At 33.3% G+C, this 72,089-nt stretch overlaps 1 protein-coding gene across 1 annotated transcript; it reads right to left on the reverse strand.

Moving 5' to 3' along the window:
• Positions 1-38,271: 38,271 nt before the first annotated feature.
• On the reverse strand, positions 38,272-55,631 carry LOC139892275 (uncharacterized). Its single transcript, XM_071875321.1, has 2 exons — positions 55,459-55,631; positions 38,272-38,533 (listed from the first exon to the last, which is right to left on the reverse strand). The coding sequence occupies exons 1-2, from the start codon at positions 55,629-55,631 to the stop codon at positions 38,272-38,274; spliced, it is 435 nt and encodes a 144-aa protein (XP_071731422.1).
• Positions 55,632-72,089: the final 16,458 nt, after the last annotated feature.

Consider the following 72,089-nt stretch of genomic DNA (forward strand, 5'->3'; position numbering starts at 1 on the left):
GAGTACACACATGATCCTTGGAGTTGATCAAATAAGTCGTCAATTCTCGGTAGTGGATACCGATTCTTGATAGTTAACTTATTTAATTCACGATAATCTATACACATCCTAAAAGATCCATCTTTCTTTTTAACAAATAGAATCGGAGCTCCCCACGGTGAAGTACTTGGTCGTATGAATCCACGATCCAGTAATTCTTTTAACTGACTCTGAAGTTCTTTTAACTCGGACGGTGCAAGTCTATATGGAGCACGGGCAACTGGTGCAGCTCCTGGTACTAAATCTATTTGAAATTCTACAGATCTAAATGGAGGTAATCCCGGCAACTCTTCTGGAAAAACTTCAGGAAAATCTCTTGCCACAGGCACGTCGTTGATGCACTTCTCTTTTTCTTTCTTTTCGACTTTATTAACATGTGCTAGAATAGCATAACATCCCTTTTCTAAACACTTCTTGGCTTTCAAACAGCTAATGAGTTTTAACTTTGAGTTACCCTTCTCTCCATAAATCATCACCGGCATTTTATCCTTACAAGGAATGCGAATTGCCTTCTTGGCACACACAACTTCAGCTCCTACTTTGGACATCCAGTCCATGCCGACTATTACATCAAAACTTCCTAATTCTACGGGTATTAAGTCAATTTTAAATGTTTCTCCGGCTAAATTTATTTTACAATCACGGCAAATTTTATCGGCTTTAATTAGTTTACCATTAGCTAACTCAATCATGTACTTAGCATCTAGAGGTAATGATGAACAATTCAATTTAGCGTAAAAGCCTCTACTCACGTAACTTCTATCGGCACCAGTATCAAATATAATAGATGCAGATAAGTTATTAATGGTAAACGTACCCGTAACAAGCTCCGGGTCTTCACACGCCTCTCTAGCATTAATAACAAATGCTCTTCCACGTGCAGATCCATTATTCTTCTCTGGATTCGGACACTGGCTCTTATAGTGACCTTGTTTTCCACACCCATAACAAGTAATGGTAGCCAAAGCAATTCTATTTGCATTGGTGGCAGGAGTCTTGGTACCATTTGTATTTGTAACGAGAGCCCTACAATCTTCAGCAAGATGACCCTTTCGATTACATTTGTTGCATACCACATTACAGTAACCAGAGTGATGTTTGTGGCATCGGTTGCATAAAGGATTTTGTCCTTTATAACCAAAGCTTAAACCACTACCCGCACCTCGCGTGATTTCTTGTTTCTTAAAAGATTGTTGTTGGTTACCCCGATCATAATTTCCATTCCACTTTCTTTTGTTACCTGATACCTTCACATCAGTATTGGATGCTTTCTTATCCATGATGACCTGATCCATTAGCTCGTTTGCCATGGTTATAGCTTCATGAATTGTCTTAGGTTTCGATGCTGTAACGTTTGCCTTGACCTTTTTGGGCAAACCATCTTTGTACATTTCAATCTTCCGTTCTTCGGTTGGAACCAATTCAGGACATAGCAAAACTAATTCCATGAATCGCTGATTGTAGTTGGTGATTTCAGTACCAACAACCTTCAGACTTCATAATTCATCTTCCAACTTCCTAACCTCGTTCCTTGGACAATACTCGTTGATTAACATTGTTTTGAATTCTTCCCATGGAGTATCATAAGCTACATCTCCTCCTACAGCCTTCACATAATTTTTCCACCACGTGAGTGCACTATCTTGTAAAGTGCACGATGCATACTTGGTCATGTCCTTTTCAACACAACCACTGATTTTAAACACAGTCTCCATCTTTTCTATCCATCGGGTTAAACCGATCGGTCCTTCTGTTCCACTGAATGATGAGGGCTTGCAAGCTTGAAAAGTCTTGTAGGTGCATCCTACATGAGGATTTGGGTTAACTGCAGCAGCTCTTGCAGCTTCGACCCATAACATTCTGTCGTTCACTCGCTGGTTGATGAATTCCTCTACTTCTTGTTCCGTCATTCGATTCAATCGCGCCATATTCTTCTATAAGAATGAAAGAAAATAATTATTCACATGGAATATTATAGATGTAGTGTATATTTACAGTACATTATAGCTTGTTAATAATATGAACCAGGTATTATTATAAAAGCCTTTTCTTCTTATTAGCATTTTATAATTATATCTAGGGTAGTACCTACCCGTTAATGTTCATACTTAATAGCTTAGTACAGAACCAATTACTACCATCTAAGTAATACTTAACCATGGAAAATTATTGCATTTCATACTTCACTATTTTACATATGCTTATCTTACATCGAACATTAAGCAAACCACACTAATAATATTATACAAAACATTATATGATCCCATGGTTTAATACGGCAGCGCATCGTTTGGTCTATTTTCTAGGACGTTTAGGTTCAAGGAATGGCCTAACGCTTATCCTAGCTGTCTGCCTATATTTTGGCTGTGGGGCTGAAGAACTAGATGCCGGGATAGAACGAATAGGAATAGCGGGAATAGGGGTGGTAGTGTCTAGTGGAGTTGGTGCCACATCATCCTCTTCGAGATTTGAATTTTCTAATTCATTAGCCTTTCGTTTCTTTCCTAGTTCGAACTTGTCTTTCGTAATTTCCTGTATTTCTTCCTCGGGTTCACTTTCCTCCTCGGGTTCACTTTCCTCCTCGGGTTCACTTTCCGGGTTCCCTATAGTTGGTTCATCCAGAATTTGTGAGTCTTCCCCAAAGATATCATTTTCGTCATCGGATAGGTTAATGACTGGAACACCATCTGAAGATTCTGGTTCGGAGTCGCTGAATGTGATAACAAGTTTTGAGCCCGACATCTATCACACAACAACTAACCCATTAGTACTACATAATATTTACATATAAATTTTAACCAACAATGATAAGCAATGGTTTTTAAATCAGACCCGGTCAAAGTCCAGACTTACTAATGTATCCTAACGACTTATCAGTTAGACACACTAATGCAAACCTGGTTCGCTAAGACCACCGCTCTGATACCACATGTCATAACCCGTCCTTAACCATAAGAACGAGTTAGATAACGTATGATTTCATTGCGAGGTATTGACCTCTATATGCGACATTTTTAAAAGAACAACTGCATTTATTTTACATTACAAACCATAACTCTTATGTTAATACAAGCTTTAGACAATATAAAGATGATTATCGTTTAGCGATAATCTTAGACTTACAAACTTTACATGTGATGATAACAATACGATTTCTAGCATATTTTACATTACAATTCCTCGGATATGCAGTTTTATTTTTGACACAAATATGCATACTCAAGATCTTGCTTAAATTCAACATGTTGCTGCGGAAGCTTTTAGTTATCACCTGAGAATAGACATGTTTAAAACGTCAACATAAAGTTGGTGAGATATAGGTTTAATGCCGGCAGCGATATAAATATAGACCACAAGATTTCATATGTAAACATTTTAATAAAAATATTCTAAGTGGTTGAGCACTTGGTAACCGTACTTAACATTTAATCACGTCGCATATTCCCTTTATTATGAAATCTTACTACACCGTACCAAATGTAGTCACGAAACGAAGTACTGTGCAACCGTTGAATACTGGTCGTCCAGTCCGGTTGGGGTTGTCAGGCCCGATAGATCTATCAACAGGATTCACGTTTACAATATCGCTGTAAATAATAGTTACCAAGCTACAGGGAAGTATGCCAGTGGTACAACTCAACGTAGAATATATTTTTCAGTTACTTGTGTCCATAACGTAAAACATAAAATACATGTATTCTCATCCCGAAATACTTAGAGTTTAAAAGTGAGACTATATACTCACTTTTGCCTTGAAGATATATATATTTTGACTTGGTCTCCGGTTGATATCACGAACCTATCCATATATAATTTATCAATATATTTTCATTTAAAACAATCGTCACATATATATATACTTATAATACTTTTAATGTCTTCTTAGTCCGTAGTTAGCAGTCCGATGTTAGTAATTCAATTTTAATGGTTCATATTTAGGTGTTTAATAAATAAATAAAACCCCCATCGAAATAAATAAAACCCCATCGTATTTGTATTGGTCGGGATTAATCTTGACCCACGGTACCGGTGTTGTCAAATGACGTGTTGCGTACATAAAGTACCGGTGTTGTCAAATGACGTGTTGCGTACAATCATGGAATCTTATGATTAATCTTCTCGTATTGTTTACGGGTGGTCCTGAAATATATAAAATTAAATTATGAGTACATATATATAAAATATCATGTTATTTTAGAAAGATGTGATTCATTTAATTTTTCTCCAATTATTTTCGTGGCTAAACTAGTTTTGGATATCCGATCTTGTTTTGGTCATAGTTTCTTCGTTACAACTCCGTTTTCGTTGGTTCAACTTGCCACTTCCTTGGATCGAGTTCTTCTTTAAGACTATGAACTTTAAATACCTTAGTTTGTATTCGAAATCATAGGTCATAGGTCAAACTTTGGTGAAACTTATGAAGTTAATCATTTTCCCTTATGTAAACAACATTAAATGATTATTTTTCTAAAAATACTTATACTTTGAGTTAAATCATGAAATTTTTATGTGTTATCATATTCATAGTAAATATCATTTTTCCAGAAAATAAACCTCCAATTCAAGGTTCAAAATAGTTTTTAATTATCCAACCCAAAACAGCCCCCGGTTGCACTCCGACGTCGTAAAAACAGTTTTTAAGGTGTTCTTTGAAAAACCAAGTTATACCTTGTTAAATTAGCATATATTTATGATATATTACAGGTCTTGAAGTATTTTAAAAGTTAAGTTAGAAGGATCTATTTAGTTTGCAAACAAGTTTGAAAACATTCAAACTATGTTCTTGTTGTTAAAATTTTATACCATAAAATAAGATAGCTATATATATATGAATCGAATAAGGTTATGAACAAAGTTACTACCTCGAGTTACTTGGACAAGATTTCTGTAAAAGAGGAGTAAAAACCTAGAACCAAAAGAGTGGTGGAGTTGGATCAAAAGGTTGGAAGTAAACTTGTGTTCTTGGAAGGATTCTTGAAGTGTTTTTGTAAGGGTTTTCTTATGGTGATTAAGTGATGTTTTTATGGCTAGATCTTCATGGTAACTTGCTAAATTGCTTAAGGTGTCTAAGGGTTATGAAAGAGTGTGTGTTTAACTAAGAAATGAGGTTGGAAATTGAACTAGAAATGGTGATCCTTATAGCCTTAAAAAAACGTGTATCATGGAGAACATGATAAGATTTTTAGTTTGTTATTTTATGTAATTAGTCAACAAGCTTCCAAATTCTAATTACCTTATACCTAGGGTAGTAACAAGGGCTGGTTAGGTGGTGATTTGATGTGTATATACCAATAGTAAATACGTATAGAAGCTAGGTATTATACGGGTACATATACCGTAGATATACGTATAGAAATCTTGTGAAAAATGGAATGAGAATTCAAATATAGCTATCTTTTGTGAATACACTTATATTGTTTTATGTATTTAAGTCCTTAAAAAGTGATTAAATACATTACTTATACGATATATGTATAAACATTATAGGTCATAAGTATTTATGTCAAATAACGTTACGTATGGTTATCGTTTTGAAAACTTAAGTTAGTAGTTTCAAAATATACTTATAACTTATTGTTATTAATACAAAATGAGGTATTAAAACATCCTTAGATCATGTTAAATATGTATATATACATATATATACACAAATGTATAATTATCATATATTATATAGTTCGTGATATCATCGGTCAAACTAGACGGTCAAACGTTGTGTAAAACTCTTTTTGAAAACATAAATCTCAACAATTTGGATTGCTTATCATGTTGGTAAGGTTTAATTTATGTAAATATTAATCTTATAAGTATAGAACGATCGAAAAAGTGCGGGTCATTACAAGGTTTAATTTATCCAATCTCTGATAGTCCATGGGTAAGCCCAGTTCAATGCGTACTCAAGAAGGGTGGCATGACTGTCATCACAAATGAGAAAAATGAGCTTATTCCTACTAGGACTGTAACAGGATGGTGTGTTTGTATTGATTATAGAAAATTAAATGACGCCACCAGAAAAGATCACTTTCCCTTACCTTTCATTGATCAAATGTTAGAAAGATTAGCCGGAAATAGTTACTATTGTTTTCTTGATGGTTTTTCTGGATATTTTCAAATTCCAATAGCACCCGAAGATCAAGAGAAAATCACGTTCACGTGCCCTTATGGTACTTTTGCTTACAAACGCATGCCATTTGGACTTTGCAACACCCCTGCAACCTTTCAAAGGTGCATGGTGGCGATTTTTCACGACATGATGGAAGAATGCATGGAAGTTTTCATGGATGACTTTTCAGTCTTCGATGATACATTTGAATCGTGTCTAGTTAATCTTGAACGAATGCTTATTAGATGTGAACAATCAAATCTAGTACTTAATTGGGAGAAATGTCATTTCATGGTTAAAGAAGGCATCGTTCTTGGTCATAAAATTTCAAAGGAAGGAATTGAAGTGGATAGAGCTAAAGTTGATGTAATTGCTAAACTTCCACATCCCACCAATGTTAGAGGAGTTAGGAGTTTTCTAGGGCATGCCGGTTTTTACCGACGTTTCATAAAAGATTTTTCTAAAATTGCCACTCCTATGAATAAACTCCTAGAAAAGGATGCTCCATTCATCTTTTCAGATGAATGAATCAAATCTTTTAATATTCTTAAAGAAAAACTCACTAATGCGCCGATCATGATAACTCCAAATTGGAATCTACCGTTTGAACTTATGTGCGATGCAAGTGATTTTGCAATGGGAGCTGTTTTAGGACAATGGATTGAAAAACGATTTCAACCTATTTATTATGCTAGTAAGACGTTACAAGGAGCACAAACAAATTATACAACTACTGGAAAAAAAGAACTCCTTGCTATTGTCTTTTCTTTTGACAAATTTCGTTCATATCTCGTTCTAGCAAAAACGGTGGTCTATACCGACCATTCTGTTCTTAGATACCTATTTTCGAAACAAGATGCTAAACCAAGATTAATCCGTTGGATCTTACTCTTACAAGAGTTCGATATTGAAATCCGAGACAAAAAGGGAGCAGAAAATCTCGCCGCTGATCACCTTTCTCGTCTTGAAAATCCTGAATTAGAAGTTCTGAATGAATCGGCCATACAAGACAACTTTCCTGATGAATATCTATTGAAGATAGATTATAATGAAATTTCATGGTTTGCAGATTATGCAAACTACTTAGTATGTGGATTCCTTGAAAAAGGATTGTCGTACCAAAAACGAAAGAAATTCTTTAGTGATATAAAACACTATTTCTGGGAAGATCCACATTTGTTTAAAAGTTGTCCCAATGGAATAATACGCCGATGTGTATTCGGAGATGAAGCTAGTCAAATCTTAAACAATTGTCACACTGGACCAACAGGAGGGCATTATGGGACTCAGCTCACAGCAAGAAAAGTTTACGATGCTGGATTCTATTGGCCTACAATTTTCAAAGACGCACACCTTCTTTGCAAATCCTGTGATGCTTGTCAAAGGGCCGGAAAAATAAGTCAACGTGATGAAATGCCACAAAATGTCATTCAAGTATGTGAAGTATTTGACATTTGGGGTATTGACTTTATGGGTCCATTTCAAAAATCTCATAATAATCTCTATATTCTCGTTGCCATTGATTATGTATCTAAATTGGCGGAAGCACAAGCTCTCCCAACTAACGATGCACGAGTTGTAGTCAACTTTTTAAAACGTCTTTTTGCAAGGTTCGGAACACCAAAAGCTTTAATAAGTGATCGGGGAACTCATTTTTGTAATAATTAACTTAAGAAAGTTCTTAAAAGATATGGAGTAACTCATAAAATCTCCACCGCATATCATCCACAAACAAGTGGACAAGTTGAAAATACCAACTGAGCTTTAAAACGTATTCTAGAGAAAACCGTAGGATCAAATCCGAAGGAATGGTCCATGAAATTGGAGGATGCACTCTGGCTTTTAGAACAGCCTACAAAACTCCAATTGGAACCACACCTTTCAGACTCGTTTACGAAAAAGCATGTCATCTTCCAGTAGAAATTGAACACAAAGTATTTTGGGCTTTGAAGACATGTAACCTTGATTTACATGAAGCTGGACGTCTACGATTAAGTCAACTAAATGAATTAGAAGAATTAAGACTTGAGGCATACGAAAATTCGTTAATCTATAAAGAAAGAACGAAGAAATGGCATGATAAAGGAATCAGAAGTTCAAAAGAATTTAAAGAAGAAGACAGAGTTCTTCTTTTCAATTCACGATTCAAGCTATTTCCTGGAAAATTGAAATCAAGATGGTCTGGACCATTTATAGTCAAAAGAGTTTTCCCATATGGAACAGTAGAGTTAATAAATTCAAATGGGATTGAATTTAAAGTTAATGATCACAGAGTTAAACATTACATACATGGTCCGATGGAAGTTGACAATGAAGTCAATCATAATTTCACCACCCAAGAAAACCTTCAAAATGAAAACATAAATATGTTATCAACAACATATGAAAAATCAAAATTGGAAAATAGGGAGGATTCAAATTGGAGTGATGAAGAAGAATTCTTATACAAACCTCCCATTCCAAGAAACGAAGAAAAATGTGAACAAGAAGTTCAAATAGAAGTAAAAGAACCAAGAAAAGAACACCCGAAAAAGGTTTACAAACCAACTCGACTTACTAAAGTAGGAGACCCGGGCGAATTTATCATTTCTTGCTTACTTAATGATGGTGCTGTATATAATGGACTCGCAGATTTAGGAGTAAGTGCAAATATTATGCCTCTTTCCTTATACAAAAGATTAGGTATGGGTAAATTAAAACCAACCAAAATAGGTGTTCAATCATTTGACCTAACCATTAAACACCCGGTTGGAATAGCAAATAATATACTTGTTAACGTGGGAAGTTTGACCTTTGTTGCAAACTTCATAGTGATTAGTATGGAGGAAAACCTTGATATTCCTCTAATTTTAGGTCGCCCATTTTTAGCAACCACCGAGGCGTTCATTGAAGTAAGAGAAGGTAGAATGACACTTAGGGATGGTGATAAATCGATCACCTTTGTGAATCGAAAGTTTAGATCTCCACCAACCAAAACTGTTAAACCAAAAAAAAATGCATAAGTGTGGGGAAGATGAAGAAACACTTAATGATGATCCGGTCACAAAGAACCCCGTTGATGATAAGAAATTAGATGAACCCGTTTTTAACAGTTCAACGAAGAAACTTTATAAACGGATTCACGATGCTAAGATTAAGGGAAACCTTAAGTTATGTAACCGATTAGTATCCAATTTATCGCCAAAAGAAAAGGCGATGTTAGTTGAATTTGTGAAAGCTACGGAGAAAATCAACAAATGGATTGAAGAAAAAGTCAGAGATATACAAATTGTTGATGATCCAATTGAAAATAACATTAATCACAATTTCAACACCACAGCTAACTAAGTGTGGGGAGATTCGAGTCTTTTAAGGGTAATACATATTTCTGTTAGAGTTGGATATTCTGTTTTCGTGTAGTTCTCGAGAATGGAATCCGAATGGTCTTTCCCTAGCAGACCCTAAAGAACTAGTCTTCTCCCCCCATTCTGAATTTTTATTTTTTTTAGGTTTTACGAGATGAAGACTTCCTGTGAATTAAACCATGGTCTAATGCTACACGCTTTGATCACTAAACGTAATAATGACACACTCCCGAGTGACCTGGTATCAGTAATAAGAGCCAAATTGGACGGAGTAAGAAAAGAACTCAGAAACGATCATAATAAGTTACATTTTGGTAAAGAAAAATCAAAATCCGCAGCGAAAAAAAGAGCACGACACCTTGAAAGATGTCACAAATCCGAAAAATGGTCACACGAAGGAAAATACTCGACAAATCAGACATATTCCAATACAGAGTTCGTTACTTTATGCAGAGAAGGACCGTTCATATGTTTCGAAGAAAAATCGTTGAATGCTCAAGGTTATGCCTATGTAGCTATGGAAAACCAATTAGTCCGACTATCTTATGAGTGAGCTAAAGCAGGTCACTGAGAATTCTATCTCACAGGTAAGTATGTACAGTTTTTATTTTTATTTTATTACTTTTAACCTTTTGATAATAAACGCTAAATTGTTCGCTATAAAGTATTAAATTGGTATTCAATAAAATTAGGTTTTGCGACCGAAATTATTGATATCATAAAAAAATTTATTACATCACTGCGAAATTTACCGTTTATTCTTAAGGTATAAATATCTTTAATCAATCAACCCAAAATATTTCAGAAATTCGTCAGGAGTAAAACTAGGTAATATAGCCGAAATTACTTTACCGAAAAGAGGGGCGTATATTTTTGATAATATTTGATTGATTAAAGTGGGATAAAAGACTAAAAAGATTTTTAATTTTATTTTTACTTTGTTTTTAAAATTAATATTAAAATAATATTGTAAACTTTCTAAAATCAATATATTTAAGTTTGTAAATATTTGAAAATTTTATATTTTTAATATAAAGTTTGTATGTATAAAAATATTAATAATATGAATTTTTAATTTTATGCATTTTAAATTTAAGTTTGGTGTGAATTTAAAAACAAAAATTTACTTTATTTCGTTAAGTTAAAAATATGATTTTTAAAATTCGTCGTGAGTTGAAAACTAGGTCGTTGAACCGAAATTGCTCTACCCAAGGGAGGGACGAGAACTTTTATTATCATTATTTTTAATCTTATTGAATTAAAGTATGGCAAAAACATTAAAAAAAACCCAAAAATCTTTATTTTTAAAACTACGCTTAAAAATGACAAATTTTAAAATTTTGTCGAGGGACGGACTAGGACAACAATCCGAAACACCCTCAATCCTAAAAAGAAATAAAATTTTAAAATTTTATTAATATATGTTTTAAAAGTTATAAGGTTTAAAAAAAAAAACCAAAAAGCATTGTACCCGAACCCTATGCGATCGCATGGGGTTTGCACTGCAACCTCATGCGATCGCATGAGGCTGGAAATCAGGCCAGCAACAAAAGGCAGTCGAGTCTGTTCTTCACACCACCACACACACAAACACCCGAAAATTCCCCAAAATCCTCTCTAAAATTCGAAAAATTTCACCGTAATTCACTAAATTTCTTGCTACAATCCACTCTAAACATGAATTTGATAAGGAGTTTATCAAAAAGGGTAACAATTTCACCCCTAAACCTCTTTAAATTTGATTTTAAGTGTTCTTGAGCTATATTTTTCCTAATTTGATTTTGTTAATTTCTAGTGTAATTAGAGTTAAATTGTTATTATTTTATGCATGTATAACCTAGATTGATGCTATTTAACATGATTTGAAGCCAAAAACTTTAAAATTTTTAGGAATCTAGGGTTTGTGTTCTTGAGCAATTTGGGGCTTTTTGATATAAACAGGTTATGGCCGATTTTTATCATGAATTATTGCTAAATTAAGTAGTGTATCATGTTTAGGTAGCTAAATGATCCAAACTTTGATCCTAAACATGATTTTTGAGAATTAAAGTGGACTTTTTAGGTCCAAAATTCATGAACTTGATTAATTTGATATAATTGCCATTTGAGACTTGTTTAATTGCTAGTAATGACTATTTTAACATGTTATTTGAGTTGAATGCTTATGAACTTTGTAAACATTTTCATTTATGCTTATTTGAAAAAGTGTAGAATTGTTAAAATTGTGAAAATGCGTATAAGTTTAAGTTTGATTTAACATGTTATTGTAATTATGTTAATTTGTTATTTTGCTAACACTAATGTATATTTGGATGCATAAAATTTGTGTTTAATGTGTTTTACAGAGATTTACTAATACTGAAACTGGAGGTTCATCATCATCATCTAGACGACCTGCTCCAGAACCTGAACCAGAAATGCAATATGAACCTTGTAGTGACCCGAACTTTTCCATGTTTATATATATTAATTGAGATTGATATTTACATGATTAAATGTTTCCAACATGTTAAGCAATCAAACTTGTTAAGACTTGATTAATTGAAATATGTTTCATATAGACAATTGACCACCCAAGTTGACCGGTGATTCACGAACGTTAAAACTTGTAAAAACTATATGATGACATATATATGGATATATATATAGTTAACATGATACTATGATAAGTAAACATATCATTAAGTATATTAACAATGAACTACATATGTAAAAACAAGACTACTAACTTAATGATTTTTAAACGAGACATATATGTAACGATTATCGTTGTAAAGACATTTAATGTATATATATCATATTAAGAGATATTCATACATGATAATATCATGATAATATAATAATTTAAAATCTCATTTGATATTATAAACATTGGGTTAACAACATTTAACAAGATCGTTAACCTAAAGGTTTCAAAACAACACTTACATGTAACGACTAACGATGACTTAACGACTCAGTTAAAATGTATATACATGTAGTGTTTTAATATGTATTTATACACTTTTGAAAGACTTCAATACACTTATCAAAATACTTCTACTTAACAAAAATGCTTACAATTACATCCTCGTTCAGTTTCATCAACAATTCTACTCGTATGCACTCGTATTCGTACTCGTACAATACACAGCTTTTAGATGTATGTACTATTGGTATATACACTCCAATGATCAGCTCTTAGCAGCCCATGTGAGTCACCTAACACATGTGGGAACCATCATTTGGCAACTAGCATGAAATATCTCATAAAATTACAAAAATATGAGTAATCATTCATGACTTATTTACATGAAAACAAAATTACATATCCTTTATATCTAATCCATACACCAACGACCAAAAACACCTACAAACACTTTCATTCTTCAATTTTCTTCATCTAATTGATCTCTCTCAAGTTCTATCTTCAAGTTCTAAGTGTTCTTCATAAATTCCAAAAGTTCTAGTTTCATAAAATCAAGAATACTTTCAAGTTTGCTAGCTCACTTCCAATCTTGTAAGGTGATCATCCAACCTCAAGAAATCTTTGTTTCTTACAGTAGGTTATCATTCTAATACAAGGTAATAATCATATTCAAACTTTGGTTCAATTTCTGTAACTATAACAATCTTATTTCAAGTGATGATCTTACTTGAACTTGTTTTCGTGTCATGATTCTGCTTCAAGAACTTCAAGCCATCCAAGGATCCATTGAAGCTAGATCCATTTTTCTCTTTTCCAGTAGGTTTATCCAAGGAACTTAAGGTAGTAATGATGTTCATAACATCATTCGATTCATACATATAAAGCTATCTTATTCGAAGGTTTAAACTTGTAATCACTAGAACATAGTTTAGTTAATTCTAAACTTGTTCGCAAACAAAAGTTAATCCTTCTAACTTGACTTTTAAAATCAACTAAACACATGTTCTATATCTATATGATATGCTAACTTAATGATTTAAAACCTGGAAACACGAAAAACACCGTAAAACCGGATTTACGCCGTCGTAGTAACACCGCGGCCGGTTTTGGGTTAGTTAATTAAAAACTATGATAAACTTTGATTTTAAAGTTGTTATTCTGAGAAAATGATTTTTATTATGAACATGAAACTATATCCAAAAATTATGATTAAACTCAAAGTGGAAGTATGTTTTCTAAAATGGTCATCTAGACGTCGTTCTTTCGACTGAAATGACTACCTTTACAAAAACGACTTGTAACTTATTTTTTCCGACTATAAACCTATACTTTTCTGTTTAGATTCATAAAATATAGTTCAATATGAAACCATAGCAATTTGATTCACTCAAAACGGATTTAAAATGAAGAAGTTATGGGTAAAACAAGATTGGATAATTTTTCTCATTTTAGCTACGTGAAAATTGGTAACAAATCTATTCCAACCATAACTTAATCAACTTGTATTGTATATTATGTAATCTTGAGATACCATAGACACGTATACAATGTTTCGACCTATCATGTCGACACATCTATATATATTTCGGAACAACCATAGACACTCTATATGTGAATGTTGGAGTTAGCTATACAGGGATGAGGTTGATTCCAAAATATATATAGTTTGAGTTGTGATCAATACTGAGATACGTATACACTGGGTCGTGGATTGATTCAAGATAATATTTATCGATTTATTTCTGTACATCTAACTGTGAACAACTAGTTGTAGGTTACTAACGAGGACAGCTGACTTAATAAACTTAAAACATCAAAATATATTAAAAGTGTTGTAAATATATTTTGAACATACTTTGATATATATGTATATATTGTTATAGGTTCGTGAATCAACCAGTGGCCAAGTCTTACTTCCCGACGAAGTAAAAATCTGTGAAAGTGAGTTATAGTCCCACTTTTAAAATCTAATATTTTTGGGATGAGAATACATGCAGGTTTTATAAATGATTTACAAAATAGACACAAGTACGTGAAACTACATTCTATGGTTGAATTATCGAAATCGAATATACCCCTTTTTATTAAGTCTGGTAATCTAAGAATTAGGGAACAGACACCCTAATTGACGCGAATCCTAAAGATAGATCTATTGGGCCTAACAAACCCCATCCAAAGTACCGGATGCTTTAGTACTTCAAAATTTATATCATATCCGAAGGGTGTCCCGGAATGATGGGGATATTCTTATATATGCATCTTGTTAATGTCGGTTACCAGGTGTTCACCATATGAATGATTTTTATCTCTATGTATGGGATGTGTATTGAAATATGAAATCTTGTGGTCTATTGTTACGATTTGATATATATAGGTTAAACCTATAACTCACCAACATTTTTGTTGACGTTTAAAGCATGTTTATTCTCAGGTGAATATTAAGAGCTTCCGCTGTTGCATACTAAAATAAGGACAAGATTTGGAGTCCATGTTTGTATGATATTGTGTAAAAACTGCATTCAAGAAACTGATTTCGATGTAACATATTTGTATTGTAAACCATTATGTAATGGTCGTGTGTAAACAGGATATTTTAGATTATCATTATTTGATAATCTACCTAAAGCTTTTTAAACCTTTATTTATGAAATAAAGGTTATGGTTTGTTTTAAAAATGAATGCAGTCTTTGAAAAACTTCTCATATAGAGGTCAAAACCTCGCAACGAAATCAATTAATATGGAACGTTTTTAATCAATAAGAACGGGACATTTCAGTTGGTATCCGAGCGTTGGTCTTAGAGAACCAGAATTTTTCATTAGTGTGTCTTATCGAGTTTGTTAGGATGCATTAGTGAGTCTGGACTTCGACCGTGTTTACTTGAAAAATGATTGCTTAACAAATTTTGTTGGAAACTATATATTTTTAACATGTGAATATTATGTGATATATTAATCTCTTAACGCGTTTGATATTATGTGATAGATGTCTACCTCTAGAACAAGTCCCATTGACTCACCTAATAATAATGAAGAGTCAAATGTAAATTGGAATGATTCGTGGACTGATTCACAAGTTCCCGAAGAGGAACCGGAAGAAGAGTCGGAACCGGAAGAAGAATCGGAACCGGAAGAAGAATCGGAACCGGATGAAGAAATAGAACCGGTGGGGGAAATAATAAAACGGTTAAGTAAAAGAAAATCCTCAACCAACCGACCAAGGTTAATTATGGTCAATGGTGTTTCCGCCAAGGAAGCAAAATATTGGGAGGATTACCAATTCTCCGATGAATCGGATTCCGACGAGAATTCCGATGATGTTATAGAAATTACCCCAACTGAATTTGAAAAGGCAAAAGAAAATAATAAGGGAAAGGGCATAAAAATAGAGAAATCTAATTCCAACCCCGATGAACTTTATATGTATCGTCAACGCCCGAAGTCCTTAAGTTGTAACAATGACCCGGGAACCTCTAAACCACCAGGTTTTTCTAAACCAATGTGGACATCGACGGCTCGTATTAGGGGAACATCATATATCCCTAGAAACTTGGCAAAACGAACCAAAACCGAAGAAGAAGAAACGAGCGAGTCGGAATAAGATAGTTGTATTCGTGTGGTGTAATATATGTAATATAGTGTTCGTATGCTTTATGATATATGTAAAAATTGCTTGTATTAATAAGTATTTTTTTATGAATCTAACTCTTGTCTATTTTACAGTTTAAAAACACAAAATGGATAGACAACCCAATATTTTAAGAGACCTACCCGGAGACATGATTGATGAAATCTTGTCTAGAGTCGGCCAGAATTCCTCGGCACAACTATTTAAGGCGAGATCAGTTTGTAAGACATTCGAAGAACGTTCCAAGAATGTCTTGGTTTATAAGAGACTTTCGATTGAAAGATGGGGGATATCACATTGGGAAACCCATAAGTTACGATGTGTTTACTTTGACGCATATATTGCGGGGAACCCAAATGCTATTTTACGCAACGGGTTAAGAAATTATTTTGACTCAATATATCCAAATATTGGACTTCGTGATTTAGAAAAAGCGGCTAACATGCAACATAAAGAAGCATGTTATGCTTACGGATTAGTAATGTTCGCTTCTCACCAAAGTGAGAACAAGAACATCGGGCTACAACTATTAAACAAAACGTTTCCACAAGTGACGGAGTCGGTAATTGGGGTAAGAAATGAGGTTTTTAGATTATTACAGGACTGTTGGACATTACGTAACCCTCGTCCCTTTGACGACGTTACAACACGCTGTCTTATCAATGGCCATAACGGTTATGTTGCACAAGACCAAGGATGGGAAGTAGTCCTAGTAAAACCAGAATGTATGACTTGTTTCTGGACGTATGAATTACGTGTCTTTATTGCCTTTGCTGAACGACTTGTGTACTAGCTAGAATTATCTTCACAACTATCTTGTATCAAAGTTATTGTGTGCTATATTTCATGCTTTATGTAAAATAAGCGGTATTGTAAGTTTGTAAAATATTGTATAAAAGTTTGAACGCGAAATATTATTATAATCAGTTTTTCATATAGAATTGTAGTAGTTGAATTGTATATTAGCTACTAAGTATGAACTTAACGGGTAGGTACTACCCGAATTTAAACTTATAAAACGCTAATATGAAGAAAAAGCTTTTATAAATGAGTTCATATTATGCTACGAAATACTATTAACTACTCTTAATATTCTGTATGATTAACTTGTTCCATTTAACTATTTTGAAGGAAATGGCACCGACTACTCGACACACCGTGAATATGAATGAAGAGGAATTCCGTACTTTTCTAGCTTCAAACATAGCCGCAGTACAGGCTGCGCTACATACCAACAATAACCTTGGATCTAGCAGTACAGGAAATCGTGTAGGATGCACCTACAAAGAATTCACTGCCTGCAAACCTTTGGAATTTGATGGAACCGAAGGACCGATCGGATTGAAACGGTGGACCGAGAAGGTTGAATCAGTGTTTGCCATAAGTAAGTGTACTGAAGAGGACAAAGTGAAGTACGCTATGCATTCCTTCACAGGTTCTGCGTTAACATGGTGGAATACCTATCTAGAGCAAGTGGGACAAGACGATGCGTACGCACTACCGTGGTCAGCATTCAAGCAATTGATGAACGAGAAGTACCGTCCCAGAACCGAGGTCAATAAGCTCAAGACAGAACTTAGAGGGTTACGAACCCAAGGATTTGATATTACCACGTACGAAAGACGATTCACAGAATTGTGCCTATTGTGTCCGGGAGCATTCGAAGATGAGGAAGAGAAGATCGACGCGTTTGTGAAAGGATTACCGGAAAGAATCCAAGAAGATATAAGTTCACACGAGCCCGCCTCCATACAACAGGCATGTAGAATGGCTCACAAACTCGTGAACCAAATTGAAGAAAGAATTAAAGAACAGACTGCTGAAGAGGCCAATGTGAAGCAAGTCAAAAGAAAGTGGGAGGAAAACGGTGATAAGAATCACCAATACAACAACAACAGCAATTACAACAATAATCGCAACAATTATCCCAACAATCGCAACATCAATCGCAATTACAACAAACGGCCCAACAACAACAACAACAACAACAGCAACTACAACAATCATCCCAACAACAATAATAACCGCAACAACAACAACAATCAGAAGCAGCTATGCCAAAGGTGTGAAAAGAATCACTCGGGGTTCTGCACCAAATTTTGCAACAAGTGTAAAAGAAATGGTCATAGCGCGGCGAAGTGTGAGGTCTACGGACCAGGGGTTAATAGAACGAAAGGAACAAATGGTGTCGGAACGAGTAATGGCGGAGCAAGTAGTGTCGGAGCAAGTTATGCCAATGTAGTTTGTTATAAATGTGGAAAACCGGGCCACATTATTAGAAATTGCCCGAACCAGGAGAACACGAATGGACAAGGCCGCGGAAGAGTTTTCAATATTAATGCGGCAGAGGCACAGGAAGACCCGGAGCTTGTTACGGGTACGTTTCTTATTGACAATAAATCTGCTTACGTTTTATTTGATTCGGGTGCGGATAGAAGCTATATGAGTAAAGATTTTTGTGCTAAATTAAGTTGTCCATTGACGCCTTTGGATAGTAAATTTTTACTCGAATTAGCAAATGGTAAATTAATTTCAGCAGATAATATATGTCGGAATCGAGAAATTAAACTGGTTAGCGAAACATTTAAGATTGATTTGATACCAGTAGAGTTAGGGAGTTTTGATGTGATAATCGGTATGGACTGGTTGAAAGAAGTGAAAGCGGAGATCGTTTGTTACAAAAATACAATTCGCATTATACGAGAAAAAGGAAAACCCTTAATGGTGTACGGAGAAAAGGGCAACACGAAGCTACATCTTATTAGTAATATGAAGGCACAAAAACTAATAAGAAAAGGTTGCTATGCTGTTCTAGCACACGTCGAGAAAGTACAAACTGAAGAAAAGAGCATCAATGATGTTCCCGTCGCAAAAGAATTTCCTGATGTATTTCCGAAAGAATTACCGGGATTACCTCCACATCGATCCGTTGAATTTCAAATAGATCTTGTACCAGGAGCTGCACCAATAGCTCGTGCTCCTTACAGACTCGCACCCAGCGAGATGAAAGAACTACAAAGCCAATTACAAGAACTTTTAGAGCGTGGTTTCATTCAACCAAGCACATCACCATGGGGAGCTCCTATTTTGTTTGTCAAGAAGAAAGATGGTACATTCAGGTTGTGTATCGACTACCGAGAGTTGAACAAACTTACCATCAAGAACCGCTACCCACTACCGAGAATCGATGACTTATTTGATCAACTACAAGGCTCGTCTGTTTATTCAAAGATTGACTTACGTTCCGGGTATCATCAAATGCGGGTGAAAGAAGATGATATTCCAAAGACTGCTTTCAGAACACGTTACAGTCATTACGAGTTTATGGTCATGCCGTTTGGTTTAACTAATGCACCAGCTGTGTTCATGGACCTTATGAACCGAGTGTGTGGACCATACCTTGACAAGTTTGTCATTGTTTTCATTGATGACATACTTATTTACTCAAAGAATGACCAAGAACACGGTGAACATTTGAGAAAGGTGTTAGAAGTATTGAGGAAGGAAGAATTATACACTAAGTTTTCAAAGTGTGCATTTTGGTTGGAAGAAGTTCAATTCCTCGGTCACATAGTGAACAAAGAAGGTATTAAGGTGGATCCGGCAAAGATAGAAACTGTTGAAAAGTGGGAAACCCCGAAAACTCCGAAACACATACGCCAGTTTTTAGGACTAGCTGGTTACTACAGAAGGTTCATCCAAGACTTTTCCAGAATAGCAAAACCCTTGACTGCATTAACGTATAAAGGGAAGAAATTTGAATGGAAGGATGAACAAGAGAAAGCGTTTCAGTTATTGAAGAAAAAGCTAACTACGGCACCTATATTGTCATTGCCTGAAGGGAATGATGATTTTGTGATTTATTGTGACGCATCAAAGCAAGGTCTCGGTTGTGTATTAATGTAACGAACGAAGGTGATTGCTTATGCATCTAGACAATTGAAGATTCACGAGCAAAATTATACGACGCATGATTTGGAATTAGGCGCGGTTGTTTTTGCATTAAAGACTTGGAGGCACTACTTATATGGGGTCAAAAGTATTATATATACTGACCACAAAAGTCATCAACACATATTTAATCAGAAACAACTGAATATGAGGCAGCGTAGGTGGATTGAATTGTTGAATGATTACGACTTTGAGATTCGTTACCACCCGGGGAAGGCAAATGTGGTAGCCGATGCCTTGAGCAGGAAGGACAGAGAACCCATTCGAGTAAAATCTATGAATATAATGATTCATAATAACCTTACTACTCAAATAAAGGAGGCGCAACAAGGAGTTTTAAAAGAGGGAAATTTAAAGGATGAAATACCCAAAGGATCGGAGAAGCATCTTAATATTCGGGAAGACGGAACCCGGTATAGGGCTGAAAGGATTTGGGTACCAAAATTTGGAGATATGAGAGAAATGGTACTTAGAGAAGCTCATAAAACCAGATACTCAATACATCCTGGAACGGGGAAGATGTACAAGGATCTCAAGAAACATTTTTGGTGGCCGGGTATGAAAGCCGATGTTGCTAAATACGTAGGAGAATGTTTGACGTGTTCTAAGGTCAAAGCTGAGCATCAGAAACCATCAGGTCTACTTCAACAACCCGAAATCCCGGAATGGAAATGGGAAAACATTACCATGGATTTCATCACTAAATTGCCAAGGACTGCAAGTGGTTTTGATACTATTTGGGTAATAGTTGATCGTCTCACCAAATCCGCACACTTCCTACCAATAAGAGAAGATGACAAGATGGGGAAGTTATCACGACTGTATTTGAAGGAAGTCATCTCCAGACATGGAATACCAATCTCTATTATCTCTGATAGGGATGGCAGATTTATTTCAAGATTCTGGCAGACATTACAGCAAGCATTAGGAACTCGTCTAGACATGAGTACTGCCTATCATCCACAAACTGATGGGCAGAGCGAAAGGACGATACAAACGCTTGAAGATATGCTACGAGCATGTGTTATTGATTTCGGAAACAGTTGGGATCGACATCTACCGTTAGCAGAATTTTCCTACAACAACAGCTACCATTCAAGCATTGAGATGGCGCCGTTTGAAGCACTTTATGGTAGAAAGTGCAGGTCTCCGATTTGTTGGAGTGAAGTGGGGGATAGACAGATTACGGGTCCGGAGATTATACAAGAAACTACCGAGAAGATCATCCAAATTCAAAAACGGTTGAAAACCGCCCAAAGTCGACAAAAGAGCTACGCTGACATTAAAAGAAAAGATATAGAATTTGAAATTGGAGAGATGGTCATGCTTAAAGTTGCACCTTGGAAAGGCGTTGTTCGATTTGGTAAACGAGGGAAATTAAATCCAAGGTATATTGGACCATTCAAGATTATTGATCGTGTCGGACCAGTAGCTTACCGACTTGAGTTACCTCAACAACTCGCGGCTGTACATAACACTTTCCACGTCTCGAATTTGAAGAAATGTTTTGCTAAAGAAGATCTCACTATTCCGTTAGATGAAATCCAAATCAACGAAAAACTTCAATTCATCGAAGAACCCGTCGAAATAATGGATCGTGAGGTTAAAAGACTTAAGCAAAACAATATACCAATTGTTAAGGTTCGATGGAATGCTCGTAGAGGACCCGAGTTCACCTGGGAGCGTGAAGATCAGATGAAGAATAAATACCCGCATCTATTTCCAGAAGATTCGTCAACACCTTCAACAGCTTAAAATTTCGGGACGAAATTTATTTAACGGGTAGGTACTGTAGTGACCCGAACTTTTCCATGTTTATATATATTAATTGAGATTGATATTTACATGATTAAATGTTTCCAACATGTTAAGCAATCAAACTTGTTAAGACTTGATTAATTGAAATATGTTTCATATAGACAATTGACCACCCAAGTTGACCGGTGATTCACGAACGTTAAAACTTGTAAAAACTATATGATGACATATATATGGATATATATATAGTTAACATGATACTATGATAAATAAACATATCATTAAGTATATTAACAATGAACTACATATGTAAAAACAAGACTACTAACTTAATGATTTTTAAACGAGACATATATGTAACGATTATCGTTGTAAAGACATTTAATGTATATATATCATATTAAGAGATATTCATACATGATAATATCATGATAATATAATAATTTAAAATCTCATTTGATATTATAAACATTGGGTTAACAACATTTAACAAGATCGTTAATCTAAAGGTTTCAAAACAACACTTACATGTAACGACTAACGATGACTTAACGACTCAGTTAAAATGTATATACATGTAGTGTTTTAATATGTATTTATACACTTTTGAAATACTTCAATACACTTATCAAAATACTTCTACTTAACAAAAATGCTTACAATTACATCCTCGTTCAGTTTCATCAACAATTCTACTCGTATGCACCCGTATTCGTACTCGTACAATACACAGCTTTTAGATGTATGTACTATTGGTATATACACTCCAATGATCAGCTCTTAGCAGCCCATGTGAGTCACCTAACACATGTGGGAACCATCATTTGGCAACTAGCATGAAATATCTCATAAAATTACAAAAATATGAGTAATCATTCATGACTTATTTACATGAAAACAAAATTACATATCCTTTATATCTAATCCATACACCAACGACCAAAAACACCTACAAACACTTTCATTCTTCAATTTTCTTCATCTAATTGATCTCTCTCAAGTTCTATCTTCAAGTTCTAAGTGTTCTTCATAAATTCCAAAAGTTCTAGTTTCATAAAATCAAGAATACTTTCAAGTTTGCTAGCTCACTTCCAATCTTGTAAGGTGATCATCCAACCTCAAGAAATCTTTGTTTCTTACAGTAGGTTATCATTCTAATACAAGGTAATAATCATATTCAAACTTTGGTTCAATTTCTATAGCTATAACAATCTTATTTCAAGTGATGATCTTACTTGAACTTGTTTTCGTGTCATGATTCTGCTTCAAGAACTTCGAGCCATCCAAGGATCCATTGAAGCTAGATCCATTTTTCTCTTTTCCAGTAGGTTTATCCAAGGAACTTAAGGTAGTAATGATGTTCATAACATCATTCGATTCATACATATAAAGCTATCTTATTCGAAGGTTTAAACTTGTAATCACTAGAACATAGTTTAGTTAATTCTAAACTTGTTCGCAAACAAAAGTTAATCCTTCTAACTTGACTTTTAAAATCAACTAAACACATGTTCTATATCTATATGATATGCTAACTTAATGATTTAAAACCTGGAAACACGAAAAACACCGTAAAACTGGATTTACGCCGTCGTAGTAACACCGCGGGCTGTTTTGGGTTAGTTAATTAAAAACTATGATAAACTTTGATTTTAAAGTTGTTATTCTGAGAAAATGATTTTTATTATGAACATGAAACTATATCCAAAAATTATGATTAAACTCAAAGTGGAAGTATGTTTTCTAAAATGGTCATCTAGACGTCGTTCTTTCGACTGAAATGACTACCTTTACAAAAACGACTTGTAACTTATTTTTCCGACTATAAACCTATACTTTTCTGTTTAGATTCATAAAATATAGTTCAATATGAAACCATAGCAATTTGATTCACTCAAAACGGATTTAAAATGAAGAAGTTATGGGTAAAACAAGATTGGATAATTTTTCTCATTTTAGCTACGTGAAAATTGGTAACAAATCTATTCCAACCATAACTTAATCAACTTGTATTGTATATTATGTAATCTTGAGATACCATAGACACGTATACAATGTTTCGACCTATCATGTCGACACATCTATATATATTTCGGAACAACCATAGACACTCTATATGTGAATGTTGGAGTTAGCTATACAGGGTTGAGGTTGATTCCAAAATATATATAGTTTGAGTTGTGATCAATACTGAGATACGTATACACTGGGTCGTGGATTGATTCAAGATAATATTTATCGATTTATTTCTGTACATCTAACTGTGGACAACTAGTTGTAGGTTACTAACGAGGACAGCTGACTTAATAAACTTAAAACATCAAAATATATTAAAAGTGTTGTAAATATATTTTGAACATACTTTGATATATATGTATATATTGTTATAGGTTCGTGAATCAACCAGTGGCCAAGTCTTACTTCCCGACGAAGTAAAAATCTGTGAAAGTGAGTTATAGTCCCACTTTTAAAATCTAATATTTTTGGGATGAGAATACATGCAGGTTTTATAAATGATTTACAAAATAGACACAAGTACGTGAAACTACATTCTATGGTTGAATTATCGAAATCGAATATGCCCCTTTTTTATTAAGTCTGGTAATCTAAGAATTAGGGAACAGACACCCTAATTGACGCGAATCCTAAAGATAGATCTATTGGGCCTAACAAACCCCATCCAAAGTATCGGATGCTTTAGTACTTCGAAATTTATATCATATCCGAAGGGTGTCCCGGAATGATGGGGATATTCTTATATATGCATCTTGTTAATGTCGGTTACCAGGTGTTCACCATATGAATGATTTTTATCTCTATGTATGGGATGTGTATTGAAATATGAAATCTTGTGGTCTATTGTTACGATTTGATATATATAGGTTAAACCTATAACTCACCAACATTTTTGTTGACGTTTAAAGCATGTTTATTCTCAGGTGAATATTAAGAGCTTCCGCTGTTGCATACTAAAATAAGGACAAGATTTGGAGTCCATGTTTGTATGATATTGTGTAAAAACTGCATTCAAGAAACTGATTTCGATGTAACATATTTGTATTGTAAACCATTATGTAATGGTCGTGTGTAAACAGGATATTTTAGATTATCATTATTTGATAATCTACGTAAAGCTTTTTAAACCTTTATTTATGAAATAAAGGTTATGGTTTGTTTTAAAAATGAATGCAGTCTTTGAAAAACGTCTCATATAGAGGTCAAAACCTCGCAACGAAATCAATTAATATGGAACGTTTTTAATCAATAAGAACGGGACATTTCAAACCTGAACCGGAGCAACAACAGGAACCACAACAACAACCTGATCAACATGTACCTTATTATGATTTGCTACAATTTGTTGATGCCTTCATAGTATTTCCGATACATCCACCAGTAGAATACCCAACGATTCCTGAACACACGTTGCATCCTAATCTGAGATTCGATAGAAGCTGGAGAGATTACCCATCATATCAAAGTAACAAATTCAAACTGATACCGAAAAATGTAGAAGTGCTAAGGGTAATCGATTGGGAGCCTTTGGAAAGGGTCCAACTTTCTAACTCAGTTAGACAGCATTTGATCCAAAGGTATGGCAGCACTTCTTTTCACGATTGGGAACGTTTATTCACCATTCGTAGACCTGTATATAAGGAATGGTGTATTGAGCGTATGAGTACTATAGCATTAAATGCAGATGTAGATAGGTTAGATGATAGAAGTTTTCTTAGGTTTATACTTGGCCGTAGGATGTACAGGATGTCCATGCTGGACATGGCCAGGGGCATTACAGATTTACACTCCTAGTGAATTTCTACTACCCGATTGTATGAATTTAATTTATCGTGGTAAAAGGGTAGATAGGAATTTTGACGTGAACGCCGTCTGGAGGCGTATGTCAAACTATAATGTTTTTACGCTGGGAGGAAAACACTCTTACTTACATATTAACAAAGCTGAACTTCGTATAATTCATAGATTTCTGGCTAACTCGATTACACAGAGAGGTCACAACAAGGAGAAAATGACCTTACATGATTTATTTTACCTAAAGTGTATTCGAGACCCAAGAAGCTTTGTTAATATCCCCTACTGTGTTGGTTTTTATTTGTCTAAAATGGTGGAAGGAATACATGAAGGGGGGATTATAGGAGGAGGTATTTTTGTTACTCTCATTGGAGAGTATTTGGGTGTAGATAGGGACCAAGGGGGTCCACTTTTGGAATGTAGGGAACAGGTTGAGCCTTTAGGATTAAAGGTCTATCAGGATGCTAAGGTATTAAAGAGCAGATGCAACCAGGAAATACCCTATGAAGGTAGTCATCCTCAGGTAGAGAGAGTTTCAGATGAGGAAATGGAAGAAGCAGATGACATTAGGGATGTCATTAGGGAGGCTATGACTGACGTCTACCAGCGTGTAGATGAAGTAGATATGACAAACGCGAAGAGATTTAGACAGATGGAGCAGTGGCAAGCCCGGAATGATTACGAGCATTCCAGACAACGACAGCATGATAGATGAGACTATCATCAGCGTCAGATTATGAGCCGGCTGTCACCTCAGGATCACTACGTTCCGACCCGACCCGCTTACTATCCTCCACACCAGCCCGAGATGAGACCACCATATACTCTCTACAACCCTAACCAGGCATACCAGTACACCTATCACCAACCATGGAACCCGAACGATGACATGAACTGGAACCCCTATCCAGATTGACATAGTTCCTGTTGGTAATTTTTATGATTTTTATTTTTATTATTTCTATTTATTTATGTTTAAACACATTATATTTTGATACTTTTATGTAAGTTTAATATTTTTATTATGTTGTACTAATATTTCATATTTGATTTGAAAGTGAGATTTTAAGTCTCATTTCAAATTATACTGCATGTTTATATCTGTATTGTATGTATATTGTCAATTGTACACAACATGGTAAAACAGCACATTTTCAAATACTGACATTAAGTTCAGCAAAAGCTAGTACTTTTGACGACAAAACGAAAAACAAATGTGATGTAACAACAAGACGGAATGAACAAATGATGTGCACCATTTATCATTCAGCAAACAAACGCCAATATATTTGAAAACTTTGGTAAAATTTAATCATTTTTCTACGCTAATCACCCTCAATAATTTAAATTGTTACTTATTTCTTGCAAATGAGGGCATTGCAAGATCTTAAGTGTGGGAAGGGGTTAAATTCTTTTGGATTTTTAAAAATTATTATCTTAAACACTTGGTTACCATTAAAAATACTAGTAAAGCAGTAGTTGTATTAGAATTTAGTGCTCTCTGATAATAAAGAACAGCCCTAGTCTTATATACTGACTACCCAATTCTAGTAAAAATTTTCAAAATTTTCAATTAAATGAACTCAAAATCATGTTTATACATGTTTATGAACGATAAAACTAGGTGTTAACACCGAAATTATTGTTACCTCAGAAAAGGACATAAATTGAGAAACAACCCAAAATGTTAGAATTCATTTAAAATGGAATAGAGGACAATAAAAAGGCAAAGAAAAAGAAACTAAAAGCCAAGTGTAGGAAAATTTACCAAGTTCTTTGGAACATATGTCACATATGTTTGTAACAAATAATTGAAAATACTTTTGCTTTGGACTAAACTAAACAGTTTTACCTGATTTACTGTAATATATTTGAAATAAAGATGGATCTACATGATGAATCAATTCCATCATTAAAAGAAAGTAAAGTCTTCCGAAAAAGACACGCGCTTCTTGATTTAGGTCATGAAGTTGTCGTCCAGACCAGTTGTAGAGTCTACGAAAAACCTTGAAAAGTTTTCTCGAAAATCAGCTGGAAATCCACGGACCTCAGCATCAAACAGGATCACCAAGTGGTCAGACTTATCCTAACCATGAGAGGATCTGTCTCGTAAAATGGGGAGGACGCCGTGCAAATTAGCTGGATAAGACTAATGAATCAGACCCCCAGAAAAGGATAATCTCCTTAAAGATCAAAAATCAGCTTTTAAGCCTGATATTACTCAATCCTTGAGATTGACTTTAAAGATTGAGAATTACAAACTCATGGAATTCAATGATATCTAAACTCGAGCTTGAACGAGAAAATATTTTGATCAAAATTACAAACCGATTTGTTTTCTGAAAACCCATTTTCAATGCGTTCATTACCATTGAACGTAAAAATTCTGGGAATTCACCTGGAATTCATTAGGTCACCTGAACCAAATCGGGTGTCAACCGTAAGAACGGTGGTTGCATAGTATGGTCGAAGACAGGACCTTATGCCAGACCGAAAAATTATAAGGGTGAGCTTTACTATTGCTCCTACCAAGGATAGTAATTGCATCCGACACGTTATAGACCATAATTAAAAGCATGTCAGGGGACATTGCCTTAACAGTTGCTTGTTCAACGCTTTCCTTTACAACCGGACGGTAGTTTACCGAAAGGTAATATACGGAGCAAGTATACTGGACGTGTTGCTTTCCTAATACACAGTTAGCAAGTGGGTGACACAAAACCGCAAGTTTTGAGCTAAAATTTTCAAATCGGAAACCAACCAAACCCACAAAAACATTTTGCAAAACACCGGTGAAGGGTTATTCCGGAAAACTTATCTAGGGTAAAAACTAGATTGAATTTTCAAAAGATCAAATATTTTCATAAAGATCCAATTTCCTTAAGGATCTAAATTTTCATAGTCATATGGGACTGTAAACCACATCGTTACTACCATTGTTCATACCGCCGTATAAAAATCACTGATGTACAAAGTGTGAAGAATAAAGAAGTGATTCTAGTATTTTTATTTCAAGACTATATTGTTTGAGGACAAGCAACGCTCAAATGTGGGAATATTTGATAATGCTAAAAACGAACATATATTTCATAACATTATCCTTCAAGAAAGACAAGCTTTTAGTTGCAATTGTTCTATTTACAAGTGATATTCGTTTAAATAATAAAAGGTGAAGACAAAAGACAGATTCGACAAATTGAAGACGCAAACGACCAAAAAGCTCAAAAGTACAAAGTACAATCAAAGTGGTTCCAATTATTGATGAGAAACGTCTCAAAATTACAAGAGTACAAGATACGAAATGCAAAGTACAAGATATTAAATTGTACGCAAGAACGTTCGAAAAACCGAAACCAGGACCAAAGTCAACTCTCAACGCTCGACGCAACGGACTAAAAATTACAAGTCAACTATGCACATAAATATAATATAATATATAATTAATTCTTAAAATATATATATATATATATATATATATATATATATATATATATATATATATATATATATATATATATATATATATATATATATATATATATATATATATATATATATATTATATATTATAAACGTCGGCAAACAAGAAAAAAAACTCATGTGAGCTGATACCTACCTCCATACGATCGCATGGCCTGTAGGCTTATTTTCCATGCGATCGCATGGCCCTGAAATCCTGGCGACACCCCTATAAATTCGCAGTTTGGTTGATCAAATATCCATATATCTTTCTCTCTATCTATCACGTATAATATATATATATATATATATATATATATATATATATATATATATATATATATATATATATATATATATATATATATTATAATTTTAATTTTAATTTTAATTTTAATTTTAAATTCTAATAATAAGGGTATGTTAGCGAATGTTGTAAGGGTGTAAGTCGAAATTCTGTCCGTGTAACGCTACGCTATTTTTAATCACTGTAAGTTATGGTTAATGTTATTTTTAAATTAATGTCTCGTAGCTAAGTTATTATTATGCTTATTTAATGCCGAAATAATTGTGATGTTGGGCTAAATATTAAAATTGGGTAATTGGGCTTTGTACCATAATTGAGGTTTGGATAAAAGAACGACACTTGTGGAAATTAGACTATGGGCTATTAATGGGCTTTATATTAACTAAATGATACCTCGTTAATTTAATATATAGACTTATAATTTGACGTATTTATATATAACCACATACGCTTGTCTGGGCACGGTGGGCGGGATATCTATAAATACCAATAATTGTTCATTTTACCGGACACGGAACTGGATTAATAGTTAATAGACTTGTTGAAACAGGGATGGATTACATTCAAGGGTAATTGGTGTAATTGTTAACAAAGTAGTAAAACCTTGGTTTACACGCAGTCGATAACCTGGTGTATTCATTAAACAAAGTATTAAGACCTTGTTACAATTCGAATCCCCAATTAGTTGGAATATTTGACTTCGGGAATAAGAATAATTTGACGAAGACTTCCGCATTTTATGATTATGACTGATGGACTATTATGGACAAATCCGTATGGACATATTGAATAATCCAGGACAAAGGACAATTAACCCATGGGAATAAACTAAAATCAACACGTCGAACATCATGATTACGGAAGTTTAAATAAGCATAATTCTTTTATTTTCATATTTAATTGCACTTTTAATTATCGCACTTTTATTTATTGTCATTGTATTTAATTGCACTTTTAATTATCGTACTCTCTAATTATAGCAATTTTATTTTATCGCACTTTTATTTATCGCAATTTCATTATCGTTATTTGCTTTACGCTTTAAATTAAGTTTTTTATTTATTTAATATTTTACATTAGGTTTTAACTGCGACTAAAGTTTTAAAAATTGATAAACCGGTCATTAAACGGTAAAAACCCCCTTTTTATAATAATAATATTACTTATATATTTTTGTATTTTTACAAATATAGTTTTTTAAAAATATAGCGTTAAGCTTGTTTAAAAGATCCCTGTGGAACGAACCGGACTAACTAAAAACTACACTACTGTACGATTAGGTACACTGCCTATAAGTGTTGTAGCAAGGTTTAGGTATATCCATTCTATAAATAAATAAATATCTTGTGTAAAATTGTATCGTATTTAATAGTATTTCCTTGTAAAAATTAATAGTATTTTATACCCCTTCGCTTTAGCATCAAGTATTTTTGGCGCCGCTGCCGAGGACAGTCAAACGCCGGAAGCAAAACGCTATATATATAAAAAAAAGATTTTTAATTTACTTTTGTAAAAATACGTTTTTGTAAAAATACGTTTTAATACAAAAATATAAAAAGAAAAACAAAATAAAGTATATATTTTTAAGAATTGTTTAAAATACATAAATTATAAAGTACTTTTATTTTCTATTTTAGTTTTTAAAATTTAAGTTTTTATTTATTTTATATAAATAATTTATATAATTATAATTATAATACAGAATTAGAAAACAGAAAAAAAAATATAAAAATACTCGAGGCCCGGTACTGTAGCAGCCCATAACCTGGCCCGAAACCCTAGCTCATGCGATCGCATGAGCCCGAAGGCAAAACTTCATGCGACCGCATGAAGCTGTCTGATACACCACAGTTGATCCCTTCCAGCAATAATTACGTAATTATTATTATTTATTAAAACCCTAATTAGGGTTGTTTATTTAATTAATTAAGTTTAGTTTTTAGTAGTTAATTTATATATTTAGTTTATTTAGTTTTAATAAATTATAAAATTAATACTTTTATAAAATAAATAATATAAAAGTAATATTTTGAATAGAGTACATATCCTATTAAAGGTTCGAAGATGTTCGTTTGGATCTTCTTTTGGCGTACCACTATATTGGCATTGATTAGTTACCATGTGTAGGATTTGTCCTTTGATTTCATAATCTGGCGCATTAATGTCTGGCTTAATAATGGCGTGTCCTTGGCCCGTACGTGTGGCTCTCATTCAGTCTTCCATACTTAGAGGTTCAGTTACTTCCATAATTGAATTTGTTGAATACGAATCACTAAAGGATTCTGATTTAACGGTTTGTAGTTCAGGAGGAATGATTAGTGGTTCAGGATCTTGGAATTGTCCTTGAATATCCTCCGGGTTCTCAATCGTGAAGTCGGGTTCAAAAGATGAATTATCGGAAATTTGAGTTGGAGAACTTGTTTGACTAGATAATGATTCTAAAGAAAAATCAAAGTCGACAATATTGGCTAGATGTCTTGATCGAGTTACAGGTGGTGAACGTATGAAAGGTTGTGAACATTTTGCTCGGTGCATTCACTGAATATCCTATTAGAAATTATATAAGTTATCAAATTAATAGACTTTTCTGCTTTTGTTCACGTTTCGAATAGCCAAAAGATGCAGCAGGGAGCCAGGATCCTTTAAATCGGAAAATCCACAACTCAGCCACTAACAAATCCAACTATTACTACGAAGCAGAAAATTTTGGATGTCTATCAATTTAACCGCTTAAAATAATTTTTCGTCAAAATTTAAAGAAAACTTTAAAAATTCTATGTCCTAAAAACTAGAGCGTAGAAATGAAAAAGATAAAACGCGTCGAAAAACGTCGAAAAATAAAAAGTCGAAAAAATAATAAAAAGAAAGTAAAGCGTCGAAACTTAAGATTAAAAAGTTGCGCCTAAAGGTATTAAAGCTTAAAGGAATTCTATATCCAAAACGACAATAACTTAATTAGGCACTAAAATCTTAAAACGGCGTCGCAAAATTTTAAGGCACCTAAATCTTAATCTAAAGAAAAAGCACTTAAAGGGTTTTACGATAAAGCCTAAAAATTTAGAAATATAAAATAACTACGGCTAAATACTATAACTTAAAACTAGTTACGAACGATAATTATAAAGACTACGAAAAAAAGATTAAAAAAAATTACAAAATACAAAAAGAAAAACTAAAGTTATAAAAATACAAATTTATAAAAATATTATTTTTATATTATTATTATAAAAATATTAATCTATATAATTAATAATAATAATTAAAACTTAAAATTACAACTTTAATTAAAACTAGATATAAATATTAATATTAAACTAAACCCTAAATAATAAATAATAATTTAAAATTTAAACCTAAAATCGCATTAAATGCTAGGGTTCAGTCCTGTCAGAACCCACTACGCGATCGCGTATGATATACTCTCTACAGCTCCGAGATCGCGGAGTAATACAGTAACGGACTGGTACTGGGCTAAAACAGGCTCGGCCCAACTTAAATTTATAATTATTTTGGGCTACGAATAAGCTTTGGCCCAGTTCGATTATATATATATATATATATATATATATATATATATATATATATATATATATATATATATATATATATATATATATATATATATATATATATATATATATATATATATTATATTTTTAAGAGTTTTATAAAATAATAGATAGATAATGTTTATAAAATAAAAAGAAACTTATATTTTAAAAACTTAAAATAAAAATACTTTTATAACAAAATCTTTAAAATATAACTTTTTTATTATTTTTATATTATTTAAAACTTATAAAAAAAACTATATTTTCACAAAAAAAAAATAGATTAAAAACTTATATATATATATATATATATATATATATATATATATTTTCTATAGCGTTTCGCTTTCGGCTACCCGGCAGCGGCGCCAAAAACTTGATGTGTGCAGCGGTGTATACGAAATACTATTATTGTTTTTAATACGAAATGCGATACAATTTTACACAAGTTTTATTATTTATTTATAGATTTATAGATTGGATATACCTAAACTCTGCTACAACACTATAGGCAGTGTACCTAATCGTAGAGTAATGTAGTTTTTAGTAAGTTCGGTTCGTTCCACAGGGAGCTCACTAAGTTTAACGCTATATTTATTTTAAACTATATTTGTGTATATATATATATATATATATATGTATGTATGTATGTATGTATGTATGTATGTATGTATGTATGTATATATATATATATGTATATATATATATATATATATGTATATATATAAGTAGTACTATTATTATTATAAAAAGGGAGGTTTTACCGTTTAATGACCGGTTTGTCGATTTTATGTCTTAAGTCACAATTAAAACCTAATGTAAAATATTAAATATAAATATAACTTAATTTAAAGCGTAAAGTAAATGACGATAAATAAAAATGCGATAAAATAAAAGTACGATAATAAAAAGTGCAATAATTTAAAGTACGAAAAATAAAATGACGATAAATAAAAGTGCGATGAGATATAAAATAAAGGAATTATGCTTATTTAAACTTCCGTAATCATGATGTTTGACGTGTTGATTTTAATTTATTACCATGGATTAATTGTCATTTGTCCTGGATTATTTGATAAGTCCATCTGGTTTTTGTCCATAATTGTCCATCGGTCATAAATATAAAGTGCGAGTGTCCTCGTCAAATTACCCTTATATCCGAAGTCAAATATTCTAACTAATTAAGGATTTAAACTGTGACGCAGTTATCACTTCTGTCAACAATTACACCTGTTATCACTGTATGTAATCCACCCCTGTTTTGATTAGATATGAATATTAATTTACCCACTTGATCAGTTTGAATAATCAATTGCCCAACCCGAATAATTAATTAAATGATTATAATAGATTCGATATGAACGTCACTAAATAGGACAACCATGATCATTATTAATTATTAGGTTAATTAAATTGAAGATAGGTTCGACAGACTCAAATGAGTTGTCACTCAATTAGACAATACCCCCCATCTATTAATAGTCAATAGTCCAATTTCTACAAGTGTCGGTCTTTTGTCCAAACCTTAATTATGGTCCAAAGTTCAATAGCCCCGTCTTAATATTTAGTCCAACATCACGATTACTTCGGCTCAAATAAGCATAATAATAACTTAGTTACGAGACATTAATTTAATAAGGAACAACATAGCTTACATTGGTATTTAATCGCGTAGCGTTACACGGACAGAGTTTCGACTTTAAAACCCGTAAAACATTTTACAATAACCTTATTATTATTAACTTTAAAATTAAAATTATAATATAAATATAAATATAAATATATATATATATATATATATATATATATATATATATATATATATATATATATATATATATATATATATATATATATATATATATATATATATAGATTGAGAATCAGAGAAACAGAAAAGAAAAAGATGATGAGAATTAGAGCAGAATGCGTGAGCTTTTATAGGCCCACTTTGAACTGTACAGCTCCGCGAGTGCGGTACTTTTGTGCCTTACAGATCCGCGAGTGCGGAGCTTCGGATTCCAGCTCACCAAATTGAGTTAAACGTGGGCTGCTGAATTTTATAATATATAATATAATAATATATAATTTTATATAATTATATATATATATATATTATATTATATTCTTGTGCATAGTTGACTTGTAATTTTAGCTCCGTTGAGTCGCACGTTGATAGTTGGTTCATGTCTCGGTTCCGGATTTTCGAACGCCTTTTCGTACAATTTAATATCTTGTATTTTGCTTTTTGCGGATTGTACTTGTAATTTTGAGACGTTTCTCATCAATAAATTGAACCACTTGGATTGTACTTTGTACTTTTTAGCTTTTTGGTCGTTTGCGTCTTCAAATCATCGATTCTGTCTTCTGTCTTCACATTTATTTATTTAAACGAATATTACTTGAAAATAGAACAATTTCAACTAAAATCTTTACATATTGGAAAGATATTGATACTAAATATATGTTCATTTGGAGCACTATCAACAAATCATTTAAAACATAAGCCAACGAAATATTACTCGGTGGTACTTGATTATACCCCAGTACCAGTCATCAAGAAAAATATGTTTTGTTTGATATTAAGGTATGTTGATGCTTTCTGTAGGTTTGTTAGTGTTGAGGATTTTTTACTAGGATTCTTGTATGTTGATGATACCACTTGTCATGGAGTTTTTGATGCTATACGTGAAGAATCGAAGTCTCTTGATCTTAATATTGATAATGTACGTTGACATAGAGTTATGATAGTGGGTCAAACATGAAAAGAAAGCATCACTGTGTACAAAAGAAGTTTTTAGATATAATTCCTACATCGTTTCATACTCCATGCGGTTCTCATAATATTAATCTTGCATTGTATGACATGGCCAACACTTGTGGTAAAGCTAGACTTTTTTGGAGTCATACAACACATCTATACTGTTTTTTATAATTCTTCTAAGAGGTAGCAACTTTTAAAAGATAATGTCAAAGGATTGACTCTTAAGTCATCGTCCAACACGCATGCTATTATAAAGGCTATTAGATTTCAAATTTCAGATATAACAAAAGCTCTACTTCAAGTCTTGAAAATGACAACGATTCTAAAAAAGTGAAGCTAAATCTTTAACAATAAATGAGCTTACTGTAAGGATGGGCACGGATCCTTAAACAATTTATCCGTCGTGCCCCGTCTACACGTCAACGGGGAAATTTTTCGCCGTGTCCACAACTTGTTGATACCCGCAACCCGCAGGTTTATATGAGTATGCATATAATCTAAGTTGTCCTACAGGATACCCACGATCCGCGGGTAAACCCACAAAATATTATAAATCTACATCGAAAAAATATGTATATTAATGCATAATAAATATATATAGTTTAGGCGGGTTAACTAGTATACCCATGAATTTTTAAATGGTTATTACGGATTCACGGGTCAGATATTACCCGAGTATTATATATCCATGACTCGCCCGCGATCCGTCAGTGAGTACAAAAATTTACACGTCTCATACCCGCGGATAAAGTTTTCCCATCACGAGTATGAATACCCTTAGGTTGCGAGTTTTTTCCCTCATTTTCACCCCTATCTTGGTGACTTTGAATTTTTAGTATCAATGGTCATTTGGTTTGAATATTACCCCAGTAAATTTGGTGAGTAATAAGTTATAATCCAGTGATATGCTTCTCGATATTGCTATTGAAGAGGTGAAAGGGTTAGAACGATACTAAGTGTATGAAAAAGTTTTTGGTTTTTTGTTTACTAGTGAAATGATGAAGTTCTTTGATAAGAACTGTCTTAAGTCGTGTTGTTTCCGTCTTAAAGTGGCTCTCATTAATAAAGAATAATCGGGTATTGATGCAAATGAACTCTACTTGGGATAAAGGTTGTTTGAGAAGTTCTTGTCAAGTGAAACAATGAGATGTGTTGATATTTTAAACTTTTCGAAAAAGATGGATTGTTTTCCTAGTGCGCATAAAGGGTATTGTTGACAAATCTGGTTACACTGGCATCTGGAAGAAGTTTCTCAAAGTTGTAGTTGTTGAAATCTTATTTACAGTTCCTAATGGCACAAAAGCAACTATTTAGAATTACGTTTCGCACCTGTTATTTTGATTACTTAGGACATTTTTTTAGTAATACTTCTGTATATAAAAAACCAACTTATTATGTTGATCCTAGTACTTATAACTCACCTCGTGCATTATTATTTATTTCTTTTAATTTAAAACTTGTAGTGTTGGGTTATATTTTATGGGCACCTTTGGATTATAGGTTCAAAGTATACCTTGCACGTCTCAATATCCGATGTGACCAGGAGCGAATTTAAAGAGGAACCGGGGGGGTGCGCTAGTCGATTCCGAAATTTTAGTGTAAAAATATGGATTTTTTTATTTTGCCCCAAATTCAAAAGCCATTTGCCCCAAACCCAAAAGCCATTTACCTCAAAAACTACATATTTTGCCTCAAAATTTTCAAGATTTGCTCACGATTCTTCAAATTTTGTTCCAAAACCTTCAAATTTTGCCCACAAACCTTCAAATTTTATCCAAAAACCTCCAATTTTTGTCACAAAAACTCCGTATGTTGTCCAAAAAAGTTGCTACTGTTTAAAAAATAAATTTCGGCCCCGGTGAAGAAAAATCTTGCTTCCGCCACTGGATGTGACCATGCTTGTTGAGTTGTTGCACGTATACTATAAAACAAATTGTGCATATACGTACCTGAACTGAATTGTGGTTGATCGATAATGATACCGCATTAGAATCTCCAGCAAACAAATCACCCCAATAGTATGAGTGTTTTACCTTCAGCATCATATCTGCAAAAATTGTAGGTCAGAGCAAAATCGAAAAGATATATATACACTCCAAAAAATACAAATTTAAGGCATGAAACCCAAGAGGTCACCAAGCAAGACATCACTATAACACATTCTGTATATGTAATATGCATCATCATCATCATCATCATCATCATCATCATCAACCAAGACAAATTATAATTAACCAATTTCCGGATAAAGAAACCTTAATGCATCAGATAATATTTGTATTACATTATGAGTCTTCCATATATATAATAGCCAGTAAACAATCCACTTAATGATCACTACTGTAGAGATACTACTTGACAGGGTTATTTGACAGAATGCTAAAAGCAACGGGTCCTGTTTTGACCTGTTGGGTCTTATAAATGGATCCGGTAGAGGTCAAGATCTGCTGACAGGCAGAGACAGATAAATACACAAATAAAAATTTTCATACTTAGAAAAAAAGCAAACAAATATATCTAAGGCCTAAATCAGTAAATATTCAACCATATAAATAGTTTTAGTGCAGAAATCATACATTTTAGTACCACGTATTGAATACTTGATTTCAAGCAGCAACCAACACAATACGACAATACTGTCACGTTGTTGTTCAATATCCTTGAAGAGGAAAAACTAACAAAGGATTCGAACCATCTCCACACACAAAACGACAAGCAGCAATAACTGCTTCTTTCGTAGCCATCACAACAAGCGCTGATCTTTCATTCTTACAACTCATAATCACATTTTCAACCTCACCGAATTTATCAAACACATCCCTCAAATTTTCTACACTATAATCGCAACCAACTTTCGCCCACCAAACCCTAACCATCTTCTCCTTATCAATCACACCGCACTGCGCACTTTTCCTTCAACGAATTTTAATCTTATTAATAAAACAAAATCATAAAAAATAGTAGAAACCGTTTTAGTAGGACGAGCGCCACCAAATTCTTCTTCAAGTATGTCATTTATTCTATCTTCTTCGACCCTAACTTTTTCGGCGCGCTTAGCTGCCTCATACTTTTTACGCTTTCTTTCTTTAATTTTACTTTCTTTATGGGTGTGTATGGATGAAATTAGCTGCAGCTGAAGCTTATAGCTGGAGCTGGTGCTTATGGACTAGAGCTGGAGCTGGAGCTTATTTTTAAAGTTAGAAGCTGGAGCTTATTATTTTTTATAAGTGTTTGGTAAACTAGCTGGAGCTTATTTTGTAATTCATAAGCTCAACTTTTTTTCATAAGCTACTAGAAGTAGCTTATTTTTCTAGAGCTTGTGATTTTCATAAGCTCTATTTTTTATGTCTATCAAACAAAACTTATTCCTTTGAGCTTATTAAAATCATAAGCTCGCTTATTTTTCTAGAGCTTGTGATTTTCATAAGCTCTATTTTTTATGTCTATCAAACAAAACATATTACTTGGAGCTTATTAAAATCATAAGCTCAAGCTCCTATAAGCTTTCATAAGCTCCCATAAGCTCCTCTACCAAACACACCCTATATCTTCTTCTTTTAGATTTAAACGTAGTAAAGAACATCTCATTAAACCAATCATAAATATTTGTTTGTGTTATAATTCAGTAGGCTTATAACTACCTTTAGTGGTTTGATTCTTGATGTTATAATTCAGTAGGCTTATAACTACCTTTAGTGGTTTGATTCTTGATTAAGAATGCTAATAATGAAGTGTAAGAACAAAGATGATAATGGAGAGAAAGAAAGAAATACTTTGTAAGTGTGAGAAATGGTGCAAGTTTAATGCTTGCATTCATGGCTATTTATAGCAAAAATATCACAAGTTTAGGTAATACAATAATATTACTTTTGTGTATCAATAATTGACTATCCATTTATATATATATATATATATATATATATATATATATATATATATATATATATATATATATATATATATATATTTATATATTATAACACTCCCCCTTGGATAGCAATTTTGTTTGTTGAAGATCAACTGTAAGTTACTGCCTCGTTAAAAACCTTACTAAAGAAAACCCAGTGGGAAAAAACTTTAGCTAAGGGAAAAAGAGTGCAGCATGGAGTTGACTCCCCCTCAAGTAGACATCGCTTCAGTTGTTACATCTTTTGAACATGTCTCATGCCAATGTTATGAACGTGTGTTCTGAAAATAGCAGTTGGAAGTGCTTTCGTGAAAAGATCAGCAGAGTTTTTGCTGGATTGAACATATCTCATTTCAATCTCACTGTCCTTAATGAGATTTTGAGTGTATGAGAAGAATCTAGGAGGTATGTGTTTGGTTCGGTCACTTTTGATATACCCTTCTTTCATCTGTGCTATACAAGCTGCATTATCTTCATAGATAATTGTTGGACTTTTATCGCGTTCTAGTCCACAAGAATCAGTAATGATTTGTGTCATTGATCTCAACCAAAAACATTCCCGAGTAGCTTCATGTAATGCAATCACTTCGGCATGATTTGATGATGTAGCAACAAGTGTTTGTTTTTTAGAACGCCATGATATTGCAGTACCTCCATTTAGGAATACATATCCAGTTTGAGATTTAGCTTTATGTGGATCAGATAAATAACCTGCATCAGCATAACCAACCAAATCTTGTTTTGATTCGTTAGAATAAAATAATCCTAAATCAGTAGTTCCTCGAAGGTATCGAAATATGTGTTTGATCCCATTCCAGTGTCTTTTGGTAGTAGCAGAGCTGAACCTTGCCAACAAATTAACTGCAAAAGAAATGTCAGGTTGTACAATTTGTAAGATACATAAGAGCTCCAATTGCACTAAGATATGGTACTTGTGGTCCAAGAATATCTTCATGATCTTCACATGGACGAAATGGATCAGTTTCAACATTGAGTGATCTAACAACCATAGGAGTACTTAATGGTTTTGCCTTGTCCATATTGAAACGTTTCAAAATCTTTTCAGTATATGTTGTTTGATGTACAAGTAAACCATTAGGCATATGCTCAATTTGTAAACCAAGACAATACTTGGTTTTTCTGAGATCTTTCATTTCAAATTATTTCTTTAGAAGTTGAATGGCTTCATGGATCTCTTTATTTGTACCTATGATGTTAAGATCATCAACATAAACAGCTATGATCACATATCCGGATGTTGTTTTCTTAATGAAAACACAAGGACAAGTAAGGTTATTTGTATACCCTTTGCTTATCAAGTAATCACTTAATCGGTTATACCACATACGTCCCGATTGTTTTAACCCATATAAAGATCTTTGTAATTTAATCGAATACATTTCTTTGGGTTTTGCATTTGATGCTTCTGGTACCTTATATCCTTCAGGTATCTTCATATATATATCACTATCAAGTGATCCATATAGATAAGCAGTCACAACATCCATGAGATGCATTTCTAAATTTTTAGAAACTGCCAGGCTGATTAAGTATCTAAAAGTAATTGCATCCATAACAGGGGAATAAGTTTCTTCATAATCAATTCCCGGTCTTTGAGAAAAACCTTGAGCTACAAGTCTAGCTTTATACCTTGTAACTTCATTTTTCTCATTTCTTTTTCGGACAAAAATCCATCTGTCTACAGGTTTCACATCTTTTGGAGTGAGAATGATGGATCCGAAAACTTTTCTTTTATTGAGTGATTCTAATTCAGCTCGTATAGCTTCTTTCCATTGAGCCCAATCATGTCTATTTTGACATTCAACCATAGATGTTGGTTCTGGATCATCATCATTATTCATGATGTCATATGCAATATTAAATGAAAATTTCTCATCAAGATTTTTCATTTCATTTCGGTTCCATAATATTTTTGAATGTGCATAATTGATTGCAATTTCTGTATTGACATCATCAATCTCCTCTGCAGTAGGAGTACTGATTTGTGGTTCTTCTTGAACACTTTCTTTTACCTTATTATCAGCTAATTTTCTTTTTCGAGGATTTTTATCTTTGGAACCAACTGGTCTTCCACGTTTCAGACGTGGCATAGATTCTTGAGTGACCACATTATCAGTTTTTCGATTTGGAATCTCAACTCGAGCTGGAGTATTAACTGCTGGTATATATGATTTAGTCACCCTTTTTGTATCTGTGAATGCATCAGGCAATTGATTTGCAAGTTCTTGTGCATGCATTATCTTTTGAACTTCTATCTCGCATTTTTTTTGCGAGGATCAAGATACTTTAATTGAGGTTCACACCATGAAACATCATTTTCTTTATTTTTTTTATTTCTCCCCCTAATCTAGGAAACAATGTTTCATTAAAATGACAATCAGCAAAACGTGCTGTAAAAACATCACCTGTCATAGGTTCAATATACCTTATGATTGAAGATGTTTCATATCCAACATATATTCCCAACCTCCTTTGAGGACCCATTTTTGTACGTTGTGGTGGCACAATTGGAACATATACTGCACAACCAAATGTTCTAAGGTGGGAAATATTTGGCTCTTGACCAAAAGCAAGTTGTAGGGGGGAATATTTATGACTTGCACTTGGTCTGATGCGAATCAATGCAGCAGCATGTAAAATTGCATGACCCCATATAGATACAGGGAGTTTTGTTCTCATTATCAATGGTCTAGCGATTAACTGTAAACGTTTAATCAGTGACTCGGCTAAACCATTTTGTGTATGCACATGAGCAACAGAATGTTCGACAACAATTCCTATAGACATGCAATAGTCATTAAATGCTTGAGATGTAAACTCACCAGCATTATCAAGTCTCACTTTTTTAATGATGTAATCAGAAAAATGTGATCTCAATTTAATAATTTTGGCAAGAAATTTTGCAAATGCCACATTACGGCTTGATAACAGACAAACATGAGACCATTTACTAGATGCGTCTATTAGGACCATGAAATATCTAAATGGTCCACATGGTGGATGAATTGGTCCACAAATATCACCTTGAATTCTTTCAAGAAACATTGGTGATTCTTTCTCAACCTTAAGTGGTGAGGGTCTAGTTATCAATTTTCCAAGAGAGTAAGATATACATGGAACCATTGTATCATGAAGGATTTTTCTATCCTTCAGTGGATGTCCATGTGTACATTCAATAATTCTTTTCATCATTGTTGATCCTGGATGGCCCAATCTGTTATGCCATAAATTAAATACACCAGGATCAATATACTTTTCTTTAATCACCATATGTGCTTCTGGTACATTTATATGTGTATAATGTAATCCAGAATTAAGTCTTGGCAGTTTTTCAATCACGTGATTCTTGTTAGTGATACTTAAATATTTCTCATTTTCTGCCGTTACTGACTGATATTGCTCTAAACATACATATTATTCGACGCAATATCACTTATATTTCATAGGTTTTTATCATCTACAAAGACATTCAATGCGCATTTCACGAGAAAAACGACAAAAGTGGATAAGAGCTTGCTATTTGAAGATTCGACGATAAAACGATAGTTTTAACCAGATTTATATCAAGAAACGTTTATCCGAATGAAAGTACAAGATAGATGAAGAAGAGAGTTCAAATGTAAAGTGCCAAGTCAGTACACGTCAATACGAGGTCATCAAAGAACAAACGAAAAAAGAAAAATAAAGAAAACTGCTTTTACTCTTACACGAATAGTGTAGGTCTACACGAATAGTGTAGAATATTTGTTCTTACACGAATAGTGTAGGTCTACACGAATCGTGTAGAATATTTGTTCTTACACGAATAGTGTAGCCATACACGAATCGTGTAATGTTAGGCCGAATTAATCATTTTGTCAGACATGGGCGGCTGGCTTTTGAAGTTTTAAAACAATTCTTTTCATAGTGCTGTAGCAAATGGATAGCACTTTTGACTCAACAACTACTTCACAATATCAATGTTAAATACGGAGTACGTTCAGAAGATTAGAGGGAGACACATATATTACACACAGGAGATTACAACACAAAATTACTATACACATACTATTGTCACTTTTATTATCAGTATTATTTACATTTCAGTTTCAAAGTTCAATTATTAGGATTAGTTTCATATATTAAGGGGGTATTGTTCGTGATAAAGGGTGTTATTGTACGCGTGAAAGGGGTGTTATTATTGTAATTTTTCTACCGTTTGAAGTTAATGCAAGTGAAGATATTTTAGTAAGTTTATTCTGTTAAAATTAGCGTTGTTATTATGTTTGCATATCTATATTTTTATGTCTACCTTAGTGTAATGGATAGCTAAATTTCCCTAGTGTTTGCTTAAATGTAGAGCCCCTAGTGAAATGGATTGTTACCATTAGTAAAAGTTAAAAATGTAACTTTAGTATTTTTAATATTGAGCCTAGTTAAAAGAACCATTTTTATGTAATTAGGTATTTAACCCTTGCCACTTAATTTAGTAAATTTAAATAACGAAAGTTATTTTTATTTACATAAATTAAGCTTCAACATTAAAAGTGATCTAGACGAATTTATGGATAATTTATTAACACCAATTTAGAAATAAACTTCGGTGGTTTGGGTGATATCAATAAATTACATGACAGTGAAATTATAAAAAGGGAAACCGTTATAATTTGGGTATTGGCGAAGGTCAAAACTAGGCTAGGTCTCAATTTAAATACTTGGGGAATAGTAGCTTTCTAAAAAGAATCCGATGAAAATTAGATTTTATTTAGTTAAGTTGTAACCTTATGTTTATTCGAGAGAAAAATGTAAAGTTTGATACTAGAACATTTTAATAGGGCGTAAAACTTAAAACAATCCATGGACCTAGGGGTGACACAATTAAGTAAACACTCCCATTTATCTTATTTATATTTGTTATAAAAGTATTATTATTATTATTTACGATTTACCATTTTAAAATATTAGAAAAATACATAAAAACATTTAATTTTCGTAACAGTTAAGTTGTCACATATTTTTACACGTACACGAATCGTGTATCATCACACGAATCGTGTAAGGCTAAAACGCGGCTACAGTACAGCTAGGTTAAAATTAGGGTTTTTGTTATTTAATTATATTTATATTTAGGTTATTAGTTATTTTAGTTATTTTAATTAAGTTAATTAGTTAAAGTTATTTAAAATACTTAAAATACATGTTTTAACCCTAAAATTAGTATTACTTATTATAGGTTTATAAATTGTAATTAGTTTATAATTAGTAAATTAATTAAATTCCTTTTAATTTGTATTAGTTTTACTAAAAATGCATTTTAGTTAATTTAAATAAGTTTCTATTGTAATTGCTCAAAACAAAATTCTAAATATATAGTTTCATTAAAGATTACTATTTTACTAATTACCATTTAGTAACATAATTAATGCATCATAATTAGTTTATTTTCATTTAGTTCCTTTTTAAGTTAATTTTTGTAATCTTGTAATTTTATTTAGTAAATTACTTAAGTTATTTTCTGTTACTATTATATTATAAATTCCTAATCCAAAACCCCCTTTAATTAAGTTTGACATCAAGGACTATTAAAAACCATTAAACACTCCATCTCCCTGTGGAACGAATCGGATTTACCAACAAACTAAACTACACGGATAGGACTAGTTGCCTATATATATGTGTGAAATCAACCTGAAATCAATAAAATACCACATATACAATAAATCAATTCGTGTAACAAAACAACTCAAATCCGTTCATAAATAAAGGTTACGTTTCCGCACATCAACTTTTTGGCGCCGCTGCCGGGGACCTGGCAGTTAAATAAATAGATAATTTTTCTGATTCGTAGTAGTAGTTGGATTTGTACATGGACCGGGTTGTTGGATCACCAATTTTATTGGTCAATAGAAGGATCCTGCCCCTCTGCTGCATCTTTTGGCTATTCAAAACGTGGGCAAAATCAGAAGGAAAATCTGTTGTTTAAGGGTTTTTATCATTGTTTTTATGTTATGCGATCCTCTCGAGGAAATTCATTTCCAAGAAAGTTCAAAGTTTTTGAATAAATCCTTTAATTCTTTGTACAATTTCCCAAATTGTATGATCCGTTCAATCCTAAACTCGTTAAACTTAATCCGGAACCTCAAAGAATTAATAAAGGACAAAAACAACAAAAAGAAATAGGAAGTACTAGTAATTTTAAAACACCGAAAAACACTAAAAAAGAAACAAGTAAGTAACACTAGAAAAGCTTTTGGTGTTATGATCTCATAATAGAAATTAATGCATGAACTTACGTTCCTCCAACGCTGAATTAACTCCTTCACATCCTGAACCCGAAAGGAAATTCCACGAACGCTTAAGAGCTCAAGAAGTAGAATCTCTTGCTAAAAATTTAGAGTCACTTTTCTTAGAATCCGACTCTGAACCAATAATTCAACCAATCATAGAGCCGATTATTAAAGAAGAAGAAGAAATGGCTGATACAAATCAAACGATGGAAGCATTAATGAAGGCCACAAGAAAAGGTCAAGGCCACGCAATCATCCAACCCACGATGAGTGATGGCTTTGAAATAAAAGGTCAATTTTTACACATGGTAACTAATACATGTCAATTCGGTGGAGCCCCAAATGAGGATACTAACGAGCATCTTCGTAAGTTTGTAAGCATTTGCAAGCTTTTCAAAATCAAAGATGTCACCGATGAAGTTGCATGTTTAAAAATCTTTCCATGGTCCTTAAAAGATGATGCAAGAGATTGGCTAGACTCATTACCAGAAGGTTATATTGAAAACTGGAATGATATGATGGATAAATTTTTGTCAGAATTCTTTCCTGCTTCAAAAGCAGCAAAATTACAAAGTGATATAAATCACTTTAAACAAAAACCTAATGAAACTCTTTATGAAGCTTGGACTCGATTCAATAAAATGCTTCGAATATGTCCTCAACACGGGTTGAGTACATTCCAAAAAGTCTGTGTATTTTATAAAGGAGTCAATGTTGCAACTAGAAAAGATATAGATGTTGCAGCCGGAGGTTCGGTTATGAAGAAAACACCTGAAGACGCTCATACAATCATTGATGATTTAGCGTCCCATTCTCATAACTGGCATCAAGAAATAGAATTTTCTAGATCATCAAATGTTGCTAGTATTGAAAGCAATGATGAAATTGCCTCTTTAAAAGTTCAAATAGCAAATCAAGCAAGTCAAATCGAGAAAGTAACCAAGGAAATGCATGCCATCAGAGTAGGATGTGAACTATGCCAAGGTCCTCATCTTACTAGAGATTGTGATCAAAGTACAATGGAAGAGCAAGCAAATTTCTTAGGTTATTTACGAAAAGGTGAAATGAACTTTAGCGATTTTCCAGCCATAGAAGCAAACAACCGAAAATATCCTCCTATAAACAGCTATCAAGTAGGAGGACCTTCAGGATCAAATAATAATAACTATCAAAATAACAATAACTATCAAGGAGGAAATCCAGGTTACCAAAACAACCGGAATTTCCCAAATCAAAATCAAAGAAATCCGCCACCAGGTTATAATAACCGAAATCAACCTCAACGAAATTATCAAAATAATTTCCAACATAATCAACCACAACTACTAGCACTTATGCAACCACAACCATTAGCAATTATGCAACCTCAACCCGAGAGGAAATCTGGTTTAGAAGATCTCTTAAGAGATTTTATGGTTAAGCATGAGCAAAATGCAGAGCTCCAAACTCAGCAAATTCGAAATCAACAAGCCACGATTCAGATTTTAGAAAGAGATGTTGGAAGGATCTCACAGTTACTAGCAGAGAGACCACAAATTGCAAGTAATCCTCCGGTTATACTAAAGAAGAAGGATCCTCAAGCTCTAGCATATTCACAAGTGAATGCTATTTATAGTTTCTGTGAGGATGAAGCAAGTTTCAAAACACCGGAGCATAGTCCTATATTTACTCAGGGGTGTGAAGATGATGATGAAGAGTGTGATGAGTTTATATTTTCTGATTTATCCAATATGGCAGATTACACTCCTTATCAAGAGATTGATGGTACCCGAGTTGAAAGTATGAAAAGTATAACATGTGAAAAAGAAGAGATCCGAGTTGGTGACATAACTCCCGAGTATGCTGATTATTTGATGAGGCTGATGTCGGGAAATCATGCAGAAGTGCAGAAAATAGAAACCACCAAGCCTTCCGAATTTAGGGTTGATGATGATTTGAAGGTGATCAAGGAAGAAGTGAAAGATACGGTGAAGCAAGCACCTAAAGTGGAAGACTATAAAGAACCCATTCCATACCCGCATGCACTTTTATCCGAAAAACCAAAGGAGAATCATTGTAAGCCTTTAAATACGGATAATATTTGTGTAAATGTACCTTTGGTTGATGTTATTGCAGGTATGCCAAACTATGGGAAATTCTTGAATGATTTGATGGCAAAAGAAGGAGTGTGTGAGCAGGCATCATCCGCGTTCCTTGAAGCAGAATGTGCTGCTATTGTGAAAAAGAATGAATTGCCACCTAAGTTAGGTGATCCCGGACCATTCATAGTACCTTGTAAGCTTAATGATTCTAGAACTCTTAGATCATTAGCTGACTCGGGTGCAAGTATAAATCTCATGCCTTATTCCATTTACTCGCATTTGAACTTAGGCGAACTTAAACCGACGAATTCAGGCATTAGATTCATTGATCAGTCGGTTAATAAACCTATAGGGATTGCTGAAAACTTAGTAGTAAAAACAGGTGAACTTGAGTTTCTAGCTGACTTTGTAGTTGTAGACATGAAGGAAGATAAGTTTGTACCTATTATTTTAGGTAGACCATTCTTAGCAACTGCATGTGCTTTAACAGATTGGAAAACAGGAAAACTAGTTTTGAAGGATAGAGGCAAGAGTGCAACCTATCAAACTGAGTTTAGTATGAACCCACCACCCACACCGATAGTTTCAGTGAATATTGTTGACAATGTCAAACCCATTAGTCAACAAGCTAAGTGTGGGGAGGGTGATAAGGAGAAACTAGATAGTAAACCGCCCAATGATAGTGTTGTTGAGAAAACCATGAAGAAGTTATATGGTAGGATTAGAAATGCTATGTCGAAAAAAGATAAACATTTGAGAGAGAGATTGATTTCAAACCTATCAAAACTTGAGAAATATAAGTTGAAAAAACTGGTTGAAGAGTCAAGATTTTCGGACTCTTGGTTATTATCAAAAATTAGTGGTAAGAATGGTTGCAGTAATGGTTCTATTGGAGTAAAGAAGGGTGATGTTTATCACCCCGACGTTAGTTAAAATTAGGGTGGAGTCGCGTGAACGACTCGCTAATAAAATTCACAAATTGTAAATAGTCCCATTCGTGTGTCTCGTTTTTATTTTAAATTCCTTTTTATTTGTATTTCTCATATACTTGTTTTAAAATTTAAAAATGTTAATCTTTTTAACACAAAAATAGAGTGTTTTTATTTTATTTTAAATTTGTTTTCGAAAAATATTAAAACTTTAACTTTTAATGAATTGAATTTTATAAATTGAATTTAAAAATTTATAAACGGATTAAGATCAGGTATAACAACCGAATTTCCGTTACAAATATAAATTTATAAAAGATATTTTAAATTTAATTGATTATAAGTTATATAAAAAAATATAAAATGAAAAAAGTAAAAAAAAAAAAAAATTTTAGTTTGTAATAACATAATTTTTTGGTGTGTATTGAAACTTATTATGTTTTTATTTTTTATATTAGCAAGAAAATATAGTGTGGGGTAAAAAAATGTGTTGTACGATTGAATTAAAACCCCATATTTTGTGTGTTTTTTACATGGTTTTGACAGGTACAGACGAAAATGCAATTAGACGAAACGAAACATCAAATTACTTTGTGATACAAACATTGGATATGATCATAGGTAAAACAATTTGAAAATCCAAATCGGTTAACAAAGGAAGTTCCAAATACTCTACACTTTTTGTCCTCTCAAATTTATACATTATTATCTGATTTTATGTAATGAGGGCATTACATAATCTTAAGTGTGGGGTGGGAATATATAAATTCTCGAGAACTAATAAGTTATTGGTTTTTATGAAAATTTGAAAATTTTTAAACAAATGTATCTAATCAATTTTTAAGGTAACTACGAGCAATTAAAGATCAGGTGTAAAAACCGAAATTGTTGTCTCCATACATTAAAAATACATAAGTTTATTTGTTTAAAACCTAGAAAAAGAAAAAAAAAAAATTTATAACAAGAATTTATAAATCCTTATGATAAGAACCATTTATCACATGTTTCTTTGAAGTTTATTGCAGATATCATTGCTACAGAATGTATAAACCTGAATATTCCATTATCACGAGTAATAGAGGATGAATCAAATCCATCCCGTAAGGAAGTAAAGTCTTCCGAATTGACACACTTGCTAATTTATGTTAGAAGATGTAGTCCAGAACAGCTGTAGGTTGACGAAAAATCTTGAAAAGTCATCCCTAAAATCGGCTGGAAATCCACCTAACCTCAGCATCAAACAGGGTTTTTGGTGGTCAGACTTATCCTAACCATGAGAAGGATATGTCCCGTACAATGGGGGGGCACAATGCAAATTAGCTTTTAAGACTAATGAATCTAATCCCCAGATGGATGATCTCCGTAAAGATTAACCGCATCTATGTTTGACCGCGGTCAACATACATATGCCATAACAAATTGAGGTGTGCAAACTCATGGTTCACCGATGATATTTGGACACGATATAATTTTGTTCTAAAACTTATGCTATTTTATGAATTATATTTGTGTAAAACCATTTTTTGGACATTCGGCTTCAAGTTCCATGATACTACAATCATGGGGGCGAATAGCTTGCTAATCGCCGACTGAGACTTCGGTTTTCAGTTACCCTCAACCGGAATTTGAGGTTAAAACCGGAAAACGTGTCTAGTGTAAAAACTAGCATGACATTTTATAAAATCATAAAACGTTTTCATAAGGTCCAATTTTCCCTAAGGATCCAAATTTTTAAACCCTAATCACGAGTTTCATGTTTGTTTCTGTTGTCAGAATTTCATTTCGTGTGGTGTGCGTGTGATCCAATAAATACTGTGTTGTGTAATATATTTCATATAGCGTGTGTTTCATTTCGTGTAGTGTGTGTTGTGTGATCTAAATGTTCGATAAAGAAAAATATATAATGTTCTAACTCTGTTAAAAGATGTAATTGCTTGAGGACAAGCAACGTTCTAGTGTGGGGTATTTTGATATTGCTCTAAACATACATATTATTCGACGCAATATCACTTATATTTCATAGGTTTTTATCATCTACAAAGACATTCAATGCGCATTTCACGAGAAAAACGACAAAAGTGGATAAGAGCTTGCTATTTGAAGATTCGACGATAAAACGATAGTTTTAACCAGATTTATATCAAGAAACGTTTATCCGAATGAAAGTACAAGATAGATGAAGAAAAGAGTTCAAATGTAAAGTGCCAAGTCAGTACACGTCAATACGAGGTCATCAAAGAACAAACGAAAAAAGAAAAATAAAGAAAACTGCTTTTACTCTTACACGAATAGTGTAGGTCTACACAAATAGTGTAGAATATTTGTTCTTACACGAATAGTGTAGGTCTACACGAATCGTGTAGAATATTTGTTCTTACACGAATAGTGTAGCCATACACGAATCGTGTAATGTTAGGCCGAATTAATCATTTTGTCAGATATGGGCGGCTGGCTTTTGAAGTTTTAAAACAATTCTTTTCATAGTGCTGTAGCTAATGGATAGCACTTTTGACTCAACAACTACTTCACAATATCAATGTTAAATACGGAGTACGTTCAGAAGATTAGAGGGAGACACATATATTACACACAGGAGATTACAACACAAAATTACTATACACATACTATTGTCACTTTTATTATCAGTATTATTTACATTTCAGTTTCAAAGTTCAATTATTAGGATTAGTTTCATATATTAAGGGGGTATTGTTCGTGATAAAGGGTGTTATTGTACGCGTGAAAGGGGTGTTATTATTGTAATTTTTCTACCGTTTGAAGTTAATGCAAGTGAAGATATTTTAGTAAGTTTACTCTGTTAAAATTAGCGTTGTTATTATGTTTGCATATCTATATTTTTATGTCTACCTTAGTGTAATGGATAGCTAAATTTCCCTAGTGTTTGCTTAAATGTAGAGCCCCTAGTGAAATGGATTGTTACCATTAGTAAAAGTTAAAAATGTAACTTTAGTATTTTTAATATTGAGCCTAGTTAAAAGAACCATTTTTATGTAATTAGGTATTTAACCCTTGCCACTTAATTTAGTAAATTTAAATAACGAAAGTTATTTTTATTTACATAAATTAAGCTTCAATATTAAAAGTGATCTAGACGAATTTATGGATAATTTATTAACACCAATTTAGAAATAAACTTCGGTGGTTTGGGTGATATCAATAAATTACATGACAGTGAAATTATAAAAAGGGAAACCGTTATAATTTGGGTATTGGCGAAGGTCAAAACTAGGCTAGGTCTCAATTTAAATACTTGGGGAATAGTAGCTTTCTAAAAAGAATCCGATGAAAATTAGATTTTATTTAGTTAAGTTGTAACCTTATGTTTATTCGAGAGAAAAATGTAAAGTTTGATACTAGAACATTTTAATAGGGCGTAAAACTTAAAACAATTCATGGACCTAGGGGTGACACAATTAAGTAAACACTCCCATTTATCTTATTTATATTTGTTATAAAAGTATTATTATTATTATTTACGATTTACCATTTTAAAATATTAGAAAAATACATAAAAACATTTAATTTTCGTAACAGTTAAGTTGTCACATATTTTTACACGTACACGAATCGTGTATCATCACACGAATCGTGTAAGGCTAAAACGCGGCTACAGTACAACTAGGTTAAAATTAGGGTTTTTGTTATTTAATTATATTTATATTTAGGTTATTAGTTATTTTAGTTATTTTAATTAAGTTAATTAGTTAAAGTTATTTAAAATACTTAAAATACATGTTTTAACCCTAAAATTAGTATTACTTATTATAGGTTTATAAATTGTAATTAGTTTATAATTAGTAAATTAATTAAATTCCTTTTAATTTGTATTAGTTTTACTAAAAATGCATTTTAGTTAATTTAAATAAGTTTCTATTGTAATTGCTCAAAACAAAATTCTAAATATATAGTTTCATTAAAGATTACTATTTTACTAATTACCATTTAGTAACATAATTAATGCATCATAATTAGTTTATTTTCATTTAGTTCCTTTTTAAGTTAATTTTTGTAATCTTGTAATTTTATTTAGTAAATTACTTAAGTTATTTTCTGTTACTATTATATTATAAATTCCTAATCCAAAACCCCCTTTAATTAAGTTTGACATCAAGGACTATTAAAAACCATTAAACACTCCATCTCCCTGTGGAACGAATCGGATTTACCAACAAACTAAACTACACAGATAGGACTAGTTGCCTATATATATGTGTGAAATCAACCTGAAATCAATAAAATACCACATATACAATAAATCAATTCGTGTAACAAAACAACTCAAATCCGTTCATAAATAAAGGTTACGTTTCCGCACATCAACTGACTGATAATCATATCCATTAAGGTATATGTCAGAAAAACTCAATAAATTTCTGCTTGACTTAGGAGAGAATAAGGCATTATTAATTAAAAATGTTGTACCGTTTGGTAATATGAATTTTGCCTTTCCTATCCCTTCTATCAAGTTAGCAGCACCTGATATTGTATGTATAGTTCCTTCCGTTGGTTTCAAATCAATGAAATAATTTTCAGATTTAAGTATAGTGTGTGTAGTACCACTATCTGCTATACAGAGATCTCCACTACTTGATTGATGTTGTGTTCCAGCAGAATTCATATTAAACTTCATATATAAGAAACAAACAGTAAGTATATAAATGTTACACAGAATGTTTATTACACACAAATAGATAAAACTGAAACATTTGACATACATAGAATTGAAACATCAAACATAGAACTGGAACATTTGATAAAACATATAGAACTGAAACATTTGAGAAAGCATGATGACAAAGGTTAAATCGTTTTATTTATAAAAGAAACATATTAATTTAATTCAAGAAATCTTCATATAAATCAGATGGTTGCTCAGTGACTGTTGGATCAATATTATCCACAAAATTTACTTCCTTTTCTTTACCTTTCAGCGAATCCTGATACATCTTAACAAGATGTTTAGATGTTCGACAAGTATTAGCCTAGTGGCCCATTCTACCACATCTGTAACAAGATTCTTCAGAATTTTTAGAAGAATTTTCTTCAATATCTTGTTTAGTGGGCTTGTTTTGTGGTTGATATTTATATTTTCGTGGATTATTATTTCTTTGACCACGGCCACGGCCACGACCACGGCCACGACCACGGCCACGTCCACGCCCATTCCCATTACCATAAGGATGGTTTCTACCATAGTTATGGCTTTTGGCATGATGATGGCGATGGTTATTATAACCACGACCTTGCCCGCGTCCTTGTCCCTGTTTATAATTATTTGCAGTATTTGCTTCAGGGATTGCAAGTGTACCAGTAGGACGGGATTGCTGATTTTTCATTAATAGCTCATCATTTTGTTTTGCAACCAAGAGATATGAATTAAGTTCAGGATATGTGTTGAACTTTAGCATTTTCAAATTTCTTTGCACTGTGATGTTGGCAGCATTCATTGTGGAGAAAGTTTTCTCCAACATGTCTGCATCACTTATTTCATGTCCACAAAATTTAAGTTGTGAGACTGTATTATACAGAGCTGAGCTGTATTCATTTACTTTCTTAAAGTCTTGGAACCTTAATGTTCTCCATTGATCCATAGCAGCTGGAAGTAAAATTTCTCTTTGATTATTGAATCTGCTTTTGAGACCTTCCCATAAAACATGGGGATCTTCTACAGTCACATAATTATTTTGTAAGCATTCATCAATATGTTGATGAATAAAGAAACATGCCGTTGCTTGTTCTTTTTCAGAACAAGTGTTGTTTTCATTTATGGTTTCAAGAATTCCCATTGATTTAAGATGCATTTTTACTTTTATAACCCATGGCATGTAGTTGTTTCCCGTTGATTCTAAAGGAGTAAATTTAAGCTTTTCCAGATTCGACATTTTCTATTATCAAAAATTAAAACAAACAATATGATAAATTAGAGTCAATTTATATTCATAAGTATATAAACATTAAACATAAATTTAATATAACATAAATGATAAGTAGGCGACAGTGTCGACCATATGTAAGCAATCATAAATAAATGTTATATAACATAAATGATAATTAGGTGACAGTGTCGACCATATAAATGTTAGATAATAGAAATATAAATGTTAGTAACATAAATGATAATTAGGCGACAGTGTCGACCATATATTATTCAGGTGGTATAACCGACCATATATCATTTAGGTGGCAGAGCCAACCATAATTAGTATTAAGATTATCGTGCTGATAACGTGTTATAATTCAGTAGGCTTATAACTACCTTTGTGGTTTGATTCTTGATGTTATAATTTAGTAGGCTTATAACTACCTTTAGTGGTTTGATTCTTGATTAAGAATGCTAATAATGAAGTGTAAGAACAAAGATGATAATGGAGAGAAAGAAAGAAATACTTTGTAAGTGTGAGAAATGGTGCAAGTTTAATGCTTGCATTCATGGCTATTTATAGCAAAAATATCACAAGTTTAGGTAATACAATAATATTACTTTTGTGTATCAATAATTGACTATCCATTTATATATATATATTTATATATTATAACAGTTTGAACTTTTTGTTGTTTGAGTTGATTATCGAATTGTTTTCTAGTTTTTTCATCTTTAAGGATTTCATAAGACGCTTGAAGCTCTTGAAATTCTGCAACTGCGTTAGGATCATTAGCTCTTTTATCAGGATGTAATAAAATAGCTTTCTTTTTGTATGCTTTTTTAATCTCTTCTATTGAAACCTTACATCCTTCTTCTCCAGATTGTAATCCAAGAATAAGGTAATGATCAACGAAAACACCCATAATTGATCTTAAATTCTGCACGATTTTTTGATACGTACAATTAAGTATTCCGATTCTTCAAGTAAATCGTTGATCTAAAACTTAAAGGTCGAAAGCCATGAAATCAAGTTTAATTAATGACGGCTAGAGAGCCCTTACACTTGGGTCCCAAGAAAACTTGCTGAATTAGGTTTAAAAGGATTTAGAATTTAGAATTGAGCTAGAAAGAGTAAATTTTGCGAATTGGGCTTAGGTACGTAGAACTATGTGTGTTTGGGCCTTTGCTTGTTAGAACGTGGTACGTTTACCACGTATATCCAAACTAAACAACAATTAGGTCCCTTTTTTCTAGGATAATTGAAGTTAATTAATAGACAAAAATGCGTTGTTGGTCCTTGTGGTTTGCTCAAAAGTGCATGGATTGGTCTAAACTTTTTTTTGACTTCGTTGGTCCCTGTGGTTTGAGATTTGAACACGCTTGGTCCCTTATCCAAACATCTGTTAAAATAATCCGTTAATGCAAGTCTTGTACCTTGCACGTGAGGGTAGTTTAGTCTTTTAACCCTCTTCTCTTTCCCCTTTTTACTTTATTATCAAATTAAAAACAAACACATGCTTAAGCTTGTATGGAGACCTACACCTCCAACCTTAATCCCACCTCCTAAAACTATAGTTAAACCCTAACAAACAAAACTCAAAATTATTAATTAACCAACCATGCGATGTGATTTCAAGAAGATGGGGGAGAAAAGATGAACCACAACATCATCATCGTTCATCTCATCATCATAATCATCTATTCAACTTCATCATCAATTTCAACCATCGTTGTCGCGTCGCTGTCTTCAAACACCACTACCACCGCCGTCGCTGGATCTACAACTCTGAACTAGCACCTAATCATCTATGTCCTCTAGATCTGCAATTCTGAACCATCAACACCACCACTAAAAAACTCGTCAGCTGAACATTTCATCAAACACCTAAAATGCATATCAAACAATCCACATCCAATCATAAGAGATAATATTGGTTGTCATTTTATTTTAAAAGTATAAATTAAAATATAAATTTAGAATTGGTTTCCTCCTGCCTAGCTTTTACACCTTCTCGTACTCAATTCAAAATAATTAATTAATATAATTAAAAATTATTTAATTTTAATAATTAAAATAATTATTAATAAGATTTAATAATAATAATTATTTAATAAGATTTAATTTTAATTCAAAATTATTTATATTAATGACATCACCCATTATGCTTAGATTTTTTTCTATTTCTTTTTGATTTTTTCTTAACAAAGGAATTATCCTAATAATGACATTATTATTATAGGATTTCAATATTAACTATAGGTAGATATCTCCATATATGGAAGCGGATTCATTCGCGCTCCAATTTTAAAATTAAAGTTCAAATAATCTATTATTATTATTATTATTATTATTATTATTATTATTATTATTATTATTATTATTATTATTATTATTATTATTATTATTATTATTATTTAGAAAGAATTTTATAACATTTAAGTGTTCTGTGAATTTCTCTAAGCACAACTATCATTTAATTGTAATAGTTTTTACCTGAAAAAAAGAAATTAAATACAAATAGATCAAACTGATATGATTTACATGAGTTACTTTATAAATTGAATCATACATAACAATATCTGAATTAATAGAGAAGTTAAGGGCAATTTCGTTCGGGGGATGGTTAACCTTAATCAAATCGGTCCTCTCAAGCTTACCGTTGTACTACTTCTCACTCTTCTGGGCCTCTACGTGCGTCATCAACTTTCTTGAGAGTTAACGTTGTAAGTTCTTTCGGAGCGGGTCGGGCGATATTAATAAAAATAAAATGGCACGGGTTAAATGGGATGATATTCTTGTTCCTTATAGGGCGGGGGTTTGAACATTGGCTCTTTGAAATCGAAAAATCTTCCTCTTCTTTGCAAATGGTGGTGGCATTTTAGAGTCGAAAACGGGTCTTTTTGGGTGAAAATAATCAAAAGTATCTATGGTCGGGAAGAGGGGTTGGGTGTTCCGATCAATAACCGTTCGTGTTCTATTTGGTATTTTATTATTCAAGTAGGGTCAACCATGTCTAATCTTGGTTTATCCTTCAATCAATCTTTTTCGAGAAAAATTAGCTTTGGCTCGAATACTCTTTTTGAAAGACTTTGGCTAGGTGAACATAAACTCAAGGACCTTTTTCCAAGACTTTTTCAACTTGATACGTCAAAGGATGCAAACGTTGGTGAGAGAGTGTATAAAGGTGAAGAAGGAATTTGTTTCACGTGGCACTGGTCAAGAACGGTCTCGGGAAGAACACAAAATGAACTTTCGCAACTACAACTCATGTTATCTTCGAAAAAATTTGGTGAAAGCAGTCAGGATCAATGGGAATGGCAATGGGACAACAGTAGGGTTTTCAAGACTTGTGAAATGGCAGCGATAATCGACGAGAAGGTTCTAAGCAACTCTTTTCAGACGCAAGAAACAGTCCGCAACAGGTTAGTTTCAAAAAAACTTGAAAATTTCGCTTGGAGATCGATTCGCAAAAGGATACCAACCCGAGTTGGCTAGGTAAAACATCTATCGACCTTGACTCGATATGGTGTCCAATATGTGATGAAGTTCTCGAAACTGTGGACCATGCAATGGTGTTTTGTAAATTCGCTATGGAGGTTTGGTCGAGAGTGTTTGATTAGTGGAAACTTGGCTCCTTTTCCACCCTTTCCATCGGTGAAATTTTTAATGATACAAGCCCATATTAAGTCCTTATGGTAGCATTTGGCAAGCGGTAAAGTGGATTAGTGGTTATTTGATTTGGAAGAACCGTAATCGGAAAGTCTTTGGTAAAAATTCGCCTTCTAGTTCGTTGGTTTCGATGAAATTCAATGCCAAAGCTTCGAGTGGATATGTAGAGGATCAAAGAGATGTCACTTTGCTTGGCACATATGGCTCTCCGACCCCGGGTCGTGCTATTCTGCAACTGCTTGAATGGAGGTGGGCTAGAACCATGACTTGAACTTTGGTCGGGTATAACAAATGTAGATATATAGTTCGATAGACAGATAGTTCGGCTGTTTAGATTTGCTTTTATTGTTAGCCTTAGCTTATAATCTTCGGTAATATAGAACAGCAAATGTAATTGTCGTTTTTCTCTAGGTTGTAGCATATTCTTCATAGTAATAAAAGTTGTCTGCATTTTTAAAAAAAAAATTTAAAATTTCACTTGCACAAATACATATAATATTAAACACACTCATGAACTTACAACCGAAAGTTTTCTAAAAACTTCAATAAAAATGGCTTCAAAACGTCTTAACAATTGATGAGTACGTTTGAAAGTTCAGTGGACTAAATAACCTCAAGTCGACAAATCACACTGTCTATCCGTCTGTCATCCAATGTTTCTCAACAACTTCACATATCTGGACGGTTTCAATTGTAATATGTCATCCTAGCTAATTAAGTTATAAGTTAGAGAGCATGCATTTATGATTATTTATTTATTTATCCATGAATTAATAATTAATTGAAGGTATTTAATAAATGCGTTATCGTTGGTTTTTGAGCTTTGCATTTGCTACCAATCGGATATTGATTCTTATACAGTTGGCATTAGCTAAGTACGAGTATAACTTATACGAGCTTTAAATACATTATACATTATATTACATTAAAATAATGTACATTTTTGATTTATCACAATTATTATTAATTATTCATTATATAAGTTTAATAATTCAAGATATTTAGGAGGTATATGTAAATGATATAAATATAAAATATAATTATTTTAATATTTTTTTTTGAAAAGCAAGTATGATATTATATTGATCAACGAGTTACAATACAAGGATGGTCATGACCATAAACACGAATTTACATACAAAGAGTTGCGAAAAGAGCATCCCTAACAAAAGCTAAATTGTTTTTTTCAAAAAGCGAGCAATATTATAAATAACCAAAAAGAATTAATTACATGATCCGTCTACAGGAAGTGAACATTACAGAACACCAAACCCCAAGCCTCGCCAATTGCCCATATTGACACCCCATACAATTCTAGCAAACAACTTATATCACGAGAAGCAAAATGACTCAAATTTGGCAAATCGCACTATTAAGATCTAAGCGCCATGCTTAAAGAACTTGATATCTTCTTCCCTCTGTAGTGACCCGAACTTTCCCATGTTTATATATATTAATTGAGATTGATATTTACATGATTAAATGTTTCCAACATGTTAAGCAATCAAACTTGTTAAGACTTGATTAATTGAAATAGGTTTCATATAGACAATTGACCACCCAAGTTGACCGGTGATTCACGAACGTTAAAACTTGTAAAAAAAAAACTATATGATGACATATATATGGTTATATGTATAGTTAACATGATATTATGATAAGTAAACATATCATTAATTATATTAACAATGAACTACATATGTAAAAACAAGACTACTAACTTAATGATTTTGAAACGAGACATATATGTAACGTTTATCGTTGTAACGACATTTAAGGTATATATATCATATTAAGAGATATTCGTACATCATAATATCATGATAATATAATAATTTAAAATCTCTTTTGATATTATAAACATTGGGTTAACAACATTTAACAAGATCGTTAACCTAAAGGTTTCAAAACAACACTTACATGTAACGACTAACGATGACTTAACGACTCAGTTAAAATGTATATACATGTAGTGTTTTAATATGTATTTATACACTTTTTAAAGACTTCAATACACTTATCAAAATACTTCTACTTAACAAAAATGCTTACAATTACATTCTCGTTCAGTTTCATCAACAATTCTACTCGTATGCACCCGTATTCGTACTCGTACAATACACAGCTTTTAGATGTATGTACTATTGGTATATACACTCCAATGATCAGCTCTTAGCAGCCCATGTGAGTCACCTAACACATGTGGGAACCATCATTTGGCAACTAGCATGAAATATCTCATAAGATTACAAAAATATGAGTAATCATTCATGACTTATTTACATGAAAACAAAATTACATATCCTTTATATCTAATCCATACACCAACGACCAAAAACACCTACAAACACTTTCATTCTTCAATTTTCTTCATCTAATTGAACTCTCTCAAGTTCTATCTTCAAGTTCTAAGTGTTCTTCATAAATTCCAAAAGTTCTAGTTTCATAAAATCAAGAATACTTTCAAGTTTGCTAGCTCACTTCCAATCTTGTAAGGTGATCATCCAACCTCAAGAAATCTTTGTTTCTTACAGTAGGTTATCATTCTAATACAAGGTAATAATCATATTCAAACTTTGGTTCAATTTCTATAACTATAACAATCTTATTTCAAGTGATGATCTTACTTGAACTTGTTTTCGTGTCATGATTTTGCTTCAAGAACTTTGAGCCATCCAAGGATCCATTGAAGCTAAATCCATTTTTCTCTTTTCCAGTAGGTTCATCCAAGGAACTTAAGGTAGTAATGATGTTCATAACATCATTTGATTCATACATATAAAGCTATCTTATTCGAAGGTTTAAACTTGTAATCACTAGAACATAGTTTAGTTAATTCTAAACTTGTTCGCAAACAAAAGTTAATCCTTCTAACTTGACTTTTAAAATCAACTAAACACATGTTCTATATCTATATGATATGCTAACTTAATGATTTAAAACCTGGAAACACGAAAAACACCGTAAAACCGGATTTACGCCGTCGTAGTAACACCGCGGGCTGTTTTGGGTTAGTTAATTAAAAACTATGATAAACTTTGATTTAAAAGTTGTTATTCTGAGAAAATGATTTTTATTATGAACATGAAACTATATCCAAAAATTATGGTTAAACTCAAAGTGGAAGTATGTTTTCTAAAATGGTCATCTAGACGTCGTTCTTTCGACTGAAATGACTACCTTTACAAAAACGACTTGTAACTTATTTTTCCGACTAGAAACCTATATTTTTTTTGTTTAGATTCATAAAATAGAGTTCAATATGAAACCATAGCAATTTGATTCACTCAAAACGGATTTAAAATGAAGAAGTTATGGGTAAAACAAGATTGGATAATTTTTCTCATTTTAGCTACGTGAAAATTGGTAACAAATCTATTCCAACCATAACTTAATCAACTTGTATTATATATTATGTAATCTTGAGATACCATAGACACGTATACAATGTTTCGACCTATCATGTCGACACATCTATATATATTTCGGAACAACCATAGACACTCTATATGTGAATGTTGGAGTTAGCTATACAGGGTTGAGGTTGATTCCAAAATATATATAGTTTGAGTTGTGATCAATACTGAGATACGTATACACTGGGTCGTGGATTGATTCAAGATAATATTTATCGATTTATTTCTGTACATCTAACTGTGGACAACTAGTTGTAGGTTACTAACGAGGACAGCTGACTTAATAAACTTAAAACATCAAAATATATTAAAAGTGTTGTAAATATATTTTGAACATACTTTGATATATATGTATATATTGTTATAGGTTCGTGAATCAACCAGTGGCCAAGTCTTACTTCCCGACGAAGTAAAAATCTGTGAAAGTGAGTTATAGTCCCACTTTTAAAATCTAATATTTTTGGGATGAGAATACATGCAGGTTTTATAAATGATTACAAAATAGACACAAGTACGTGAAACTACATTCTATGGTTGAATTATCGAAATCGAATATGCCCCTTTTTATTAAGTCTGGTAATCTAAGAATTAGGGAACAGACACCCTAATTGACGCGAATCCTAAAGATAGATCTATTGGGCCTAACAAACCCCATCCAAAGTACCGGATGCTTTAGTACTTCGAAATTTATATCATATCCGAAGGGTGTCCCGGAATGATGGGGATATTCTTATATATGCATCTTGTTATTGTCGGTTACCAGGTGTTCACCATATGAATGATTTTTATCTCTATGTATGGGATGTGTATTGAAATATGAAATCTTGTGGTCTATTGTTACGATTTGATATATATAGGTTAAACCTATAACTCACCAACATTTTTGTTGACGTTTTAAGCATGTTTATTCTCAGGTGATTATTAAGAGCTTCCGCTGTCGCATACTTAAATAAGGACAAGATTTAGAGTCCATGCTTGTATGATATTGTGTAAAAACTGCATTCAAGGAACTTATTTTGTTGTAACATATTTGTATTGTAAACCATTATGTAATGGTCGTGTGTAAACAGGATATTTTAGATTATCATTATTTGATAATCTACGTAAAGCTTTTTAAACCTTTATTGATGAAATAAAGGTTATGGTTTGTTTAAAAATGAATGCAGTCTTTGAAAAACGTCTCATATAGAGGTCAAAACCTCGCAACGAAATCAATTAATATGGAACGTTTTTAATCAATAAGAACGGGACATTTCAGTTGGTATCCGAGCGTTGGTCTTAGAGAACCAGAAAATTTGCATTAGTGTGTCTTATCGAGTTTGTTAGGATGCATTAGTGAGTCTGGACTTCGACCGTGTTTTCTTTAAAAATGATTGCTTAACATTTTTGTTGGAAACTATATATTTTTAACATATGAATATTATGTGATATATTAATCTCTTAACGTGTTTGATATTATGTGATAGATGTCTACCTCTAGAACAAGTCCCATTGACTCACCTAATAATAATGAAGAGTCAAATGTAAATTGGAATGATTTGTGGACTGATTCACAAGTTCCCGAAGAGGAACCGGAAGAAGAGTCGGAACCGGAAGAAGAATCGGAACCGGAAGAAGAATCGGAACCGGATGAAGAAATAGAACCGGTGGGGGAAATAATAAAACGGTTAAGTAAAAGAAAATCCTCAACCAACCGACCAAAGTTAATTATGGTCAATGGTGTTTCCGCCAAGGAAGCAAAATATTGGGAGGATTACCAATTCTCCGATGAATCGGATTCCGACGAGAATTCCGATGATGTTATAGATATTACCCCAACTGAATTTAAAAAGGCAAAAGAAAATAATAAGGGAAAGGGCATAAAAATAGAGAAATCTAATTCCAACCCCGATGAACTTTATATGTATCGTCAACCCCCGAAGTCCTTAAGTTGTAACAATGACCCGGGAACCTCTAAACCACCAGGTTTTTCTAAACCAATGTGGACAACGACGGCTCGTATTAGGGGAACATCATATATCCCTAGAAACTTGGCAAAACGAACCAAAACCGAAGAAGAAGAAACGAGCGAGTCGGAATAAGATAGTTGTATTCGTGTGGTGTAATATATGGAATATAGTGTTCTTATGCTTTATGATATATGTAAAAATTGCTTGTATTAATAAGTATTTTTTTTATGAATCTAACTCTTGTCTATTTTACAGTTTAAAAACACAAAATGGATAGACAACCCAATATTTTAAGAGACCTACCCGGAGACATGATTGATGAAATCTTGTCTAGAGTCGGCCAGAATTCTTCGGCACAACTATTTAAGGCGAGATCAGTTTGTAAGACATTCGAAGAACGTTCCAAGAATGTCTTAGTTTATAAGAGACTTTCGTTTGAAAGATGGGGGATATCACATTGGGAAACCCATAAGTTACGATGTGTTTACTTTGACGCATATATTGCGGGGAACCCAAATGCTATTTTACGCAACGGGTTAAGAAATTATTTTGACTCAATATATCCGAATATTGGACTTCGTGATTTAGAAAAAGCGGCTAACATGCAACATAAAGAAGCATGTTATGCTTACGGATTAGTAATGTTCGCTTCTCACCAAAGTGAGAACAAGAACATCGGGCTACAACTATTAAACAAAACGTTTCCACAAGTGACGGAGTCGGTAATTGGGGTAAGAAATGAGGTTTTTAGATTATTACGGGACTGTTGGACATTACGTAACCCTCGTCCCTTTGATGACGTTACAACACGCTGTCTTATCAACGACCATAACGGTTATGTTGCACAAGACCAAGGATGGGAAGTAGTCCTAGTAAAACCAGAATGCATGACTTGTTTCTGGACGTATGAATTACGTGTCTTTATTGCCTTTGCTGAACGACTTGTGTACTAGCTAGAATTGTCTTCACAACTATCTTGTATCAAAGTTATTGTGTGCTATATTTCATGCTTTATGTAAAATAAGCGGTATTGTAAGTTTGTAAAATATTGTATAAAAGTTTGAACGCGAAATATTATTATAATCAGTTTTTCATATAGAATTGTAGTAGTTGAATTGTATATTAGCTACTAAGTATGAACTTAACGGGTAGGTACTACCCGAATTTAAACTTATAAAACGCTAATATGAAGAAAAAGCTTTTATAAATGAGTTCATATTATGCTACGAAATACTATTAACTACTCTTAATATTCTGTATGATTAACTTGTTCCATTTAACTATTTTGAAGGAAATGGCACCGACTACTCGACACACCGTGAATATGAATGAAGAGGAATTCCGTACTTTTCTAGCTTCAAACATAGCCGCAGTACAGGCTGCGCTACATACCAATAATAACCTTGGATCTAGCAGTACAGGAAATCTTGTAGGATGCACCTACAAAGAATTCACTGCCTGCAAACCTTTGGAATTTGATGGAACCGAAGGACCGATCGGATTGAAACGGTGGACTGAGAAGGTTGAATCGGTGTTTGCCATAAGTAAGTGTACTGAAGAGGACAAAGTGAAGTACGCTACGCATACCTTCACAGGTTCTGCGTTAACATGGTGGAATACCTATCTAGAGCAAGTGGGACAAGATGATGCGTACGCACTACCGTGGTCAGCATTCAAGCACTTGATGAACGAGAAGTACCGTCCCAGAACCGAGGTCAATAAGCTCAAGACAGAACTTAGAGGGTTACGAACCCAAGGATTTGATATTACCACGTACGAAAGACGATTCACAGAATTGTGCCTATTGTGTCCGGGAGCATTCGAAGATGAGGAAGAGAAGATCGACGCGTTTGTGAAAGGATTACCGGAAAGAATCCAAGAAGATATAAGTTCACACGAGCCCGCCTCCATACAACAGGCATGTAGAATGGCTCACAAACTAGTGAACCAGATTGAAGAAAGAATTAAAGAACAGACTGCTGAAGAGGCCAATGTGAAGCAAGTCAAAAGAAAGTGGGAGGAAAACGGTGATAAGAATCACCAATACAACAACAACAGCAATTACAACAATAATCGCAACAATTATCCCAACAATCGCAACATCAATCGCAACTACAACAAACGGCCCAACAACAACAACAACAACAACAGCAACTACAACAATCATCCCAACAACAATAATAACCGCAACAACAACAACAATCAGAAGCAACTATGCCAAAGGTGTGAAAAGAATCACTCGGGGTTCTGCACCAAATTTTGCAACAAGTGTAAAAGAAATGGTCATAGCGCGGCGAAGTGTGAGGTCTACGGACCAGGGGTTAATAGAACGAAAGGAACAAATGGTGTCGGAACGAGTAATGGCGGAGCAAGTAGTGTCGGAGCAAGTTATGCCAATGTAGTTTGTTATAAATGTGGAAAACCAGGCCACATTATTAGAAATTGCCCGAACCAGGAGAACACGAATGGACAAGGCCGTGGAAGAGTTTTCAATATTAATGCGGTAGAGGCACAGGAAGACCCGGAGCTTGTTACGGGTACGTTTCTTATTGACAATAAATCTGCTTACGTTTTATTTGATTCGGGTGCGGATAGAAGCTATATGAGTAGAGATTTTTGTGCTAAATTAAGTTGTCCATTGACGCCTTTGGATAGTAAATTTTTACTCGAATTAGCAAATGGTAAATTAATTTCAGCAGATAATATATGTCGGAATCGAGAAATTAAACTGGTTAGCGAAACATTTAAGATTGATTTGATACCAGTAGAGTTAGGGAGTTTTGATGTGATAATCGGTATGGACTGGTTGAAAGAAGTGAAAGCGGAGATCGTTTGTTACAAAAATGCAATTCGCATTATACGAGAAAAAGGAAAACCCTTAATGGTGTACGGAGAAAAGGGCAACACGAACCTACATCTTATTAGTAATTTGAAGGCACAAAAACTAATAAGAAAAGGTTGCTATGCTGTTCTAGCACACGTCGAGAAAGTACAAACTGAAGAAAAGAGCATCAATGATGTTCCCATTGCAAAAGAATTTCCCGATGTATTTCCGAAAGAATTACCGGGATTACCCCCACATCGATCCGTTGAATTTCAAATAGATCTTGTACCAGGAGCTGCACCAATAGCTCGTGCTCCTTACAGACTCGCACCCAGCGAGATGAAAGAACTGCAAAGCCAATTACAAGAACTTTTAGAGCGTGGTTTCATTCGACCAAGCACATCACCGTGGGGAGCTCCTGTTTTGTTTGTCAAAAAGAAAGATGGTACATTCAGGTTGTGTATCGACTACCGAGAGTTGAATAAACTTACCATCAAGAACCGCTACCCACTACCGAGAATCGACGACTTATTTGATCAACTACAAGGCTCGTCTGTTTATTCAAAGATTGACTTACGTTCCGGGTATCATCAAATGCGGGTGAAAGAAGATGATATTCCAAAGACTGCTTTTAGAACACGTTACGGTCATTACGAGTTTATGGTCATGCCGTTTGGTTTAACTAATGCACCAGCTGTGTTCATGGACCTTATGAACCGAGTGTGTGGACCATACCTTGACAAGTTTGTCATTGTTTTCATTGATGACATACTTATTTACTCAAAGAATGACCAAGAACACGGTGAACATTTGAGAAAGGTGTTAGAAGTATTGAGGAAGGAAGAATTGTACGCTAAGTTTTCAAAGTGTGCATTTTGGTTGGAAGAAGTTCAATTCCTCGGTCACATAGTGAACAAAGAAGGTATTAAGGTGGATCCGGCAAAGATAGAAACTGTTGAAAAGTGGGAAACCCCGAAAACTCCGAAACACATACGCCAGTTTTTAGGACTAGCTGGTTACTACAGAAGGTTCATCCAAGACTTTTCCAGAATAGCAAAACCCTTGACTGCATTAACGCATAAAGAGAAGAAATTTGAATGGAATGATGAACAAGAGAAAGCGTTTCAATTATTGAAGAAAAAGCTAACTACGGCACCTATATTGTCATTGCCTGAAGGGAATGATGATTTTGTGATTTATTGTGACGCATCAAAGCAAGGTCTCGGTTGTGTATTAATGCAACGAACGAAGGTGATTGCTTATGCGTCTAGACAATTGAAGATTCACGAACAAAATTATACGACGCATGATTTGGAATTAGGCGCGGTTGTTTTTGCATTAAAGACTTGGAGGCACTACTTATATGGGGTCAAAAGTATTATATATACCGACCACAAAAGTCTTCAACACATATTTAATCAGAAACAACTGAATATGAGGCAGCGTAGGTGGATTGAATTATTGAATGATTACGATTTTGAGATTCGTTACCACCCGGGGAAGGCAAATGTGGTAGCCGATGCCTTGAGCAGGAAGGATAGAGAACCCATTCGAGTAAAATCTATGAATATAATGATTCATAATAACATTACTACTCAAATAAAGGAGGCGCAACAAGGAGTTTTAAAAGAGGGAAATTTAAAGGATGAAATACCCAAAGGATCGGAGAAGCATCTTAATATTCGGAAAGACGGAACCCGGTATAGGGCTGAAAGGATTTGGGTACCAAAATTTGGAGATATGAGAGAAATGGTACTTAGAGAAGCTCATAAAACCAGATACTCAATACATCCTGGAACGGGGAAGATGTACAAGGATCTCAAGAAACATTTTTGGTGGCCGGGTATGAAAGCCGATGTTGCTAAATACGTAGGAGAATGTTTGACGTGTTCTAAGGTCAAAGCTGAGCATCAGAAACCATCAGGTCTACTTCAACAACCCGAAATCCCGGAATGGAAATGGGAAAACATTACCATGGATTTCATCACTAAATTGCCAAGGACTGCAAGTGGTTTTGATACTATTTGGGTAATAGTTGATCGTCTCACCAAATCAGCACACTTCCTACCAATAAGAGAAGATGACAAGATGGAGAAGTTAGCACGACTGTATTTGAAGGAAGTCGTCTCCAGACATGGAATACCAATCTCTATTATCTCTGATAGGGATGGCAGATTTATTTCAAGATTCTGGCAGACATTACAGCAAGCATTAGGAACTCGTCTAGACATGAGTACTGCCTATCATCCACAAACTGATGGGCAGAGCGAAAGGACGATACAAACGCTTGAAGACATGCTACGAGCATGTGTTATTGATTTCGGAAACAGTTGGGATCGACATCTACCATTAGCAGAATTTTCCTACAACAACAGCTACCATTCAAGCATTGAGATGGCGCCGTTTGAAGCACTTTATGGTAGAAAGTGCAGGTCTCCGATTTGTTGGAGTGAGGTGGGGGATAGACAGATTACGGGTCCGGAGATTATACAAGAAACTACCGAGAAGATCATCCAAATTCAACAACGGTTGAAAACCGCCCAAAGTCGACAAAAGAGCTACGCTGACATTAAAAGAAAAGATATAGAATTTGAAATTGGAGAGATGGTCATGCTTAAAGTTTCACCTTGGAAAGGCGTTGTTCGATTTGGTAAACGAGGGAAATTAAATCCAAGGTATATTGGACCATTCAAGATTATTGATCGTGTCGGACCAGTAGCTTACCGACTTGAGTTACCTCAACAACTCGCGGCTGTACATAACACTTTCCACGTCTCGAATTTGAAGAAATGTTTTGCTAAAGAAGATCTCACTATTCCGTTAGATGAAATCCAAATCAACGAAAAACTCCAATTCATCGAAGAACCCGTCGAAATAATGGATCGTGAGGTTAAAAGACTTAAGCAAAACAAGATACCAATTGTTAAGGTTCGATGGAATGCTCGTAGAGGACCCGAGTTCACCTGGGAGCGTGAAGATCAGATGAAGAAGAAATACCCGCATCTATTTCCAGAAGATTCGTCAACACCTTCAACAGCTTAAAATTTCGGGACGAAATTTATTTAACGGGTAGGTACTGTAGTGACCCGAACTTTCCCATGTTTATATATATTAATTGAGATTGATATTTACATGATTAAATGTTTCCAACATGTTAAGCAATCAAACTTGTTAAGACTTGATTAATTGAAATAGGTTTCATATAGACAATTGACCACCCAAGTTGACCGGTGATTCACGAACGTTAAAACTTGTAAAAAAAAAACTATATGATGACATATATATGGTTATATGTATAGTTAACATGATATTATGATAAGTAAACATATCATTAATTATATTAACAATGAACTACATATGTAAAAACAAGACTACTAACTTAATGATTTTGAAACGAGACATATATGTAACGTTTATCGTTGTAACGACATTTAAGGTATATATATCATATTAAGAGATATTCGTACATCATAATATCATGATAATATAATAATTTAAAATCTCTTTTGATATTATAAACATTGGGTTAACAACATTTAACAAGATCGTTAACCTAAAGGTTTCAAAACAACACTTACATGTAACGACTAACGATGACTTAACGACTCAGTTAAAATGTATATACATGTAGTGTTTTAATATGTATTTATACACTTTTGAAAGACTTCAATACACTTATCAAAATACTTCTACTTAACAAAAATGCTTACAATTACATTCTCGTTCAGTTTCATCAACAATTCTACTCGTATGCACCCGTATTCGTACTCGTACAATACACAGCTTTTAGATGTATGTACTATTGGTATATACACTCCAATGATCAGCTCTTAGCAGCCCATGTGAGTCACCTAACACATGTGGGAACCATCATTTGGCAACTAGCATGAAATATCTCATAAGATTACAAAAATATGAGTAATCATTCATGACTTATTTACATGAAAACAAAATTACATATCCTTTATATCTAATCCATACACCAACGACCAAAAACACCTACAAACACTTTCATTCTTCAATTTTCTTCATCTAATTGAACTCTCTCAAGTTCTATCTTCAAGTTCTAAGTGTTCTTCATAAATTCCAAAAGTTCTAGTTTCATAAAATCAAGAATACTTTCAAGTTTGCTAGCTCACTTCCAATCTTGTAAGGTGATCATCCAACCTCAAGAAATCTTTGTTTCTTACAGTAGGTTATCATTCTAATACAAGGTAATAATCATATTCAAACTTTGGTTCAATTTCTATAACTATAACAATCTTATTTCAAGTGATGATCTTACTTGAACTTGTTTTCGTGTCATGATTTTGCTTCAAGAACTTTGAGCCATCCAAGGATCCATTGAAGCTAAATCCATTTTTCTCTTTTCCAGTAGGTTCATCCAAGGAACTTAAGGTAGTAATGATGTTCATAACATCATTTGATTCATACATATAAAGCTATCTTATTCGAAGGTTTAAACTTGTAATCACTAGAACATAGTTTAGTTAATTCTAAACTTGTTCGCAAACAAAAGTTAATCCTTCTAACTTGACTTTTAAAATCAACTAAACACATGTTCTATATCTATATGATATGCTAACTTAATGATTTAAAACCTGGAAACACGAAAAACACCGTAAAACCGGATTTACGCCGTCGTAGTAACACCGCGGGCTGTTTTGGGTTAGTTAATTAAAAACTATGATAAACTTTGATTTAAAAGTTGTTATTCTGAGAAAATGATTTTTATTATGAACATGAAACTATATCCAAAAATTATGGTTAAACTCAAAGTGGAAGTATGTTTTCTAAAATGGTCATCTAGACGTCGTTCTTTCGACTGAAATGACTACCTTTACAAAAACGACTTGTAACTTATTTTTCCGACTAGAAACCTATATTTTTTTTGTTTAGATTCATAAAATAGAGTTCAATATGAAACCATAGCAATTTGATTCACTCAAAACGGATTTAAAATGAAGAAGTTATGGGTAAAACAAGATTGGATAATTTTTCTCATTTTAGCTACGTGAAAATTGGTAACAAATCTATTCCAACCATAACTTAATCAACTTGTATTATATATTATGTAATCTTGAGATACCATAGACACGTATACAATGTTTCGACCTATCATGTCGACACATCTATATATATTTCGGAACAACCATAGACACTCTATATGTGAATGTTGGAGTTAGCTATACAGGGTTGAGGTTGATTCCAAAATATATATAGTTTGAGTTGTGATCAATACTGAGATACGTATACACTGGGTCGTGGATTGATTCAAGATAATATTTATCGATTTATTTCTGTACATCTAACTGTGGACAACTAGTTGTAGGTTACTAACGAGGACAGCTGACTTAATAAACTTAAAACATCAAAATATATTAAAAGTGTTGTAAATATATTTTGAACATACTTTGATATATATGTATATATTGTTATAGGTTCGTGAATCAACCAGTGGCCAAGTCTTACTTCCCGACGAAGTAAAAATCTGTGAAAGTGAGTTATAGTCCCACTTTTAA

The sequence above is a fragment of the Rutidosis leptorrhynchoides genome, chromosome 1, assembly GCF_046630445.1.
Source record: "Rutidosis leptorrhynchoides isolate AG116_Rl617_1_P2 chromosome 1, CSIRO_AGI_Rlap_v1, whole genome shotgun sequence".
Lineage (NCBI taxonomy): Eukaryota > Viridiplantae > Streptophyta > Magnoliopsida > Asterales > Asteraceae > Rutidosis > Rutidosis leptorrhynchoides.

Bases quoted from the DNA above. Each gene is read 5' to 3' on its own strand.
- LOC139892275 (XM_071875321.1), bottom strand. From the start codon at position 55,631: ATGGGTGTTTTCGTTGATCATTACCTTATTCTTGGATTACAATCTGGA. The intron at 38,534-55,458 runs GTCTTATGAAAT...AATTCGTTGAAG, and splicing joins GAATTTCAAGAGCTTCAAGC to GAAAAGTGCGCAGTGCGGTG.